The sequence below is a fragment of the Gossypium raimondii genome, chromosome 13 (genome assembly GCF_025698545.1).
Source record: "Gossypium raimondii isolate GPD5lz chromosome 13, ASM2569854v1, whole genome shotgun sequence".
NCBI classification, from domain to species: domain Eukaryota; kingdom Viridiplantae; phylum Streptophyta; class Magnoliopsida; order Malvales; family Malvaceae; genus Gossypium; species Gossypium raimondii.
The window spans coordinates 41,003,523-41,075,611 of NC_068577.1; the positions used below are offsets into that span (position 1 = coordinate 41,003,523).

Below are 72,089 nucleotides of genomic sequence, written 5' to 3' on the forward strand. Positions count from 1 at the left end.
CCGGAGGAGAAAAACAAGCAAAGAAACAATATCATCGATTTATTTTCTTTTTTTTTCGGCCTATAAAAGGCCACTTTTAATATGTAAAAAGGGGGGAGGAGAGATAGACAAGAGAGAAATCAAAAGAAAAACAGAAAATACAAAGATTTTTTCTTAAGGTGAATCGGGTTCTTGCAGTTTTATTTTATTTTTTTCTTTTGCGTTTTTGTTTTTTTTAAGAAGTAACAAAGAAAAGAAGAAGGGAAGCTTACCTCTCTGGCCGGAAGTGTCGATCGGCGCCACCTCCGTCGCGATCGGAGCTGTGGCGCACGGTGGAACGGCGGCGCGGCGGCTTGGGTATAAAACCCTAGTAGAGAACAAAAAGGTGGGAGGGGTGCAGCATTTTTTTGTTTTAGAATAGGTTATGAAATTTTTAAAAGGAAAAATTGGGTTTTATTGAAACCTCAAAACGGCGCCGTTTCGTCCAAGCCCTGACCCGCGCAGTGACCCGACCCGAAGGGGAGGATCCGCGCGTTTGGCTTCAATGGGGAATTTGCGCAATTGGCCCCTCCCTCTTGCAACGCGTTTCAGTTAAATCTTATTTTTCTCTTTTTTAAATTGGGTCGCAGATTTTATTTTAGCTGCAATTCGATACCCCGCTGCGTGGCGTTTTGGGAGGGAAGGAATAATTTCCTTTTTAGTCCCCCATTGTTTCTCGCGCGTTCGAATTGATCCCTTTTTTAATATTATTCTAAATTCGCCCCATTTTTTCGTTTTTAATTCAATTTAACCCATTTTTTAGTTTTTATCACAATTACGCCATACTATTATTTTGTTTTGTTTATTTATTACTATAATATTGCATATTATTATTATTATTATTATTATTATTATTATTATTATTATTATTATTATTATTATTATGCCTACATACATGCGCATGCTCTCTGTATAATGTATATGCATGTTTCAATATATTTTCTAAGCTTTCCACGCATATATTACATATATACATACTCTTTTGTTTTTATTTTACTTTCCACTTTTTATATTTTATACTATATATATATATATACGCTTTTTAGCATGGGCACATTTTAAATATATTTATGTTCCCATTTTAAAATCATTATAAATTTTTATTATTTCACATATTCTATTATCTTTTGTATATTATACGTATATATATTTTCAAGTTTCACCAATACATGTATGCTTTTTTTATTTCTGTAAATATATACATATGCATGCTTTTATACTTTTATTTTATTTTTAATACATGTATTTCTATTTGTTTTTATTTGATGTATTTCATTCCTTCTTTTTGTTTGCAAATTTACTTGTATATTATACTTGTATATATATTGGCAATTGTTTATTCATATATGCTTGAAATTAGAATATTGGTTTCATGTTATACATTAACCCTTTTTAGCATATCTTTTCAAAAATGTATATTTTGGTTTTGTCAAAGTATTAAAATCATCATATTTTATAAATTTTCAAAATATTTGGTACTCATGATTCTCGAGAAAGATCGTATCCTAACTTACTGGATTGCGATTATTTTTCGATGAATTTAGAAAACCAAGTATTCATTTTGCATTAAATTCGCAAATTTTAAATAAAAACTTATTCTTGGGAGTTCAAGAATGTTGGGTCCTAACTTACTGGTCCTGATATTTTGACTCCTCGAGATAAGAATTTTCAAAAGCAGAAGGCAATATTCGGGTATTTTGAAGATTTAAAAACATTGTGCCCTAACTCACTGGTGTGGTGTTTTATTTCTTTGAAATAAGAATGTCTTATTATTTTGATGCATTCATGAGATAAAAAGTTTCCTTTTAAAATCTTTTCAAACTTTCGACACCTAGCCATTAGAGAATCAATTTGGTACCGATTTTGGGCGTTACGAGGGTGCTAATCCTTCCTCGTGCGTAACTGACTCCCGAACTCATTTTCTTAAATTTCGTAGACCAAAATCATTTTAAGGTGAGCTGATCACACCTTAATAAAGGATCGGTGGCGACTCCAATTTTTGTTTTTTAAGTCGACAACTAAAATTTTTGTTTTCAAAAAAGCGGTTTCGACAGCTTGGCGACTCCGCTGGGGACCTAAGAGAGTCGAGCCATGGATTGATTATGTTTTGTCTTTTTTGTCGAAAATCAAAAGTTTTTAAACTCTTGATTTCCTTTTGTGTTCATTGATTTTTATCATGATATGTATGCATGATTGGACCAAGTCGATTACCTTGTATTTGCATTTTGCATTACATGGTCCGTTTTACCCCTTTAAGTGGAAGCGAGAAACTAGTCCTTCGTGAGGTTTTCACCTCTGTGCAGGGTAGTGGACCGCTTCCGGGATACATCCGTACCTATGTTTTCGTGAGATTTTCATCTCTGTGCAGCCATAGGGAAATGTATCCCCCTGAACTGAACTCTATTCATATGAGCCTATAATGGGTGAGGATCGAGGAATCTGCTGGTTCGGGTATCCTTACTCTAGAAACTAACCCTCATATAGTAAACCTTAGGAACTTGCCCTAGGTAGAGCTATACCAAACTCTAGAGGAGTCCTGAATAGGTGCTTTTATTATTTCCTGTGTACATTAAATTATGATTTTATGCATGATACTAACTTGTGTGTTTTGTTTTGGCTGCATGACATTTTTGACTGCATGGCATTTCATCATAGAAAAGAGGTGTTTGATTCACGTTTGGTTGTTAATAGAGAACTTGCCACGGAAAACGGGTTTCTTGATAAGGTGGAAGATAATACGGTTATTCGAGTATAGTCTAAGAAAACGTGACACGAAAAGCCTAACAAGAGGAGTATACGAATTTGCTGCATGACCTGAGGATTCAAATTGTCAAAGGTCCCAATCTTTTAAAGAAGCTAATGAACGTGAGTGAGTAAGGAGTTACGATCTAGATCAAACAAACAAGGAGGTCAAATTCGCGAAATGCATCTTAATATCCGAATGGTCGATGTCTTTGCTTAGAGTATGAGGGCGAGGCCGTATATATATATCCGCTTTCTGTAAAGAGATTTGTTTTCTAGAGAAGTTTTCTAGTAAAGAATTGAACCAGAATCAACGTCTCTTTTTTGCATTCATTCCATGCATTTGCATTTCATTACATCATATGCATTAGACTTCTTTAAATTACCATAATTAATTAAAATCACTGCTCAGTTAACCTGGAAACCAACCAACCAACCAAACACCGATACGGCACTCGAGCAAAGACAAAAGATATGGATCAAATATTGGAAAAGCTCGAGCAGTATCAGAATGAGGTACAAGACCGACTTCAGCTACATGTGCAGGAGCAGTTGGATAAGATACAATAGGATATGTCAGAGAAGATGCAGGAATCCCAAAATACTATGATGGCAAAGCTAACCAAACTGTTGACTGGAGGAGGTGATAAGGAAAAGGGTCTCATGGCTGATGTCGAAGAGGGTAATGAGGATGAACCACTCTATCCTCCAGGCTTTACTCCTCCACATGTGCGAACTCATGTTGAATATCACAAATCGGGTCAATTTTCAAAATTATAATTTTTTACTATGCAAGAAATCCATTTTAAAACTAATTTTTTTCCAGCAATTGGTATTAGAGCCAGGTTGCGTTATATTTATAATGTAAATTGATACAAAAATTCCCTTTCTTCTTCATGTATGATGATATTTGATAAGATATGACATTCTTGTAATTTTTTGATAGAAAAGACCTGAGGGTCAACCTCAATTTATTTTATCACTTAAAATAATATCATGGATTTCCAAAGGATAATCAACATTAAAATCCTTGGTATAATTATTAATAGTGGCCCAATTACACAGATAGTCTGCTGCTTTATTGCAACAGTGTGGGGCCCAAACAAAACTAAAACTAAAACTAAAACTCGGATCCAGTAATTTGAGAATTTCTCGAATTCGGTGGCCTATAGTTGAAAAGTCAGCTTTCGGCCTGTTTAGTGGATTCACCAAGCTGACACAATCAGCTTCAAACTCCGGCTTTAGCCAATTTTTTGTCCGAGCAAATCTTATACTCTCTTCCAGCGCATGCAGCTCAGCCCATTCGGCTTGTACATTCTTCTCCAAAACACTTGCCTGCCCGCCAAGAGCAAAGCCGTCATGATCTCTTGCTACAAGTCCAAAGCTCATCTTCCTTCCATTCGTAGTGGCGTCGAAATTTATTTTAATCACCCTCCTTCCAGGCTTCTTCCAGACTTCTCCATAACCAGCTTTGGGAGCATTAGTTTCTCCAGAAGGTTGAATATGCGAAAATCCTGGCTTAATGCAGCAGCTTTTTCCCATGTCACTTTGGCCTCATCCTCCACATCACGAAAAACTCTATTATTCTGGTTATTCCAGATATTTCAAAGCACCATGATGAAATCAGAAAACGGCTTCTTGTCCAGCATACGAGTCACATCTTCAATCCAGTCGACACACCGACAGTAGCTACCCTCGAGCAGATTATTATTGAGACTCCCATAAGCCAACACCGCTCGTGCCCTTGAACAGTTTTTCATCGTATGGAGAATGGTCTCTTTTTCAGTTCCGCATCTCAGGCAAGTGTTGTTGACCTCCCTCCGAATGCTAGAAATCTTCTCGTACGTAGGAAGAATGTCATGCCCCAGGCACTAGCAAAAAATTCTGATTTTTGGAAGAGTTTGCAATTTCCACGTAAACCTCCAGAAAATCCGATGAGGGCCAAACCCCACATGCTTCAGGGTCAGCCAAGAGTAGGCGGACTTGGTGGAATAAGAGCCAAGGGGATTGTAGAACCAGATAAGATATTCATTAGGGCCATTATAAAGAATGGGGATTTTTCATATTTGGTCCCCCACGTGCTCTCCATAGATCTCTTTTATCCTTCTCTAGCTCCAGCCATCCTTCTTATTATTCAATAGATCGCTCACTTTATTCTCTTTGACCTCCCTATTGTTGAAACCAACCGAAACACCCGAAAGCCCTTCAAAACCACAATTGTCGTCCCAAATATCGATCTTGGTTCCTCTACCCACATTCTAACCGAAACCCTCCTACAGAATACTAGCAACTTTAGCAATGCTTTGCCATGTGAACGAGGGATTGTCAATTTTCTTAGGGTGGAGAACATCACCTTTCGGGAAATATTTAGTGCTCAGAACTTTAAAGCATAACATGTCTTTACAACTAATTAGTTACCACACTTGCCTGCCTACCAAAACCACATTAAAATGCCTTAAATCCCTGAAGCCAATGCCTCCCACACCTTTAGGGAAACACATACAGTCCCAAGATAACATATGTAATCTTCTATTATTATCTTTCCCCCCACCACACACGACAAATCATGAACTGAAGCTTCTCTAGGACGCCATTAGGGACAAAGAAAACTGAGAAAGCATATGTAGGAATTGACTGAAGGATCGACTTTATGAAAATTTTCTTCCCACCGTTTGACAAAAGTCTCTTTGACCAGTTGTTGATCCTATTAGCAGCACGATCTAATATGCTTTTGAAGGTAGCTGACTTCTTCTTACCAATCAGGATGGGCAGATTAAGATATCTGTCAAAGTTGGTCACCATATTCATCTTAAACAGGCTACTTAAAATTGCGCATTATAATACTGGAGTGTTTGGACTGAACTAAACCATTGACTTTTCCAAGTTGACGCTTTGGCCAGACATCCTCTCAAAAGTTTCCAAAATCTTTGTAAACGCCTCCACTTCACTTTGTTTGTTCCTGACAAACAAAAGAGCATCGTCATAAAAAAAAGAGGTGATTAATTCTTAGGCCATCCTTACTAGCTCGGATGCCTTTAATTTTGTTAATCTCTTGAGCATAAATCAGCATATGGGACAAGCATCCATACAGAAAAGAAACAAATAAGGGGATAATGGGTCCCGCTGTCGGAGACCCCTTCCCGAGATAATAATGTCGGACAGAATTGTATTACATTTAACTCTATACCGAACAGTGCAAACACAATCCATAATTTTATGAACCCATTCATTAGAAAAATCTATTTTTATTAGCACTTTTCCAAGAAAACTCCACTCCTCTCAGTCATAAGCTTTGCTCATATCGAGCTTGACCACACAACCCTTTTTCGAACCATTTTTGGAACTACGAAGATAGTGCATGAGCTCATGGGCTACTAAGACATTGTCGTGGATCATCTGGTTAGGAACGAGCCGGTTAGCAAGAGTCTTTGAAACAATCTTGTAGATCACCCTGCAAAGACTAATTGGACAGAAGTTAGCCATTTCACACGGATTCTTAATCTTAGGGATCAAAACAATCAATGTTTCATTAATGCACTCGGCACTCTTATTACCCTGAAGTATATCATGACACAAACTTAGAACATTTTCACCCACTGTAGGCCAGTGTTCCTTGAAAAAGCTCCTCGAAAGCCCATCAATCCCCAGAGCCTTACGAGGATCCATCTGTTTGAAAGCCATCAAGATTTTCTCGTCAGTAAACTCTTCGTTCAGCCTCATGTTCATGTTCTCATTAATGCATTTTGGAACAATCTGTAACTCACTTTCATCATCCGAATTTATAGAGGTCTTGAAAAGATCATTAAAATAATTCCATGCAATGTGGCAGATCTCCTTTTTGTCTTCATGCCAGTTACCATGCATATCTTTAAGTCTCTCTATACTGTTCTTTTTTCTACGACCCGGCACCCACACGTGAAAGTAGCAGGTGTTCCTATCCCCTTCTTTCAACCACTGGGACCGCGCCCTAAGCGCCTAATATTTTTCCTCCACATCATATAAATGGCCTAGCTTACACCGAGCATTCTTAAGGAGACTCGTTGATCTCTCACTTGTAGGACCATCCATAAGTCTGCTAATCTCCTTTTTTAGCCCTTTTATATTATTCTTCATCCTTCTATAACACTGGTATTGCCACGGGCCCAGCTTATCCCAGATCAGCTCCATCTTCTCCAACAGATTACCCTCCTCATTAGACCAAATACTAGTAATGATATCTCTAGCCTCCTGCCCTTTCACCCAATAAATATCATATCTAAACCAAGCCCTAGGATCATTACTCTTTTCCTTAGGCTTGCTCCCGTTCATGTCTATTAAGATGGCCTCATAGTCAGACTTTGATTGGCGCACAATATGTGAAGTAAGGAACAAAATCTTTTCCATTTTAACATCAGAGATAATATATCTGTCTAACCTCTCTTTAACAAGCCTATTACCCTCTCTGTTGTTAGTCTACGTGCACCAACCATTGCAAGTTTTAACATCAGTCAGATTTAACTCCTCCAGAATATTGCAAAACTCATCTATCGAGATCTTAAGTTTTCTACGACCTCCTTCCTTCTCAGAGTTATTCAAGATGGTGTTAAAGTCGACCCCAATATCCATCATTCATTTATCGTACTCTTCACCATTCTCAACATATCCCATGATTTTTGTCTTAAATTTGGATTGATTTGGCCATAAAAACCAATAAACCTAAACATATCACCATCATCCATGCTAACCAAGGAGTCAATGTGATATTTGGAATAGTTTTACACCATAACTCTCACGCCTTCCCTCCACATCAGAGCCAAGCCTCCACTTTTCCTTTGCGAGCTAACAGCTAAACATCCCAGCATTCCGCAAATAGAACGAATACGAGAAAACCCATTAGAATGAATTTTGGTTTCACAAAGAAAAACAATATCTGGAACGTTTGCAACAAAGAGTTACTTCAATTTACGAATTGTCGCTGGGTTTCCAACCCCATGACAGTTCCAGCTAAGGATCTTCATTGCTCTTGGTGGGGCTGGTCACTAGCCACCGCCTTAAAAGGTGAAGCATTTTCTAATAGCTTTCTCTTAACAAGTCTAGCTGGGCTCTCATCCATGTTTTCACCATTTAGTCCCCTATGTCTCTTCTGTTTACTTTTAAGCCTTCCCATTCCATCCCTCATCGTCTTGTGATTCCCTCATTCCATAGGGGAGGTAGACATTGAGTCCTCTTTACAAACCATTTCCTTCCTTTTATGTCCAAGCTGCCCACTTTCATCCCTCGAGTTAGTTTGACTCTCCTCCTTATCAATATTCGTTTGAGCCTTTGACTTAACTAATTCCACCTCATTTCTTCTCATGCCCCTATCTTGATTTGGGGTCACGATAAGTGCCCTCATCTAGCTTCCATATTGGAGGTTTAAATCATCCAGCCCTACACCTTCCTTGTTGTTTTTACAAGTTTTAATAGTGTGTCCTATCAACCCACATACATAAAAAAAATCTGGTAGCCTCTCGTACTTTATCACCCCTATCATTTTCACCCTGTCTTTGTCGACTAATTTCACAACCCTCCTCATAGGTTTTAAAACATTGATCTTGACTTTAAACCTCATGAACTCTATCCACCCTCCATATCGATCCTTCCAATCGATTGCCACCAACTTACCTATAGTATTCCCAACATCCAGAGCCGTTTGACTGTCCATAAGTCCAATAGGGATATTGTAGATTCTTAACCAAAAGGGCGACAACCAGAATTCGAAAGAGTCTATGTCATTTCCCTTCTCAAAAGGCATCATTGAGAATAAGCATATATCAAAAAACCAATGCATAAGATTTAAGATACGGCTGTGATCTTCCAGACAACCGAACTTAACAATAACAACCCCTTTTTTTAGTGCGACAAAGTCCACCTCTTTCGTATACCAAAGCGACTTAAAAACCCTGTACATCGCCTCCCTGTTCAGAGACTCTGTCGCTATAATCTTGCCAACAGCCTATGACTCAAAGCCTTGGATACTGTTCCTATCATTTGTGCTAATAACATGGACGGACTCTTCTTCTAAAAATTTCAGCCACTCCAATAGCTCATTTATTTCATCCGCCGTTATTTTCGAATCATTTCCTGGCCTTTCCTTTATAGGCCAAACAAAAAAACACTATCAAGACAAACAAGAAATCGAGATATGAACGTACCAAAAACTATATCCACAAACCCAAAAATAAAAGAAAAACAAAAGATGAGAACACAAACACTTAATCACAGGAAAAAAATAGAAGCAAGCACCCTGGCGATAAACTCAAAAGCAAAACAAAAATAGAACAAAAAAAATCAAAGAAAAACAAGATTATCAACCTAAGAACAGAATAGAGAAAAAATAAAATAACAAGGAAAAAGGAAAATAGACTCCCAACAGGAATCACAAAGAGAATTACGCCAAAAACAGAAGGGATGAAGCAACCCAAACTCCAGACTCCCACATGGTCAAGAAACGTGCACCAAAACCATGCATGCAAGAAGACATACAAAAATATGAGAGAAATAGAAAAAAACCCTATTTCATGCAAAAACCACGACAGTGAGACGTAAAGAAGTCAAACAATAAACAAAAAAAGGTCAGCCACCGTGGGACCCACAAATTCAGCGAAAAACCCTGATTAAACCATGCACAGAAAACTTAGCCCTTAAGACTAATTTCGCACAAACCAAACGAAAAGGTGAAGATCGAACAAAAATCACCGCAAGAACCGAAGGAATAGCCCTACACGAAGAACGTCTTGTTCGGCAGAAATTAGCGTTAGAACCAATCACGTCAATCTAGAAACACCTTATAGCCACCGAAAGAACCAAAAGATTATGAAAAACAAGCCACACAATCAAAACAACACACTCAGAACCCTCCTTACTACTATAATATTCAAAAGAATAAGGCAGACACACAAACAAAAACAAGAAAGAATTTCGCACAAATCTTGCTAGGATGAGATTGGATACTGTAACAATGAGATTGGATTCTATAGTTTTATTATTTTTCTAGGATGGAATCATAGAAACTTTGGCTAGTTAGAGTCATTTAAATTTTATGTTTTTATATTTATGAGATAAGCATGATGATATTTATATGACTACGAATGTAAATTTAGGCATATGACATAAGCATGCCATATAGATTAGGGAATAATACCACATGTACTTGTCATGCATATATTGATCATTCATGACTAAAATCGAATTAAAAATTTTTTACATTTTTTAAAATTTTGAGTGGGAGAAGGTCCCTAAACAAGACCTACAACCTACAACCTCCAACAATAGTCTCTTGTAATGGAATGAAATGGACTTGCCCCAAGATAGACGTTGTTATGTAGATCTCACTGAGGAGATTTCCTAAAAGTAAGCAGAATTTTCTTATGGTCATATGATAATTGAATCGACCTTTGTGGTAGGTATTATCATGCGATATATCAAGAAATTTTGTCTTCAAATAGAACAACTAGTCACAGCATGCTACTTGGTGAGATTGTTCCAAGATGACTCATTTGTGTTGCATGATGAAATAAGTGTTGAGTTCATGGTTATACACTCAAGACCATCTAGTTGAGTAACCCCCAAGAGTTATGCTTAAGTTACAATGACGGTCAAACATTACATGATTATCAGTACGTGTAAATGCCTAAAGAATTAGGTTCATATACTAATTGGATGGAAACTCATGTTCTTACTAGTTGATCATGGTCACCCCAAGGTGGCTTGATTCAATGGGTGTAGGAATTATCATTGTAATGACTTACAAATGTTTTCAAAGTTTAATGTAAGATGCATGCATCATCTTGACGCATATCGTAATGTTGCAAAACATTTTTAAACATTTGCTTAATACAAAAATATTAATATATGAATGTTTTATTTTCAGTTTGAAAATGGCACCAACTTTGTTTTATTTTTACTTTGAAAATGGCACCAACTCTTTTATTGAACATACTCAATGAAAACAAATTGAAGGGAAATAACTATATGGAGTGGAAAAGGAACCTCATAATTATCCTGAGCTGTGAGAAACTTAAAACAATTATTGATAATAAGTGTCCATTGACCACTTAACTTGGGGCTAGAAAATACTAGGAGGAGTCTGATGAGATAGTTTGTTGCTATATGCTAGCAAGTGTGAGTAACACGTTATATAAGCAAGTGGAGAGTTGTAAGGCTACCAAAGCGATTTTGAATAAGCTAGAAGACATGTTTGAAGGCAATGCTACCTTGGCTCGACAATCTGCTATAACTAGCTTGATGAATGCCTAAAAAAACCTTGTATTCCCGTCAAAGATGATATAATTACTCTTATGGGATACTTTACCGAGCCACTGTCTATGAGGCCAATTTGGAATAAAACACTCAAATTGATATGGTGCTCAAGAGCTTGTCAAATGATTTTGATGGCTTTTCGGTCGCATATAACCTTGGCAACAAAAAAACTTGATGCTTACACAACTCATGAAGGAGTTACAATCCTAATGAGTTGATGTTGAATGACGGTTAGCCTTTCCGAAGAGCATAAGCAAACATAGTTGTCGTTGCTTCCTCAAATGGGGAGGTAGACACGTTAAGAAAGGCAAGACTAAGGTCTCGGGGCCACCACAGTTGGAAAGAAAGAGAACTAGAAAGCCTAAAGACTTATCTAAGTTTAAATGCTTATTCTGCAGTAAGAAAGGAAACTTCAAGGCAAATTGTAGAGAGCGGAAGGAATACCTAGTCACCAAAGAAAAATGTATAGAACTCTTTTTGATGAAAGTTTGTTTAGTGGAGGATTCGATAGACCACTGGGTCATTGAGTTAAGAGCCACTAATCATTTTTTTTCTCTACAGGGGTTTGAAAATACGAAAGATCTTAAAGATAATAGCTTATTATTGTGGACCGAGAACAAGACAAGTATGACAACTGAAACAGTGGGAGAGGTACATCTTTATTTTGATAATTTTAGGAAAATTATTTTAAGGGACGTTTTCTATGTACCAAATTTGAAAAGAAACTTAATTTATGTTGTATGTTTATATCAAGACGGCTTGACCGTGACTTTTAATAATGTAATTGCAATATTTAGAAATGACAATCTTATTTGTAATGGATGGATGTCAAATAGTCTCTATGTTATCAAACCAAAGATGTATACACTACTTGACACTGAAATATCGTATAAAAGAGGTAAAATTTTTCACTCTAATGAGTCGTACCTTTGACATTTAAGACTTGGTTATATTAACCAAAAAAAATCACCAGACTTGTGAAAGACGACATCTGAAGTTTGCTTAAAGAAGTTGATCTTCCATAGTGTGAATCTTTCTTGAAAGGTAAGAGACTAAGTGATCTTTTAATGCAAAAGGAACGAGGGCCAAAAAACCCCTAGAACTTGTGCATACTAATGTATGTGGCCCCATGCGTGTTAATGCAAGAGGTGGTTACGAGTATTATATAACATTTATTGATGACTATTTCATATATGGGTATGTATACCTAATGCACCACAAGAGTGAAACATTTGATAAATTTAAAGAGTTTATTGCGAAAGTAGAGAAACAACTAGGTTTACCCATAAAGCCACTTCGGTTAGATCAAGGTGTGCATGTTTGTAGGATCTCTGAAGGGAACAATGGATGGTTTGTTTTATAACCCGTAAGAGCAAACTGTTATAGTGTCAACTCATTCTACTTTCCTTGAAGAAAGTTACATGAATGACTTCAAACCTCGGAGTAAAAATGTACTCAATGAACTTTTGGGAAATATACAAAACCTTAATGAAATGGTTCCAAAACCAACTCCTAATAGTAGACCTGCAAAGGATCAGAAACATAAGGTGTTTCGTCGCAGTGGAAGGGTTTTTCGAAGGCTTAAGTTCTTCCAATTTGGCGAAAATATTTTTAACACTGAGTCTACCGAATAGGAAGATGATGACCCATTTACGTATGAAGAAGCGATGCAGAGTGATGATTCCAAACTCTAAGAAATAGCTATGAAAGTTAAGATAGCTTCTATAGATTCCAACTCAGTGTGGGAACTTGTAGACTTACCTACTGGGATAAAACCTAAAGGGTGTAAGTAGATCTACAAGAGGAAAAGAAATACAAATGGAAAAGTGAAAACTTATAAGTCTAGACTTGTAGCAAAAAGTTATGCTTAGAAAGAAGATATCGATTAAATAAAGCATAAACAAAAGGAAAATAAACATATCATCTTCCTTAGCTCATCTTTCCACCGAATTTAGAAACCAAAGAAACACCATTTTTGAGCTTAAAGTTCGGCCAACACTAGATTCATGCATATAAGTGATTTTTCTATCTATTTATTGTAAATTTTATGATTTTGAGATCGTTGTAACTTAATCTAGCTAACTCGGTGATTATTTCGTAAAACTATTAAAGATTGTATGACTTACCATTAATGAATCTTAAGTGTTCATGAGGTTAAATGATGAAATTGTAAAATTGGTTGTTAAATCTGACTATTTTGTAAAGAAATTTTGGTTAGTTTTGGGTTTAAGAACTAATATGAAAATATGTAAAGTTTAGCATGAAAATCTTATAAAATTTTAGTATGTGAGGGCTAATTATGGATTAGGTTACATTCGATTTTATATATTGGGATTTAAATGTGAAGATTTTAATATTTTTTTATTTTAGGGATTAAATTGAACGAAATGTAGAAGTTTAGGAAAAATTTGTAAAATAAAATTTACAGGTCATATGCATAAAAATGAGTATAATAATGTAATTGAATTTGATAAATTGAATTTAACTATTATATAGATCAAGGATTGAATCAGACGGAGAAACCCGGAAAAAATTGCATAATAGTCCCTACGAATCAATTTTTAGCGAATATAATAGGTAAGTTCATAGTATAGATATATGTATATATTTGTGATTTGTGATATTATGAAAATTTTTAATTTAATTGTGGTTAAATCGTTAATGTTAGATATAAATTATTTAATTACTTACAATTAAGTACAAGGTAAATACCTATTTGAAAATTTTCGAGCATATCTGAAACATGAGTTATATGATTTTGGAAAGAATATAACTGATTTACAGCATATGTACGAATATTTTAGAATTGCCTCTAATTTACAAATGTTATGAAATCTGTTTAATGCCGATTTGAATGTAGTAAATGATTAGGATACAATTGACATGCCAATAGGGTTAGAATGCATGTTTGTACAGGATTGCACTTCGGTGCCTCTATTTACACTTCAGTGTCTCTAATTGCACTTCAGTGCCTTTGTTTAGCATTTCGATACTCTCTGGTGTGGTGTAGTTACCCAAGTATCTATGTTATTTTACTAAAGTTCATCGGGCTATTAAAACTTATGGATGCTCCTTATAGGATTTGTTAAGATATGTGATTAACTATCAAAAGAATTATGCTATTGAATGTATATACAAGAATGTTTTCGATATTGATTCAATGGAATGAATATACGAATGATTTTGATTAAACTATTGAAGAATATGAATTATATGATGATTTATTTCTGTGCAAGTCTCACATGTTCTTGCAAATTGAATAACAAGTCGTTATAAACTAAGTTTTTTAATTTCAATCGTTTGTATGCGGTAAGCTGGTTTAGATTTTAATTATGTACTTACTAAGTTATATAAACTTACTCTGTTTATTCTCTATTTTTGTAATTAACGTTTAGTAAAACTAGACAAACATATCAACTTCAAGGCTCACACTATTAATCCTTTGTCTCGGTAGATTTTGACTCGTTTAATTCAGTTTTGTGGCATGTATATAGGGTATTTTGGGTTGTTGGATTTGAAGTCGTAGGATGGAAATTGTAATATGTTTTAATGGTTAATTTGTAACAGGATAAATATAATGTTTACTATGATATGTTGATATGGCAAATTGATAAAAGTATCTTGAAAATGGTATGTTGATCTTAGATTTTGAAATGGTTGGAAATGGTTGAACTTGTATGAAATGTTTGGTTTATATGTTAGTTGATGTTTGTAGTTAATGCAAATTGTGATATAAAGATGTACATGGATGGTAAGTTTGGATAGGTACCAAAATGATGGTATGTGTGTGATTAGTGTAAGTTTACTTTGATTAAGATAGGAAAGTTTTAGCTTGATAAAAAGGCATGGCTTAGATTACACTTATGATACAATGCACATTGGTGAATATATATTCTATGTGGATGGTTTGATTGTACATTTGAATGTTGTTTGTGATGGTGCCTTATAACATATTGGTTAGAACTTGGCAAATGGCATGTTTCAATATGAATTTAGTATGTTTTGAATAGGTGGAATGAATGATTTTGGTATGCTTAGGATTTAAATAAATTATTGATATATATCTTCTATTTCAAGGTCTCTTATGGCATACATGGTCTACCACACGCCTGTATATCTCACATGGGCATGTGACACAGCCATGTGTTCTGTTTAATTTTTGTGATTTTAGGTACACACAGCATCAACCTATTACACGACCTGGTGACATGGTCGTGTGACCTATTATACATGGCATCAGTCAATTACACTGTTTGGGGACATGACTTTGTGCTATTGCACCACACGGCCTCAGCCTTGTCACACGGCTGTATGGCCTTTATTTTCTATTTTTACCCTACTTTTATTTATGTTATGTTTCGAAATAGTCCCTGTTTCTTTTTGAATTGATTTTCGAGATTCGTAGGCTTGATTTAAGTTTTGTTTTTGTATGAATAACATGTTTATTGAATGAAAGTCTATTGATGATTGTTTTGAAATAAATTTTGTATAGAAATAGCCTTTGTGTGTTCTGATAATTGTTGTAGCATCCTGTAACCCTAATTCGATGATAGAGACGAGTAAGTGGTGTTACAACACATGATTACTGTAATACCTAATTTTTGACCCGGGCCCAACTAAGCCTAAAGCCCAAAACCATTTACATAGCCCAAATCAAATACTAAAAATAAAACAATGACCCAATACATCAGGCCCACCTAGACCTAACCCTAATGGCCCAAACCCATAACAGCCAAAGAAACCCTAAGTAGATTGAAGCAACTGCCCACGCCGCAGCAACCGTTCCACTGCCCACGTCGTGTTCTCACGTTTAGCAGTCCTGCAATGCTCGTTTCCACGTTCTCCTTCACCTAGAATAAACCACAAACAGTGGGTGTGACTGAGAGGATAGAAAAATGGTAAAAAAGGTTAGGCTATAACAAAGGCCAATCGATTTCTGTAAGAGGGAGGAGACAAATGTTGTAAAAGAGATACTAAAATACAAGAACAAAGAACAAAAAAAACAGTTTGGAAGGTGATTACTTTATTTTTTTTCTTTTTTTTTACTGTTTTTTATATTTATTTGCTTCCTTGTTTCTTAAAAAATAATCGGAAATAAAAGGAAAAGAGGACTTACCTGGTGCCGTTGAGGTCCTCTCTGTCGCGGTGAAAGACCGGAGAAGCGTCGGAGGCTCATTTGCTGGCGGTGGATAGGGAGTGGGTTTTGAAAACCCTAGCAGAGAGTCCCCTCCCCTCTGTTTTTTTTAAAGAAAATGAAATAGAAATGTTTTTTAAAAAAGGAAAATTTTAATTTTAACTTTAAGGAGAACGGTGCCATTTAATGGCCATGGATCTGCGTGTTTTAGCCTTTGATGGGCTATTTCCGTGTTGGATCCTTGGTTTTTTGAAGTATGTTTAATTATTTTTTATATATTTGCAATTTTAACTACACGTTTTATTTCTTTTTCAATTCGGTCCATGTTGCTATGCAGTGTTTGGGATGTTTGGGTAAATTTCTATTTGGGTCCTCACTGTTGATTGCGTGTTCTAAATGGTCCATTCATACTTTATTTATTTCAAATTTGCCCCGAATTTCTGTTTTAAGTTTAATTTAGTCTTTTTTGTTATTAGTGCTATTAAATAATTTAATTTCAATTGAATTGTTATTTATTATTATTACGTATATTTATGCGCATATGTATCTTATTATATATATTATATATATAATATATTTTTTATTAACATATATACATATTTTTATTTTATTGTTATTATATTTATGCATATACACGCATATGTTTTATTATATATATATATATATATATATATATATATTCTAAATGTTCTCTAAATGAATACACATACATATTCTATTATTATTTTATTTTCTTAGTTTTTACATACATATACATACATAGGTACATACATTATTAATTTATAATATTTATACATTTTCCATATTTTTATAATCCTATATATATATTTCTTTTATAATATGCATATTTATACATTATTCAAAATTATTATAAATATATTTTTCGCATGTTTTTATGTATATATTTTCATAATTTACTAACATACTATACTTTTATTTTACTTTATATGTAGTTTATTATTGTTTTATTTTCATGACTTTTGTATTCATATATATATATATATATGCACCAACATTTTATAATACTTATGCATTTTTTATTTCATATTCATACACATACTTGCAAAATTCACTTATATATCATACTTGTATATACATATTTTGTAAATATGTATGCATATAATTTAAATTAAAATATTTGTTTCATATTACATCAACATTTTTTAACATATCTTTTAGAAAATATATATTTTGATTTCGTCAAAACTTTAAAATCATTTTCTTTTGATTCAAAGGCTTTTAAAATAAAAGTGATATTCGATATTCAGGATTTTCGAGGAAGTCGAGCCCTAACGTATTGGGTTCCGATTTTCTTTATTAATCCTAAATAATCGAGAATTTTTTTTTCAAAACGCATAAATAAAAAATTATTTTCGGGAATTCAACATGTTATGTCCTAACGCATTGGGTATGACATATTGTTTTCTCGAGATGAAGATTTTCCCTAAAGCAAAAGTGATATTCAAAGTTCGGGGATTTTGAGAAATTGTACCCTAACGTATTGGGTCTCAATTTCTTCGTCTGACTTGAATAATTGATTATCCTTTTCAGATTTCAACATTTGAGTTTAACAAAATCTTTTTAATTTTCGACACTAAGATATTAAGTAATCAAATTGGTACCGATTTTTGGGCGTTACGAGGATGCTAACCCTTCCTCGTACGTAACTGACTTCCGAACTCGTTTTCTCAAATTTCGTAGACCAGAATAATTTTTAAGGTGGGCCGATCACACCTCAATAAAAGATCGGTGGCGACTCCAATTTTTGTTTTTTTAAAGTCGACAATCACTTTTTGTTTTCAAAAAAATGGTTTCGACAATTACTTGTCGTATTTGATGTTGATACTTTTTTAAACAAAATTTTGGGCTTTGAATGATGTTGATTTTATGAATATGAAGCCCAACTTTGAAGACCAATCCATTTGAAGCAACTATCTTGAAAATTGGATTGGATCGGATCAAAAAATTAGATCCCTCGGATAATGGACATTAGATTGGGATAACATTGAAGACATATCTTCAAACAGTTGACTTATATATTGGTTTTATTAGTGTATTGTATTTTTTAATTTTAACTATTTGTTAATAGGTGATTAGATTGTAATTAATCTCTTAGTATGTTAGTATGTCTCAGACTGCTATATATTTGATAGACTTTTATAAGTTTTTATATTGAGTAATGGGAGCACTTAATTGTTCATTGAGGAATGTATTTTGAGAGTGCATTTGAGAGAGTAAACAAGTTGTGTTTACAACCTTAGTTCTTATGGGAAGAAGTTAGACGTGAGTGATATAGGTCTTTAAATACAAATGTGAGGTTGTTATATCAGGAGTGTGATAGAACTTGAATCACTTGTTGTATGGGAGATTAAAGATAGTGAATTTACTCATTGAACTAAGCTCCGCAGACATAAGGAAATCAAACCATGTAAACAATCCTTATGTCATTTATTTACTTTGTTTTCTGTTTATTCATTGCAAAGGAAATTAAAATGGTCATTTCTGTCAAGCACTTCAACAACACTTTGTTAACTAAGCAATTAGCTACTATTCGATTCAACAGTAACAATAGTGACATCCAGTTCAATCTCAATATTCTTATTGTTAGCCTCTCTCACAAGCATCAGCTTGTCTCGAAGTGCCCGTATTTTTGCTTGAACACTTGTGACAAAAGGGATATGTCTCAAAAAACCTATCACCCATTTTCTAGCCTGGTATTTAATAAGGGTACCTACCCCTACCACACCATGTATTAAGGGAAGAGCCATCTGTATTAAGCTTGAACCACTTCACAGGTGGAACTTTCAATGAAACTAAAATAATAGTAGGAATTATTAAAATATTCAGTAGTTTAGAAAGGGCGTAAAATTCCCCGCTTTCGATTGCTTTGTCCAGGTGTAAATTTGTCCTTTCAAAACACCTTAGCATTCTTGGTAAGCCATATTTGTCACATGAAGGGAAAAAAATAAAACTCTCCAAAGGGATCTAGTGCTCACTGAACTTGACGTTGGATCTAATGCAATCCAACCAATCCTTATACATTTGAGTAGGGTTGGCCCCATTCGGGTTAAGAGACTTCCACCTTTGTTGGCTAACAGGACAACCCCTCAAGAGGCATTCAATTGTTTTCTTGTGGTTATTGCAAAGTGGGCATAATTTTGGTGTCCAAAACCTCTACTATTCAACAGGTTTTGAGTCAAAATAATATGATGAATGCCAAAGTAAAAGGTTGAGTTTAAGTGGCACATTAGGTTTAGTTTGGATGGGCGGTGCATTTACCTCAGGTGAGGTTAAAAATAGTGGTGGCGGTAAGATTAGTTACTACACCGATAAGATTGGATACTGTAACAATGATAATAGAAACAACAGTGGGGTGTGTGTTTGGATTCAAATGCAGCTGTAGCGGTGAGGTGAGAATAGAAAATGACTATTAAGGATATTAGATTAGAAATGATCTATAATATAAGTTTTTAAAATAATTTTACTTTTACGAAATTATTAAAAATATGTGAATTTATAAATTCATTTAATAAAATATTAAAATATAAATACATTATTTTAAATATTTTAATTAATTAATGTATAATTATATAATTTTATTATATTAAACGAATGAAAATATTGAAAACCTTAAAAAATTAAAAAGAAAAATGTAAATAACTAGAAATAAATAAATATTTATTAAAAATTTATAATAAGTGAATAAAGTGAAAATATTTTAAAACCTGAATGAAGCGTAAAATAATTAGAAGTTTTCCTTAAAAAATGTAAATTAAAGCTTTTAAATAATAAACTGTAAAATGTGAAAGCATTTAAGACAAAAAAAAATGAAAATAAGTATACCGGAAGAAATTGCTCCAGTTCAAAAATGTACATCCAGTGTGACTAAAAACCCCAAACTGACCTGTCCAAACAGTACCTTTTTCAGTTAAAAAGAATATACCTTTTTCAGTACCTATTGCTCTTGATATATTTATCCAGGACCCTTGCCCACAATTCTATTATGCCACTACATACTTTTGTGCAATTTAAAGCATAGTTTTTAGGCATTAGTAAAATAGTTTCACGTCATAAAATTTTAAAAATAACAAAGTATTATTATACATTCATTTATATGTAATATCTTCTCCAACTTAATTTAACTTTCATTAAATTACTTAAAATAACTAACTTTTTTTCTTTTACAAATTTTAATCTTTTTGTTTTTTTTCATAAGTTAATATTTTTTATTTTTGTGCAACCATTTTTTTTTAAATTAGTAATTTTTTGCACTTTTTTCCATGACATTAACACATAATTTTGGTGATTATTTTACCTTGAACTCAAACCCAAACCTTGAGATTTGAGATTTAGGGTTTATAGGTTCAAATTTTAGGTTTAAGGTTTTAAGGTATGTTGTTTGGGGTTCAGAGTTTGTGTCTAAAGGTTTAAGTGTTTGTGGTTATGAGTTTAGGGTTTAAGGTTCGGGTTCATGGTTTTTAAGTGTTCATGGTTTTGGGTTTGAGTTTATGGTTTAGGGTTCAATGTTTAGGGTTTGAGATTCTAGATTTATGGTTTTGGGTTTATGGTTATGGTTTTGAGTTTATGGTTTTGGCTTCTAGGTTTTTGGTTTAAGATTTTATATTTGTGGTTTAGGGTTATGGTTTTGATTTTAAGATTTAGGGTTATGTGTCTAATTTTAGGGTTTAGTGTTCAAAGTTTGAGATTTTATGTTTAGAGTTTAGGGTTTAACACTTAGGGTTTAGGATTTATTGTTATGGATTCGAGGTTAGGTTTTGGAGTTTAAGGTTTAAGGTTTTAGTGTTTATGGTTCTATGTTTATGGTTTATGGTTTAGGGTTTGTGTTTTGGGTTTAAGTGTTTAGGGTTACGTGTTTGAGATTATGATTTAGGGTTTGTGTTTAGGATTTAAGGTTACGTGTTTGAGGGTTTAGCATTTATGGTTATTAAATTTAGGGGTTGTGTTTAGTGTTTAAGGGTTTAGTGTTATGTGTTTGAGTTTAGGGTTATGTGTTTGAGTTTAAGGTTTAGTGTAATGTGTTTGGGTTTAGGGTTTAGATTTCTAGGTTTTGAGTTTATGGTTCGAGATTCTTGTTTTAATATTTAGGGTCATAGTTTTGAGTTTAGGGGTTGGGGTCCAAAGTTTAAGCTTGAGGTAAAATAATTATCAAAATTATGTGTGAATGACATATAAAAATTGCACAAAATTACTATTTTTTAAAAAATTTGGTTTCACAAAAGAAAAAAATTAACTTATTGAAAAAACTGAAATGATTAAAATTTTAAAAGAAGAAAAGTCGTTTGTTTATAATTTAAAAATTAATTATTTTAAGTAATTTAATTAAAGTTAAATTAAGTTAGAGAAGATATTAAATATAGATGAATGTATAATAATACTTTATTATCTTTAAAATTTTTGACGTGTCACTATTTTATTGGTGCTTAAAATCATACTTTTATGATCATCCTAATATAATTTATTCCCTATTTTTATATTATATTAAAGGATGGTCTAAAGACCTACCTTTTGAGGCACACAATCATTATGCTTTTTGTTTTTGCATTTTATAAAATGATTAATTTTAGTTTTGGTCTCCTAATATGTTTAAATTTGACATTTAATCCTTAGGTTTTAATTTCTAACATAATTTGTTGTTTGTATTTTATAATATATTTATTAGTTCAAATAGTAAATAGTGTTAGCTTTTCAATTAAAATGTTATATGGTTAAATATAAGTTGAAAAATAATTTATAAATCTAAAAATTGAGGGATTAAATTTTTGAAAATAAAAAATAGGAAAACTAAATTTCAAATGTACAAAATGTATAGAGACTTAGAGTAATGTTGATTAAATTATATCAAATTGGCTGGGTATTGGTCCAAGAGAGACATCAAACCAGTTGACCCGTGAATAAATATGAATTGATTGAACTAGGCTAAAAATCGACTAAATCGATTTTTTTATAATTTTATAATAATTTATTTAATCGAACCGTATAATCAATGGCTTGATTGGTTTGACTATCGATCCGGTTATAAAAACCTTGTTGGAGTATATTTTAATTTTTAATTTTTTACTTTATAATTTGATACATACAAATAATCAACCAAGCACGAAGCATAGGGGAGGATATAGTAAAAAGGTTAAGACTAGACTGTGTGTATTTGAGAAATTGATGGGCTTAACAGGGCCTTTCGTGGCAGGTTTGGATTTGAAATAAATATAGTCCATTATGATAAAGCTGGATTTGTAGTTTCATTTACTCACAAAGGACAAGGAGGTAATTGGATACAGCTCAAGCAAATTAGGGTTTCTCAAATTCTCCTCTATTATAAATAGCATCCCTCTCCAGTCATCCATATAACTGAGGCAGTCGCCTCCTCCTGCTTATTTTTCTTTAAAATGTCTTTTAATCCATTCTTGTTTTAGTATCTTATTTTTATGATGAATTTGAAATATGTTAGTGATTGATGTTCTCGAATCGATTGCCTGTGATGTTAATAAATTTGTCCGTACCATCTGAGAATACTTTCTCTGATGCATTCATTCTAATTCTATTTTCTGAGGCAACTTTCCCTCTGATATTATTTTCTATCTATTTTCTGTGATTATTGTTTTTATGATCTTTTTGTTCTGTGATTGCGAAAATTGTATCAAGAAATAGTGAGTAGCGCCATCTCCTTGATTTAATCGTGTTTTCTTTTTAAAAAAATTAAATGACAATTAGATGAATAAAAGTGTAACGAAGGCAATAAATTAGAGTCACTGTTGCGCTTTAATTAAAGTAGCGACTTCAGCGCTGTACGTTGCCGATACTGATTTGGGGCTGAGATTCTGGCATTTTACTGTTCTTTATCCTCGAGTTTTATGCATTCAGATGCCCCTAAATTTTTATTTTCAATTTTTAAAATAAACAAAGAATGAAGATGGAAGTGATGATTATTTCCCCAGATGATCGAAGCTGAACAAACTATGCGAATTTTTTTCTCCAATTAGTTGGAGATCCAAGCCAGAACTCTGATCCGTCTTCATTTATTCTCCAAAATAATTTTTATAGCATTCGGTCTCTTTTGGTTTGATGTTTCGACAAATTTATTATTTCGTAACTGGTTAATTTCTCTCTAGATAATCGGTGCTGAACATGCTGTTTGATATAATTCTCATTTTTTAATGACAACTCAAACCTCGATTGAATCTCTTCTATATTTTATTCGATTTCCATTATGTTATAATCAAGGTTATAAGGTTTTTCCATTTAAAGTTTTTGTAACGAATTATGCTATTGACTTGGGATGTACAGTAGAATTAAGTAGGAACAGATGGGGATAAATTTTACATGATGAAATTGAAATCAAATTTGAATGAGCATTATACTTGTGATTTTCTGGATTTAGTTTATAATTGTGAGCGAAATTAGTTTACAAGTAAGATGGTAATTTACAATTTTTGTTTCACTTAGTAAGTTATATTTTTCTCGTTTTGAATCTCTTATTTCGACCCTACGATCTTTGAAATAGATTGATTCATTTGAAATTTTATCATTTGATATCTTTGGGTCATGCGATTCCAAAATGTTATGGTGGGCTCTTAGTTTGATTACATCTTAGACATACCCTTGATTTTGATTTTAAATGTTTGTTGCATTGGGAGCCCAACTCGGAAGTAGATTTTTTCTTCATAAAAAAGTTCATTTCATACATTGGCTTTTACAAGGGAGACAAATAAGAAACAGTCTCTAGTAGAACTATATAGAGAAAAGCTGGTAAGCTGATTTTGGTTGGTTGCTTCCTTTTAGTGTGTTTGTTTTTGGGCATTTTCCTTTCAGAGTTGAAGCACCGTACAATGGTTTTCTTAGGGTGGATTTGTATGGGCGATGAGTTTACTGCGGTTAGTGTAAAAACAGTGGTGGTGGTGAGATTAGATGCTATAGCGATATTGTAATGTGAGACAAAAAGTAAATTAAACGTACCGTACTGCACCCAATCGTCTATTTAAACTCAGCCTTAGTGGAAAATATATTGTAGATGATTACTCCGGAATGTTCTCAAAGAAATCTTATAATCATCAACTAATTGTTGAAGAAGTCGTGCTGATGGTATCTACTTTGACAACGATATTTTCAATGTTTAAGTTAAATGTTGGTCGGAAGCTATCCTTTAAGGTTCATAATTTTGCAATTGTCTTGTCATTATGTCTGATGAGCTTGAACTAGTATCAATCTGGTGGGTTTCTTTTTGACCCACATGGTTCTATGAAACCCGATAAAGTTTTGCCTAACCCTGGCAATCAAATTGGTGAACTGATTGGTGGTGGAAAATTCTAGACAGGGCTTGTTGGGAAGTAATCATAAAATTGGGTGGCATCAAAATTTGGAATGAAAAAACAAAACAGGGTCTCTGTTAAGCTGAGTCAGCCGTGAGTCAGGAATTTTGGTAGATACGGATATCGACTTTTGGAAGCAGATAAGGATTAGACTGGAAACTGACCTCGATGAAGACTCCAACGACACAATCCAACGGGCAACAATAATGAGGGCGCACATCAATCGTCCTCACAAAAGAATGAGGAAGAAATGTGGTCTACTTCTGAATTAGATGATAAGACATCTCATAATCACAAAACAGTGGTAAAGATTGGATATCCATAGCTGTTTTCTCTAATTTCAGAAGACTGACTCTGGACTACGAATGGATCATGTTAGAGGACAATTTATTATTGAGGCAGATATTTTTAGTTCGGTTGGTGTGTGGGTCAGGTTTTTTGAGATGCCTATTGAGTACTATTGTCGTCATTTTCATTACAAATCGGGCGAAGCATTGGGGGGGCTATCCTTGGAGCGGATTGTTACACAATGTCGGAAGCAAGAGTAAGATTGCGGAATGTGATTTTTTTCTGAACAAATGCAAATACCCTACCCATTATCACTATTGGAATTGTTAAAGATAAATTGGGATTGATAAACTTTGCATTGGATGTGGCAAAATAGGATAAAAGAAATGATGCATGCTGAAAAAAAGTTATTATCCAAAGTGAAGAGCCAAACGTAGTGAGGTAGGAGATAGGAGTTGTAAGATCACAGAAAGTAATTCATTCATGCAAATGATAACAAGTAACACATCATTTGAGATAGGTGTGCAAGCAAGCTCTAGTGTTGACCTTGCCAAAATTAGGAAAGATAAAATCTGCCTATTTTACCACTTCTAAAGTTACCCAAATAGAGTTTGGGAAAAAAGAACTACAACTCACAAGGCTATAGAATTAAGATCGAAAAATCTGATCTAGGTGAGGATTCTAAAAATATGCCTTGGGATATGAGATCTGTCAAATTATTAATTTGAAAGGTGGAAGTATTTGGGTCAACTAATGTTTTGAGTGGTACAACCGTCCTTGGAAGAAATGTATAATAACAGGGAAAAAATAGAACTTAAAAGATGCGTGAACTACCTATATTTGTAAGACTTTGTTCAAATTTGAAATCATTAATAAATCTCAATACAAGCGTCAATTACAACTCAATCCAAATATTTTTAATGAGCTATTTCAACTTTGTAACATTTCCTACTGAAGGTTATGAAACAACTCTTGAATGTTAATTAATAAGCTCTCAACCGCACCAACACAAAGTTACTAGTTGAATTGGAATGTGTTGTCTCAACTTGTACAAATAACAGAGGATGATACTCCCTTGTATAAACTTTGATTCTGCTTTTAGCATCTTGATAGAATAATCTTCCTTAAAACAAGACCAGATTCTTGAAATTTCTTCTCGTACTCCGCGATTTTAATCTCCCATTCTTCTTAATCACTATCCTTTAACAAAGGAAAGCATAAAACCAAAAAATCTTGAACCATACATTATTGAGATCATGCAAGTCCTATTGTTGTTGTCACTAAGATAAGGAACAAAAGGTCAAACAACTAAGCACAAGTCAAAATTTTCAAATCATACACGACACTAGTAATGTTTCTTGGGATACTTGTTTCTTTTTCCTGTTTCAACAATTAGTGTAGCTGTAATAGTTAGTTTTTTTCAGTGAAGTGAAGTCGAAAATGGCGATTTCAGAATCCAATTACCGATACTTGAGTTTGTAAATATTATTATTTAATATTTATGAAGTTAGTATAAAGTTTGATTAAAGTTTGGTCTTTTAATTTTGTCAATTGGATAGTTAATTAAGGTACAAAGACTAAATTGTAAACGTGGTCAAAATTAATCACTATAAATTTTTAATTAATTGAAGGACCAATTGAGCAATTTGTTCCTTCCTAATTTATCAAACGGTGGTGGATGACATTTAACATCCACTAAGTTTGTTAATTAGGCTTAACTTTAATTATACTAATGTTAATTAATTTAATTATAATTAATTAAAGGTTAAGTATATAAGTTAAATTATGTTATCATCTTCTTTTTGTTCTTTTTTCTTCATCGTTTGAGATAAAAGAAACCTAATGGCTTCTCGTGTATTCAAGCTTTCAATTTTCAAATTGTAAGTTCAATTTAGTCATTTTCTTGTAATTTTTATGTTTTGAGATCTCGGGAGTTTGATTTAGCTAACTCAGTATATTAATTTGTAAAAGCTATTAAAGTTTCTAAAAGTTGTTATTGATGAATGCTTGAAGAAATTGGTGTTAATTTCTTAGATTTTAAGCTTAGATATGAAAAATATTAGTTTGTTAAGTTTAATTGTTAGTTTTTGAATATAGGGACTAAAGTGTAAAATTTCACAATTGGTATGAAATTTCTAAAATTATGGATAGTAGAGAACCTTAGAAGGATATAATTGAGATCGATTTCAAAATTAATGCTCAAATTTGAAAGTTATGGTAATTTGACTTACGGACTAAATTGCATAAAATGAAAAACTTTAAGGAATGTTCAAAAGTGAAATTGAATCGTCATATGCACATAATAGGATGTTATAAGGTATTTGAAAATGATAAATTGAAATGAATTATCATATAGATTAGGATTTGAATCAATCGGAAGATAATTGAGGAAAAGATAAAATTGCAAATTAGTCCTTAACGTCTTGTTTGTTTCTATTTTTCCAGGTAAGCTCATATGGAACTTACTATATTATTTATGTTATATTTGAATTATATTATAATGTCTATTAGTTTAGGTTAATTGTAATTTCATAATGTTGGCATCTAAAGGACTAAATTGTAAAGTATGAAAAATATAGTTATTACGTAAATATACGATGTATTGAATGGATGTGAAATTGTTATATTATTTAATGATATGTATATGTTGATGTTATAAGATTTGAAATGATATAGAAACTGTAATAGTGTCGTGTGAACTTAGTAAATGATTAGGATACGAATGACATGCCATTAGGGTTCAAAAGGAAATAGGGTTTTTAATGAAGGATTTATTTAACGATGGTTTTAGATCCAGCATGTGTGCAGATTCTTTGAAGCTTGTGTGGGCAGCATCAAATATGGTAACTTGTGTAAGCAACCTTGGTTTTGAAGCTTGTGTGAGTAGCCAAAATATGTCAGCTTGTGTGAGCAAATTAGTCCCGTGTATCCGGATTCAACTTACTATAGTTGTTTAGGCGAAAAGAGAAATGAAAATATTCTAATGGTATTATAATGGTTGAAATGAATGTATGTGATTGGAGTTACACATGTTTGAAATTTGAATATGATTTAAATTGCATATGTTATAAGATGGAATGTGATATCTATATGATTGTGATATAAGTTCATGTTATACAGATGAACTTACCTATTTGATTTATTAGTTGATTTGCTTATAAATGTATGAGATGCCAAAGGGATTTCATGCTTAATTCCAATGTATTTTAATTGCTTAATTGTTGGTATGTTAAGGTATTTGTTGATTTGCATATAAATGTATAAGATGCCAAAGGGATTTCTTGCTTAATTCCAATGTATTTTAATTGCCTAATTGTTGGTATGTTAAGGTAAGTTAAGTAAATTTCATATGGACTTACTAAGTATTCGTTATGCTTACTCGTTGCTTTTCCTTCTCCCTGTAAATTATTGATTTGCGGAACCTATCGATTGGATCAACTCGAAGACCACACTATAATACTATAAAGTCGATTGTCTTTTGATCATTTTAGTTTGGTTATGTGGCATGTGCATGGGTGTTACTAATTGTGTTAACTTTGAATTTGATAGTTGATTAAACTTGGTAAATGTTTTAATTATGGAATGTTAATGATAAAATATGTAATTGTATGCTTGGTAACTTGCATGATGTTGTGTATACCATTTTATACAACATAATGGAGCGTGATATGACACAACTAAATGTTGGTTTGGATGTATTTAAAGCATGATTGTAAATGTGAAGTTTGAATATATTGAATTGATATGAAATAGTGCCAAATTGAGGCATATTGGCTCGATTGGTTTTGAAAATGGTTAAATGGATGTTATGGAATGCTTTTTGGTTGGTTTTGTGTGGGTACAAAGGTACAATTATGCACCAAATGGGCTAATGGTGTAGTTGGCTTGAAATACGTACTAAAAGGCCTAAAAGGCCTCAATAACTGTTTGTACATATTCAATTTTTGATTCTATCACTCTGGTATCTAAGTTGTAAGCTAGATACACTTCACAACCTTTTCTGATCAATTGACATCCTGATATCGCTGATATGATATTGGTCGCACAATCAATTCTCTCAGTCTCAACATTAATCGTTTCATCATTCTGGCATCTCAGTACAATCCATTTATGTCTACAATTAACCATAGCATCATGTAGGGTCAACCAATTCCATGACAAGTAAAACATCAAACTCGTCAAATGGCAATAACATTAGATCGGTAGGAAATTTATAGCCTTCTTAGTGGATAGTTTTTACATATCTTGTTAACTATGACACTCTAACCCAAATAATTCATTACTCTGACGTCATACTCAGTCGAGTCTACTGGTATGTTCTTTTCAGTTACTAAAGTAGTGCATATATAATAATGTGTTGACCCAGTGTTAATCAATGCATGTACAGTAACATCCAAAAGAGGAATGTACTAGCGATGACATCAAGAGCAAAAGCTTCCTCACGAGCTCGAATAACGTAAGCCCTGGAAGGTGCCCGATCTTCTAGTCTAACAGTCATATCTTTGGTCCCAACTCGACTAGATCTAGCATTAGCACTATTTCTCGATCGTCTACCTATCTGAGGAGTGGTTACAGACTTCATACTTTGTTCTTTATTTCGATCTGCCGAATTCGGCCAATCTCGTTTCTAATGATCTCTGGAACCTCACGAGATACACTCTCAGCTTTTTATTGTGTACTCTCCTCTATGGTTTCTTCCACAGTGCTCACATATCGGTCTATCTATGTTTCAAACACTACTGACAATGGCTACTGGTGTAGTCTGAGATCTTAAGTTGCTCAATCTCAATCTATCTCTTCATAAAAACCCTGATGGAGAAGTGAAATGACTGTGTAAATCCCAACATTTCTTCGGTGGAAGGGTCAAAAATGATCTAGTCATACTCTATTTACCAATATCTCAAAGCTTCTGTTTGACCTGTTTTTTTTTGTTGTTGTTGTTGCATATATCCTCCATCTTTTGTACTCTTTACGATAAAATCACGAACTATTTCAATTCCAAAACTCCACTAACATTTAGGCATTTTCATTCAACTCCCATTCTAAGCGAGTGTACAACTTGGCCTCTATTGGTACAATCTCTTGAGCATATTTACTGAGTCAGAAAAATTCTCACTCGTACCCAGCAACTGACATGCTTCACTGCTTCAATTCTAAAAACTCTCTCTCTATTTTCTAAATACAGTTGATTGATATATTTCTTTCTAAATTCAAATTGGAAAAGTCCCAATTCACTCAACCTTTCAGTACAACCACTGCTAGAGTAGTCCACTACTGATAAGCTTCATCTTTTAGTAGTGATACCACGCATCTTAAACCATCTTCGAGAAAGCATACAATTTCATCGAGAACTCGCTAAGTATTTTCTAACCAGTATTCAGCTTTGGCCGTATCATCATTTTTACCCCGAAATTCTTCAACCCCTTACTTTCAAATCTTATCAATTGGAGGCCGGTGAACAGTTATTGTATTTTGATTCAGAGGACAATAGGGTGCCATAGGAGGCACAATTGGGGGTGGAGGTTATACCTGAGGTTGTAGAGCTAAAGGGTTAGCTCCCAAGAAATGGGTGAACTAATGGTTCATCGTCTGAAAAAAGACATCTCTCGCCTCATGTCTAAGAATTTGTGGAATTGGAACACTATGATTGGCTCATTGATCAAAAGTTGGAGCATTACTATCTACCTCATCAGATACTGCATAGTTTGTTTCAGTCGATATGGTTTTCCATAAGAAAAACAGAGTCAAATCATATAAGAAGACATCACACTATCACAAATTATTGTGGCATGTATTTCTAGACTCGTAAGCGTTACGTTTCAATCCTAAAATTGACTAAATTGTAGCTCTAGTACCACTAAATGTAACACCCCTTACCCGACCTAATCGTCAGGCCTGAGTTATAAGATGCTACAGTCGCTGCTGAAGTAACTACCATCAAAGACACCATAAATAAATAACTCAAACATTTCATCATGTCTTAAACACATTTACATTATGTTATACAAATAAATTCGAGCCTAAATTGAGCTTACAAAATCTCTTTTATAGACCCAAGCACAAAATAGGACCAAATTGTAAAATTTTAAAAGTTCAAGGCCGACATCATGATGTCACCTTCCCCATGTCGTGATGTCGCCAAACAGTTTATCACATTACGACGTTAAGCCACTTGACGTCACAACGTCACATACTGTCGGCCAACGTTGTGACGAGAAAAATGTGGTTGTCGAGACGAGGACTCTATTTTTTGAAATAAATTGTTCAAAAATAGAGTCTCATCTAATGCTATAAAAAGAAATGACGTAAATTGAAACGAAATTGAATGATCTATGAAATAACATCATTTGAGATAAAAATTTGAAAAGATTGATTCTTGATGTTGATGATTAATGGATGATAGAGTTTGAATCTGGCTGAAATGTATTGATGAAACATGATGAAATGAACAATGAAAATTATTGAATTTACTAACATGTTTCCTGAAGAATTTCCAGAGTTACTACCTAAGAGGGAAGTTGCGTTTGTAATTGAAGTGACACTCGGAACATCTTCGATTTCAATTGCTTTGTATAGAATGACTTCAACTGAGTTAAGAGAGTTAAAAGCACAGTTACAAGAGTTATTATATTGGGGATTTATTCGATCGAGCATTTCACCTTGGGGTGCTTCAATTCTATTTGTGAAAAACAAAGATAAAATTACGAGATTGTGCTTTGATTACAAACAACTAAATAAAGTCGCGATAAAGAATAAATATTCATTGCCTCGTGTTGATGACCTGTTCAATCAGTTGAAGGGAGCTATCGTATTTTCTAATATTGATCTCTGATCAGGTTACTATCAGCTCTGAGTCAAGGAACCAGATGTACCAAAAACTGCTTTCAAGACTCGATACGAACATTACGAATTTTTAGTAATCCCATTTGGACTTACCAATGCCCTAATTGCATTTTTGGATTTGATGAATAAAATATTTTAGTCATATTTGGACAAATTTGTTGTTGTGTTTATCGATGATAATCTGATATACTCAAAGAATGAAACTGGACATGTTTAGCATCTAAGAACAGTATTGCAAAAATTGTGACAAAAAATAGTTAATGCAAAATTTAGTAAATGCGAGTTCTAGCTACGAGAAGTTGTATTTCTAGGTCATGTGATTTCTACAAAAGGCATCCAGGTTGATTCGAACAAAATTTCAGCAATTGTAAATTGGAAACCTCTAAAAATGTTGCAATGGTACGTATTTTTTTGGGAATTGGTCGGGTATTATAGACGGTTTGTTAAAAGTTTCTCGATGATTGCTTCATCATTAACGAAACTGTTACTGAAAAATGTCAGTTTTTTTTATTGGAATAATGTCAATAGAGTTTCAATTAGTTGAAATCTATGTTAACAAAAACTTTAGTGTTGACTCAGCTTGGACCCGAGAAAGAATTCGTTGTTGACGGCGATGCTTCGCTTAATGGATTAGGTTGTGTATGTTGGATTTGGTGCCCTAAGTGTAGTATTTTCGTCAATGTACACTTATAATTTTTTCGAACAAATTTGTTAATAAAATCATTTATGAATTACATTAATACTTTGTATAATATCCTCATATAGTTTTTGCGTGCAAAGTAAAATGGAAGTAAATGTTACTTAATGGTTGTCTAATGTTTAACTAATACTAAGCGGTATTATATGGTCGGATTGTAATATAGAAAGACAACTTATATTAGTAGATGAACCTAAACATGTCCTTAGTCTAATTGAAAATGAACAAAGTGATTGAAAGATTAATATGTCTTCTATCAAGTCCAATTAGGGAGATGCTTTGTCTTGGGCATCAGAGCGGATACTCCCAGAAGATAGAGACATAGATGTGAATGACTAGACTGACAATGCATCTTATAGGACCCAAGAAAAATAGATCCTGAATTCGTTTATGGATTTATTCACTTGTGACATTTATAGTGTGACATACTTAAATCCTGAGTGGATGACAGGCTATGTATGCATGACTCGTACACTTTGATGTAAGTAAAAGCTTGAGTTTGAATAAGTAAGGAACCGGAAGCTGGTGCGTTAGGTGTACGACTTCTGCAGTATGTAGCGTCATTCACAACAGTGAAATCTATAGCTCGAGACATGGGTATCCCTCTACATGCTTGGACAATGACAATTCTCTAGGTGACTCTTCATCTCAATCTTCATTTTCTAATGTAAATTTTTTTACCTTGTATAATCTTCTATTTAGATTAATCAAACCTTGCCTTGCTTGAATTTATTGAGAAATGGTTTTATTGTGTTAATTTTTTTTCTTGAATTCAATTTTACTAGGATAAAAAAAATGTTGGATTAATCTCTTTGTTATTTCTTTTTATTTTTTATTTACAATTTTATCGTGCTTATTTTTGTTTAAATTAATTTATGATCATTATATTTTTATTGTTGTTGATTTTGTTGTTACAAATATGATTAGATCATTGCACAAATCTTCTTTTGACATAGTTGATAATATAGACAATTTTTTCTTTTCTTTTATTTTGTATTTGTAAGTTATACTAAGATTGAGTTTATTGAAATAAAAACTCAATGTTGTCCTAAATATCTTAATAAAAATTGAAGTTGTTTCTTGTCTAGAATTCCTTTTTCTTATATAAAATTGGAAACTTAGATAAAAAATATTTTGTGATGAAAATGCAAACATATATGTTAGCAAAATGTTGGTAGATAGAAAAGTACAATATTATTAAAAAAAATAAAAAAAATGTCACCAAACAAAATCTAGGGTATCGATAATTCTTATAGATGGTATCGATACCACCCAGAAAATCGATACCAAATTAGCATTCTGTTTCTCGCTTAAAATTAAAACTCAAGAATTTATATGTACATTTCAAAAAGTATCAATGTTTTTACCTTGAGTATCTATACTTGTGATATGGTATTGATACCAAATTGTGTTACTGACTTCTTGCACATTCAAAATATCATGGAGGTATCGATATTAAAACCCGGATATCGATACATCTGCTCCAGACATAAAAAACACAACATATTTAAGCGTTTAGTCCATTCTAATTTATCTCTACTCAACATGTATCTATTACCTCATCAAAAAACCATCAAAACAACTATAATGATAGTTCAAAACACCATGGCAATTGTAACACCCCTAACCTATATCCGTCGCTAGAATAGGGTAATAGAGCATTACCACAAAAACAAAACATTAAAATATACATTTCATACATTAATATATACATAACATAAACCATTCATTTACATACATATTGTCCCTAAATTCAGTCCTCAAGGCCCTAGAAATACACTACAAACAATTTGGGACTAAATTGGAAACATTTAGAAAGTTCAGGAAAAAGTTAGAAAAATTTGACTGTAGGGGTCACACAGCCGTGTGCCTTACATGGCTGAGACAACACATGCCCATGTCTCAGGCTGCGTAACAATCAAATTAGGGACACATGACCGTGTCCCAACCCATGTAACTCTCTGAGTAGGGTCACATGTCTCGAAATATCCCCACACGCCCGTATGCCAGGCCGTGTGTTAGGCTGTGTAACTACCAGACTTGCATGAAATAAACCAACAGGGGACCCACGACCATGTTGCCAGGTCGTAGGTTACACACGGCTGAGTCACACACCCGTGTCTCAAGTTGTGTGGATATGAATTTGCCCAAAATCAAGCCATTCCCAACACCAACTCATGCATCCACCTAATGACCTTTAGTGCACATTATCAAAGCATAAAAACCTTACCAAAACATACATATAATGACCAATTCAATGGCCCAAAGCAATCAACCAATATGCCAATCAAGGCACCTCAAATGCAAACATGTAAACTTACCTAAACATGCATTTATTTGATCACATTTCCATCATCAAACATAATTCAACTTCTAACAAATCATGTCACAAATATGACCATTAGCGCTTGATCACAAACATACCATTTGAGCCATACCATTCATGCATCACAAGTACCCAAAAATGACATAATTTGGCAAGCATAAAAAGGAATCAAATCCAAACAACTTATACATGCCGAAATCATCAACTAACATTCAATTAAATACCAATACAAATCCACCTATACATGCCATTATAACATTGACCAAAACATTCAAAATCTATCAATATTTATGCTGGATAGTGTGATAGATCTTTGACGAGCTTTGAAACCGATCGAGCTTCCGATTATTTATAAAACATAAGAAAGAAAACTATGTAAGCAAATAATGCTTAGTAAATTAGTAAAACATGAAACATAACTTACTATTTCATTAATATAACATTTAGTATAAGCATAATGTAATCCAACCACAAGCTTGGCACAAGCTAAGCATCATCATCAATACACAAGTTAGTGCATTTAAACATAATTCACTTGAATTAAACATAAGGTAAACCATTTCCACATGAACATACATCATTGGATCCATTCATCTTTTCATGAGCATATACACTATTCCATTTCGAAACTTACCATATCCTTTCCTTTTTATTCCCGTTGAACCATTTAGAATATCATCGGATACTCAGGAAAGCTCACAAGAAGTGTGCTTAAACATATAACCGTAACCTTTCCTTTACATCGTTACTCAAGTGAGCTGGGAAATGGGCCTACTCACACGAGCTGTGGGCCTACTCCATAACAAATGCAAGACCTCAGCCATCAATAGGACATTCAAGACCAGCACCCGAAACATGAAATCCCTAATGACATGTTATTTGTATCCTACGAATTCCTAAGGCTCAACCGAGACTCATTAACTGTCATAGCATGATTTTGGATATACATTGTTCACTACCATTTTAAATACACATTAACCTATAATTAAATAACATAAACATAATAATCAGTACATACAAACTTACCTCGACGACTAGCGTGTAAAAATAAGATAAACTAATTCGATACTTTAGCTTTTCCCTGATCTAGATCTGTACCTAGCCTATCTTGATCTAAGTAGACAAATTTAATTCATTTAACATCTCTAGCATTCAATTTATTCCACATTTCATATTTTTACAAAATTACAATTTTACCCCTAACATTTTAACTTTTCACAATTTAGTCTTTAAGCTCATAAATTGAAATTTAAAAATTTTAATCATTTTCTCATGCTAGCCGAATGCTCTAGGGACCTAAATCAATCCATACAAACCATCATTTCATAAATTTACCAACTTTTATTATTTTTAGCTATCCTTTGTACTAATTTGTAAAACTGTTAAAGTTTCTAAAAGTTTCCATTGATGAACTCTTGAAGAAATTGGTGTGAATTTGTTAGATTTTAATCTTAGATATAAACAAGGACTAGTTTGTAAAGTTTAATTGTTAGTTTTTGAATATAGGAACTAAAGTGTAGCTATTTTAAAATTGCTATGACATTTATGCAATTATGGACAGTAGAGAACCTCAGAAGGATGTAATTGAGATTGGTTTTGAAATCGAGGCTCAAATTTGAAAGTTATGATAATTCAAGTTTTAGGGACTAAATTGAATAAAATAAAAAAATTTTAGGAAACATTTGAAAAGTGAAATTGAACTATCATATGCATATAATAGGATGTTATATGGTATTTGAAAATGATAATTTGAAATGAATTATCATACGAGATCGAAATTTGAATCAATCGGAGGATAATTGAGGAAAAAACAAAATTGGGGATTAGTTCTCGATGTCTTATTTATTGTTGTTTTGTCGGTAATTTTATATAGAACTTATTATTTTATTTATGTTATATTTGAATTATATTATAATGTGTATTAGTTTAGGTTAATTGTAATTTCATAATGTTGGCATCTAAAGGACTAAATCATAAAGTATGGAAAATATGGTTAGTACGTATAGATACGATGTATTGAATGAATGTGAGATTTTTATATTATTGAATGATATGTATATGATGATGTTACAATGTTTGAAATGATATGGAAACGATAATAGTGCCCGTGTGAACTTAGTAAACGATTAGGATAGAAATGGCATGCCAGTAGGATTCAAAAAAGAAATAGGGTGTTTGATAAGAGATTTATTTAACAACGGCTTGAGATCTAACATGTGTTGCGGATTCTCTGAAGCTTGTGTGAACAAACCTGGTCTAAAGCTTGTGTGAGTAGCTTGAATATGTCAGTTTGTGTGAGCAAATCAGTCCCGTGTATCCAGAATTAATTCACTATAGTTCTCCAGGCGAAAACAAAAATGAAAATGTACTAAGGGAATTATAATGGTTGAAATGAACGTATGTGATTGGAGTTACACATGTTTGAAATTTCAATATGATTTAAATTGCATATGTTATAAGATGGAATGTGATATCTATATGATTGTGATATAATTCCATGTTATACAGATGAACTAACCTATTTGATGTATTTGTTGATTTGCATATGAATGTATAAGATGCCAAATGGATTCCATGCTTAATTCCAAAGTTTTTTGATTGCCTAATTGTTGTTATGTTAAGGTAAGTTAAGTAAATTTCATATTGTCTTACTAAGCATTCTTTATGCTTACCCATTACTTTTCCTTCTCCCTGTAAATTGTTAATTTGCAGAACCTATTGATCGGAACAACTCAAAGACCAAACTATCCTACCATAGAGTCAGTACTCTTTTGATCATTTTAGTTTGGTTATGTGGCATGTGCATAGGTGTTACTAAGTGTGTTAACTTTGAATTTGATAGTTGATTGAACTTGGTAAATGTTTTAATTATGGAATGCTAATGTTCAAATATGTAGTTTTATTCCTAGTAACTTGCATGGTGTTGTGTATAGCTTTCTATATAGCATAATTGAGCTTGATATGGCATAGTTAAATGTTGGTTTGAATGTCTTAAAAGCATTATTGCAAAGGTGAAGTTTGAATAGATTGAATTGGTATGAAATTGTGCCAAATTGAGCCATATTGGATTTATTGGTTTTGAAAATGGTTAAATGAATGTTATTGAATGTATTTTGGTTGGTTTTGTGTAGGTAAAAAGGTACAATTATGCACCAAATGGGTTATTGGTGTAGTGGGCTTGAAATAGGTACCAATAGGCCGAATTTGCACAAAAAATAGATTCTTTGTCCCAATGATCACATTTTCCTCGTCACAACCTCGGTTGACACTATGTGATGTCACGATGTCGAGTGGCCTGACGTCGTGACGTAACCAACTATTTGGCAACATCACAACATGGAGAAAGTGATGCACAATATCGACCTTGAATTTTCAAAACTTTACAGTTTGTTCTTATTTTGTGCTCGGGTATATTCAACAACTTTCATAAACTTAATTAGGCTCGAATTTAATTGTATAACATACTATGAATGTGTTTAAAACATGATGGAATGTTCGAGTGATTTATGTTTGGTGCATTTGACGGTAGTTTCTTCGACAGCGACTGTAGCATCATGTAACTCGGACCCTGCGATCGGGTCGGACAATGGGTGTTAGAGGAGCACTTATGTAACAACATTATAGTTCTAACAATATCTTGCTTTGAATAAATCATGAAAAATAATAATTTTATAGAAGAAAATAATTAAAAACGAGATAATCCTAGAACAACTCGTAAACATAGTCTAGTATTTCTAACAGATTACTTTAACAATCACATACATCATTCAAGCACAACAATGTTCCAACCATAGATTATCAATAACCAATGTTGATCATAGTGTGGGATTGCAGAGGGGCATGACTCTAACACCATTCACCCAACCTGAGAGTCAATCAGATGTAAGAGTTACTAATGCAACTCAAAAAAACATTTGAAACAATCACTGAAGCTAAAAATATTACAAGCGTTGCAATTACAATTAAAGGTTGTTATGAGTGTTAAATGAACACGAATGCAATCAAATAGGCGCACATATATTAATTTGAGGTCAAATACAGTTAAGCACAAAGCCAAGTTATGAATCTTGGGTAAAACTAGAAAAATGTAAAGCAATGTCTCGAGTCAGTAAAGTCATATCTCAAGACATACCTCCCATGTTTCACGATTTATAGCTTAAAATTTTAAAGTCTCAAACTAGTAAAACCATGTATCGCGATCTTGACCCCTGTGTGTCATGCTTTAAACTAATTTTTCACTAATTTAAATTTGATGTTTTATGTATCGAGACAAGGTTTCCATCTCTCCATGTCTTGAGACTTAGCACCCTATGTGTCAAGACAATCAAACCATGTCTTGAGACATAAAGCAAGAAATACAAGTTTTTGTTCTTGAGGTCATGTCTCGAGTCACTCACCCAGAATTGTAGAAATTAAGGAACCCAAGTCATGTAATAGGATCTCTAAAGCACCTTAACACACACAACATGCAACCAAACCAATTCAATCATATTTTGAATTTTAACCAATGTGAAAGTATTCAAAGATTTCCAAATTATCTATACCACGAAAAACATACCAAAACCATAGAAAATGTACTCAAGACATGGGAATTCACTAAGAGATCTAGGACATGTCTAAAAACTAGTTCAAAAGAAAGGAATTACAAATGATCAATAGATGTAGCTGAGACTCGAGAGCTTGGATGCCGTGAATACTTGAACCACTACTTGTAATATAACACCCCTCACCTGATATGATCTTTAGGTCTGAGCTATAGAATATTAAATTCGTTGTTGTTATACTACAGTCAGTTAACCAACATTTAATCATTAACATGTAATTATGTATCAATTACCTTCAACTTATGTTATACGATCATTCCTGGGTTTTAGATTTGCTTACGAAAGGTCTTTTGTTAACCTGAGCATGAAATAGAACCAAATTGTAAATTTCTAAAAATTCAGGGTGGATGTTGCAACTTTAAAATTTTCATATTGTGATGTTGCCAACACAATAAGTCACGTCGCCACCTCAAGCATATCAACGTCGCGACATCACTTACTTTCAACTGACGTTGCGATGTAGAAGTTCGTCGTCGAGACGTGGCCCCTATTCTTTGGTCAAAATCTCATTTGGAACCTATTTCAAGCTTCTAAAATAATATTTTAATACATACATGATGACTTTCACCATTAAATCAACCACAAACCATGCCGAAACTTAGCAAATCAAGTACATGAATATAAAAGAAAAATCAATCTTTAATATGGTATTAATCACATGAATATCAACTAAGCTTATTCAAAACATACACTCAATTAGTTACACCAAACTACTTCTTTTAAGTTCCAATTCATTAATACCTATACCCTTTTGAACTAAGAACATATATGTCCATAAATTTAACTAAACCATACATAACTAACTTGTACATCATGCTTACCATTCAATTATACAATTCCAATTCATTTAGGAACTTCAAAATCATTTATAACCTTTAACCTATCATTTTTTGTAAGTTCAAAATCATTTATATATTAGCATTAAACAATTTCAATCTTCCATCCCGAAAATCGGGTTAGAAGAAATTGGGTTAGCAAAACCTAGAATGGTCACGTTTTGATATCTGAGTTAAGATTGTGAAATTATGTCTAGTAAATTGATTTGTTTTAGTGGATAAGTGTTCTAGATGTGTGCTTGAGGTCTTGTGTTCAAATCCCTTCCATTAATTTTTTAGTAATTTTGTTGAAACCCCTATCTTTAATCATCTGGCATAAACAATTTTGAATCTTGTTATGCATAAATGTGGATTTTTTTTGCTTTAAATTCTTAACAATCTAATATGGATAAGGATAGAACTTAGTAGGGTTAGTGGGTGGTTTTATTGTTTTTTGAAAATTATCCCAAAAATAGCTCTAAAATTCTCTCCTCACTACCGTCACTATCCCATTCCTTTTGTCTCTCTCATTTTTCTCTGCTGAAACTTTATTTTCTAGTTTTGGGGGTTTTTCTCCTTCTTTACATTTTTCTTTCTCTACCTTCTTGCTTTTTGTTCTTTCATTTATTTTATTGTATTTTAATTTTGTTCTCCCACTTTTTGGTTTATTCTTCCATCATTTGTATGGTTCTTGTAGAGTATCATTGGAATTGAGCATAAGTAAATTTGATGTAAGTATCGTTAATTTCTGAGGCAAGGATTTTAGTTATGGGTATTTAGTTTGCATTTTGATGCATTACGAATTTCGTTAATTTTTAGTTTTGGTTTTTCTGATAGGAGAAGAACGTGAGGTGTTAAACGTTCCTCCAGCGAATTTGGTATTTAGGCCACTATTTTTGTCAAGGGTAAGCGACTAATGTCTTCATGTAGAGTATGGTACGTTTTTTGAAGAATTGTTGATAGTGGATGATGTCAATTTAATGGTTTGTTTTGGCTGAGTATCAATGCTAAATGGTGAGTTTTCATTGACGTTTTAGGTAGCAGAAACCTCGTGGGGGTGTTGTTGTCAAAATTGTCTTCAAGTATGTGATTTTAACTCGAAAACGCATTTAGAACTAAAAAAAAGCTCGAAAATAGAGGATGTTTTCAAAACTATTTTGTGTTACATGACCATATGACTGGCTGTGTTTCAGGCCATGTGCACCACACAAGTGTGTGGTCGGCTGTGTGCTATGCCGTGTGGAGCACACAGGCGTGTGGGATGACACGAGAAAGTTTGGTAGGTCGTGTAGGCCACACGAGCTTGTGTGATCACATGGGCAGATTAGGTAGGCCGTGTGGGCCACACGATGCTACTTTATTGGGTTGTGTAAGCCACACGGCCGTGTGGGCCCATTTTTCAGAAATTTTCCACTCAAGATGTTTTTGACTTAAAAATGTGGAATTAGACCTTTTGTTGGGTCTGTTTGGCTTAAATATGAATCAAAATGCGATTTCTGTCAGTATGTGATATGGTTAAGGTAGGTGAAACATTTTTGTACAGTCGGTGTTTTGATAAATTTGAAAGAAGAATTTTGTGTAAAAACATCTATGAAATTTGTATGTAGAATAATCGTAAGTGAAGTAATTTGGTATGATATGATATGTATAAGTTATGTGTTGTTTTATGCTCTGTGAAATATATGTTTAGGATTGCATGACATACAACCTATATGAAATGTATTTATGTTAACACGATTTTGCATATGCATTGGGGTGGCTTTTGATATGGTTTTGATATGATGGAGGAAGTGTTCTCTGGCAGCTTTACTGCAATTTTGGTGGTTAAACCGCAATATCTGTTTGGCAGCTCAACAACACCATTATGAGTGGCATACCACCACGACCCGGTGTGATTGGATGGATGGACTCTTGAAGTCCTAATTGGTGTGATTGGTTGGATAGAGTTGGTGTGTAGCGGATGGGGGTAGGATCTGTGTTTGTATTTGTATCCGAATATGAATACCCATCTATATCTTATTATGAACACACATCTGATTTATATAAGAGAATGTGTTTGAGATTATGATTCTAAAATTGTGAAATTCTGCTCATATATGATTATGAAAATATAACATTTGGATGTGTTATATAGTTCTGAAAAGATGACATTCTGATATGGTATATGTTTCTGGAAATGTGACATTTTGATATGATAATTGTATAAGTGTATTTTATAAGTAAAATTCTTTGATGACATTTATATTTGTGCATGTTATAAGTAAACATTTTGTTTGTGGGTCGAGTCACACACTAGGCTTCTAGCTCACGCGTTTGTTTAATATATTTCAGGTGACATTCAGACTTAGGACTGGATGACATGCGGGAGCTCGGATTGGTTTTCACATAAAATGGCCTATTTTGAATTTCTGGACTCGGTTTTTGAATTTGGTTTTATTCTTGTTTCTTTTTGGGCTTTGTTTGGTTTTTGCTTTATTCATCAGAATTTAATATTTTTGTACGTAAAACTGTAAATCACTCTAGTTAACAAATTAGATTTCGGTTTTTAAAACTAAAACTCTGAAATTTTTCCACTGCAAAAGAAGTAATCACTTAAGTGTTTTCTGTAATTAAATATATGGTTTTTAACAAACGTTTGTCTTAGTACTGGAAATGAACTGGCAACATTAGTACTTTTAAAACTCGCGATTTTGAGTTCGAATTCTGGGTTTTAAATAAGTGTTTTTGGATTTTGGTTTTTCCAAACATCTATGAGTTGTCAAATTTTATGCTGTCGAAATATGCACTGAGTTTGATTGGAACAAAAGCTTTTGAAAATGTTGATGTAATTCCTCAGTATACGGTTATAACTTCTAGGCCGGGTTTTGGGTGTTACATTTAGTGGTATCAGAGTCAGGTTACAAAACTTAGGTTGTGTATTTTTGGGTCCAAAATGTTTTTAAAATATATGTCTTTGCAATATTAAAAAAATTGTACTAAGTTTGATATTTTGATTTTTGAAAAGTGAAAATGAGATTCTGACGCCGATCCAAGTAAGAAACTTGAACTTTAGTTATAGTTTAGATACTTTGCCTTTGATACTTTGATACAAATTGTTTGTCTTTAGGGACTGTAGAAAATAAACATTCTCTAAACTTTGATAACTACTTCTGATAAAACTTTAGATTTTTTATTTTTAATAACCTAAGCTAAAATTTAGACTTTTGAACTTAAGATAAGTAAAATGAGTTTATGCGGTATCTGTGATCATGGCACGAGAGGATGTGGCAGACTTTGTTAAATGGCTCACATCAGGTCCTCTTCTCCAGGAAGCGTAACCATTTTGGAAATTAGCGATACTATTGAAACGCCCATTTCTGAGGGTAGTAATCAGGAAGCGGGAAACAATGTTGTGTCCCAGGATATGTTAAGAGATCTGCAAAGGACCACTGAGGTTCAATCTGTACCTGTTAGAAGAAAAGATTAATCTCTTAGAGAGCGTGTTTTTAAAATAGATCCGTTGAGCATCGTATTAGGGACTATTCATATGTTCTCTAAATCAGATACACGCTTCGACTCAAAGGGGGAAATTAGAGACTGGTTTGTGTAACTAGGCATCGTAAGGATATAGACACATCTGGCAGTGATACAGTTATATCTGGAATTGTACCTAGCATTGATTAAGTGTTTGGTAGTACTCAAAAGTTTCATTGTCATTGTAGTTCTAAGACTTTGGGATTGTGTAATCATCAATGGTACTTCTATAAAAAGTTTTTGGAGACAATCCGAGATAGTAAATAGGAAGTGCATTAGAAATATTGTTTGGATTAGGTTTTCATTGAAATTGGAGTTGTGTAACGATAGTATGGAAACCAATATGAATAAGAAATTTCAAACTTTGTGGTTAAGTGTATGGTGCGACAGCAGGAATTTCGAGGATGGAATTCTTTTAATGAGGAAAGAGTTGTCATATCTTTAATATCGGGTTAGAATAAACTGGGTTAGCGAAACCAAGAATAGTCACGTTTTGATTTTTGAGTTAAGATTGTGAAATTATGTCAAATAAATTGATTTGTTTTAGTGGATAAGTGTTCTTAATGTGTGCCTAAGGTCCTGTGTTCAAATTTTTTCCCTTGAATTTTTAGTAATTGTGTTGTAATCCCTATCTTTAATCACCTGGCATACATATTATTCTCACTCAATTAATGTCAAGAATGAGCATGTTGATTTAGTGGTAAAGTGTCAGCTAACCCTTAGGTCTTTTTTTCAAATCCTGTTATGCACAAATATGGAATTATTTTTGCTTTAAATTCTTAAAAATCTTATGTGTATAAGGATAGGACTTAGTGGGGTTAGTGGTTTGTAGGTGGTTTTATTTTTTATTTTTTTAAAAATTATCCCAAAAATAGCTCTAAAATCCCCTCCTTACAACTGTCACTATCTCATTCCCTTTCTCTCTCTCATTTTTCTTTGTCAAAACTTTGTTTTCTAGTTTTGGGGGTTTCTTCTTTTTCACGTTTTTCTTTCTCTGCCTTCTTGTTTTTTGTTCTTTCTTTATTTTATTGTATTTTATTTCCATTCTCCCACTTTATATTTTATTCTTCCATCATTCATACAATCCTTATAGAGTATCATTTGAATAGAGTATCATTTGAATTGAGCGTAAGTAAATCCGATGTAAGTATCGCTAATTTTTGTGGCAAGGTTTTTAGTTATTGGTATTTAGTTTTCATTTTGATGTGTTACAAATTTTGTTGATTTTTAGTTTTGGGTTTTCTGATAGGAGAAGAACGTGAGGAGTTCAACGTTCTTCTAGCGAATTTAGTGTTTTAGGCCGTTGTTTATGTCAAGGGTAAGCGACTAATGTTTTCGTGTAAAGTATGATACTTTTTGTTAAGGATTATTGATATCGGATGATGCCGATTTAATGGTTTGATTTGAGTGAGTATCAATGCTAAATGGTGAGTTTTCATTGACGTTTTAGGTAACGAAAACCTCATGGAGGTGTCATTGTCAGAACTGCGTTTAGGTGTCTAATTTTAACACAGAAACGCGTTTAGAACTCGAAACAAAACTCAAAAACAGAGGTTGTTTTTGAAACTGTTCTGTGTCACACAACTCTATTGCTTGGTGTGTGTTAGGCCGTGTGGGACACATGGGCGTGTGTGATCACACGGGCATATTAGGTAGGCCATGTGGGCCACACGGGGTTGATTTATTGGGTCGTGTGGGCCACACGGCCGTATGGGCCCATTTTTTGTAAGGTTTTCACTTAGGCTTTTTTCACCTATAAATACGTAATTGGGCCTTTCGTGGGGTCCGTTTGGCTGAAATAAGTCTCGAAATGTGATTTCTGTCAGTATGTGATATGGTTAAGGTAATTGAAACATTTTGGTATGATCGGTGTTTTGATAACTTTGAAAGCACAATTACATGTAAAAAACATCTATGACATCTGTATGTAGAATAACCGTAAGTGAAGTAATTTGGTAAGATATGAGCTGTATAAGTTATGTGTTGTGGTATGCTCTGTAAAACATATGTTTAGGTATGCGGGGCATACAACCTATATGAAATGTATGTATGTTAACACGATTTTGCATATGTACTCAGTGGATTTTGATATGACGTAGGAAGTGTTCTCTAGATGTTTTACTGTAATTTTGGTGGTTAAAGCACAATATCTTTCTGGCAGCTCAATTTCAGCATTATGAGTGGCATACCACCACAACCCGGTGTGATTGGATGGATGGACTCTTGAAGTTCTAATTGGTGTGATTAGTTGGAAGGAGTTGGTGTGTAGCGGATGGGGGTAGGATCTGTGTCTGCATTTGTATCCGGATATGAATACGCATCTGTATCTGATTATGAACACATATCTGATTCTATATAAGAGAATGTGTTTGAGATTATGATTATGAAATTGTGAAATTCTGTATTTGATTATGAACACATTTGGATATGTTATATGGTTCTAAAAATATGACATTCTGATCTGGTATATGTTTCTGGAAATGTGACATTTTGATATGATAATTGTATAAGTGTATTTTATAAGTAAAATTCTTTGATGACATTTAAATTTGTGCATGTTATATGTAAAAATTTTGTTTGTAGGCCGAGTCAAACACTAGGCTTCTAGCTCACCCGTTTGTTTAACATGTTTAAGGTGAAATTCAGATTTAGGATCGGACGGTGTGCGGGAGCTCGAATTGGTTATTTTATGATGCATGTAAGTTTGATTTAGCTTATTTTTTATGATTAGTCTGTTTTTGAGTTAGTTAAAATGATATTATCTAGTATTGGGACTAATTTATGAAATTGATGAAGTTTAGAAAAAAATGTCCATTGATGTTCTCAATGTTACTTGATATTTATGTTTTCGATTGAAGTAAATGATAGGTTTTTAGGTATTTGGTAAAGTGAGTTTGAGTGTGTAACGCCCCGAAATTTCTAATTTCGTTATTGTGAAAATATGACACAAATATCTATGAGCTTTAGTGGTTATGTGTTCTGGGAGTGTTTGGGAGGTCCCAAGTTCAAGCCTTCACTTGGAAAAATTTTGGTATTTTGAATGAATTAGGCCTTACTCTTGTTCAGTAGGCTTTTATTTGATTGTTGGGTAAATTATATTAGAATGGGTCTGTTAGTCTGGTGGTTAAATGGTGTGTTATTATGGTGGAGGTCTTGTGTTCGAATCCTTATGCAGGCAAGGGTATTATTTTTTTGGCTTAGATTTCGGGATAGAGTTGTGAAATAGGGGGATTCTGAGTAGTGGGAATTAGGGGAGAAGATTAAGGGATTTTGGGGGTTATCGGGATTTTATTTTATTTTTTTCCCATAACAGAATTTTGACTCTCTTTTCCAAAAAAAATTCTCCCGTCTATTCTTCTCCCTCTCCTCTTGTCGAAATTCTCTGAGTTTTTCCATCTCTCTCTTCTTTTTCTTCTTCTTGATTTTTCCCTAATCCATTTATTTTCTTTCGTTTTCGCACGCGGTTAGTGCCGACTTAGTTTCGGTAAGTGTTTCTCTTCGTTTCTATCATGAATCTCTTAACGACTGAAGTGGTAATGTTTTTTCTCTGCAATTTGGGTGTAGGGGGAGGCTCGGACTGGTGAATTCGGTGTTCTCGTCTTAACAATAGTTAAACGGAGGGTTATCGTTGGTGGTAAGTTGGGTTTCTGTTCATTCTTGGTTGTCAATTCTCTTGTAAATCCATTAAATTGATGTTGAGTATCTTGATTATAGGCTTTGGAGCGCTCGGAGATTGTTTTAGCATCAAACAAAACCATATGTGTACCCGAAACGCAAAAAAAAGGGATTCGGCGAAAAGCCAAAATTGTTTGCTGTTTGGACAGCAGTAGTAGGCTAACTTTAAAAAATTGCCATAAATTATGGAAATCGAATCAGAGGATGAATAAAGTATGAAATTAAATCTTATTGAGTCTAGTTTCTCATAGAAGAAACAATGTAAGTAATGGAATTGTAAATCATGAGGTATAATAAACTTTGTGAGACAAGGTCAGAATGAATTTGGGTTCCCGTGTTCTGACTTTGGAAAATGATAAAAAATTGGAGCAAAATAATTAGGGGTTAAAATTTACATGTTTAAATTATTAATGAGCCTATTTTCAATAGAAACAAATGGAAACATCATCCAAATTTTGTACTAAGAGATAATTAATTTTTAGCAAAGAAAAGGTAAGTTTGAAGATTTTACTGTACTAAGGGAAGAAGCTATCAGACAGCAGAACATGGGTAAGTTTGTAGATTTTACTGTACTTATTGGCTGAACCAAAAATTCTAAATATTTTATGGTAGAAAGGTATTTGAGTCTAGTTTCAAAGACATCAAGCGGATCTTAATTCGGAATTTTGTAGCTCAAGATATAAATAATTTAGTAACAATGATTCAAGTAGACAGCTTTGACGGAACATATAAGTAAATAGTGAAAATATATATGAATAATTAACTAGCACGGGTTACATTAAAAATGGATCACGTGGCCAAGGCCAATTTGGGCCGAGTGGGCCACATGGGTGTGTGAGCCCATTTTTCTGAAAAGTTCTATAAGGTTGCACGGGTCACCCAAGTCGATTATGGACCTACTGTAGGGTCGGAATACTTTACTTAGACCCCTATATGTGTGATCTATCTGATTTCTATTCTGAGCATGACTTATGATATCTGAATGTATGTACTATTAATTGCATAATGGCATGACATATTTTGTATGTTGCATTGCATCGGGGTGGGTTGATGATATTTGGAGGAAGTGTCTGAAAGGCTATTAAGCCTGTTATCTGGCAGCTCAGTTGCAACCTTCTGATTATGTGACGCATTTCGGTACAACATGGTGTGTAGGGATGGGTTGGTTGATTTAATCCCCACATAGTGTGTAGGGTTGGACAGAGATGGCGTGCAGAGGCTGGTGGGTAGGATTCTGATTTACTGTATCTACATTTTGTATCTGATGTGGGCCAAGACCCTAATGTATTTCTGAGATTGTATCTAAATGGGCTAAGGCCCAAACTGATTACGTGAAGGGCACAGGCCCAGATTGTAACCAACTGAATTTTGTTGATTATTTGTATGCGTGTTTTTTGTGGGGATTACACACTAAGTTTGTGAAAACTCACCCTTTTTTCTGTTTAATCTGTACAGGTAATCCCCAGACTTGATGGGTTGGTGCAACGAAGGACTCGATGGTGGCCACACGTAAATTTTAGACTATTTTCCATTAATGCCTAGAATTTATTACTTATTTGGGGTTTTTGATGTATCTTCTGGACTATGGACTGGTTGGCTTTAAATTTGGAACTTTATACTGTTGTTTTATGGATTTTTTTAAAAATTGCAACTCCACAAAACATGGTTTTTTTCTAAAAACTAAGGTTTTTTGTAAATAGAAACGACTTTCCCTAAATTAATTGGTTACAAAAGCTTCTGCTAAGAGACAAGTTTTAAAGCAAATCAACTAGTTTTTTTCCGAATTAAATAAAAGCTAACTTACTGTAACAGTTTTTAAACTCGACAATTTTGTTTTCAAATTCATTTCCATGTAACATCGCCAGATTCGACCATAACGTCTAGGCTGGGTTTGGGGTGTTACAGAGTGATTTTAAGATTAAGGATTAAATAAATAGGATGTTGAAATTATTAGGTTTTCTTGAGAAAATTAGCATGAGTGAGGGCTGGTTTGGAGTAGTTAAAATTTGGTTCTTTGGGAAAAGGGGTTAATGTTAGAAATAACCATGTTTAGATCTTAGGGATCAAATTGAGTAACATGTAAAAGTTTGAGGCTAATGTGTAAATATTGTAAATAAGAAATAAGATGTATTAAATTAAATATTATGTGAAATTGAGGTTGATAAAATAAAATAAATTATTTTATAGATCATGAACAAGTTGATAACTGGGAAAAGAGAAAATTACGGATTAGCCTATGAACTTTTGTTGTTTCTGCAGTTTAGCCTTGGTAAGTTCGTAGTCCTTAAATTCAAAATTTATTTATTTAATTAGTTTGATTATCCATTAATTTTATAATCAATCATATGTATTTGAATGATTAGTATTTTAAATGTAATGTTATGGAAATATATATATGAAAATGGTTATTGAGAGGATTTGATAAGCTATAAAAATAACATATTTTAATCTCATTCTTAATGTGTTTTTGGATGATTATTTATGCAAATTAGTGAATTTGATGCTCATAATCCTTTAAATTCATGTTTCTATACTTAGAATAGCATTTGGGAGATAAAGGAGCCAAAAACGAGCCAAAATCAGACAAAAAGAGTTGATTTCAAGATCCACGTGGGCTGGGCATTTCCACATGGGTTAGACACACGCCCGTGTGAGCCATATGGGCTGGCTACACGCCTATGTGTCAGCCCATGTCGATTTCGTACCCTACTTTCCAAATACACGAGAAAACCCAATTTTTAGGGTTTTTGAGCATTCTAAAGTCTATAAATATCCATTAGAAGAATACATAATGGGGCAATTAGAGAAGATCGAAGAAAACACTCGAAGAACACCATCGGAATCAACTCGAAAGTGGATCTCCATTAAGATGGAAGATCTCCTTTTAATTTCTCTCAAAGTTTTATTAAGTTTTTTTTTTATGTTTTGTGGTTATTCTAACTTTGAGATGTTTCTATTAAGGATTATGAACTAAATTCCCTAGATACAATGGGAAGATGAAATCTATGATGAATCATTTTATTTAATTTTTGTTTTTATGCGATAAATACTTGATTCTTGTTTTCAATTATGTATGCTTATTTCTTGTTTTAATATTTCCGGGATATTAATTCATGTTTAATGTGCTTATTTCAGTGGAGGAAAAGTCCCTGTTTAAGAGTAGATCTAACATAATTGAGTGGAGTTGCATGCAATTGTAGAAATAGGACGACATAAATCTACCTGATTAGAGTCAAATCTAATAAGGGAATCCATAGATCGAGTTAATGTGACGATAGGGGTTTTAATTAGAAAGAGATTTCAATTAATCAACATAAAGTTAGTTGTTCTTACTCTCGAAAGAGATAATAATATAATTTAGGGATTTCTATGGATCAAGGCACAAGTGAATAAATCGTTTAGTTCAGATTCATAATAAAAGGTGAGGTCTAGGTGGATTCCTTCTGGGGTATTGTCTATCTCATTGGTTAATATTCGATTATTTCCTTGATTCATTCTCTGTTGCGTTCATTGTTAAATTAGGTTAGTAAGTTTAGATTAAAACACATCTCTCCACATTGTTGGCTAAATAATAGAAAAACGGTAATTACTAGTACTTTTAGTCCTCTTGGATATGATATTCCCTTCTCACCATAGCTATACTATTGTTCGATAGGTGCGCTTGCCTTTGTCGTATTTATAGTTAGTATAGTGACCATTAGGATTATAGAAATTCAATATAAAAGATTAATGTAAAGGATTTAAATTATGAATTGAAAAATTGTGAAACAATATAATTATGTATGTATTTGTCTGTTTATCCGACTAGCGCTGGGTGCAACTCATTGTTGGTACATTGAACTAGTACTAGGCACACATTGATATGTCGATTTACTTGACTAGCTTTGGGCGCAACTTATTGTTGGTACATCCAACTAGTGCTGGGCACACATTTGATATCGTCGGTTTACCCGACTAGCACTGGGTGCAACTCATTGTTGGTATATCCAGCTAGTGTTGGGCACACATTTGATATCATCGATTTACCGGACTAGCACTTTGCTCAACTCATTATCAGTTTTTCCAACTAGTGCTGGGCACACATATGGTATCGTCAGTTTATTCGACTTACACCGGGCACAAAACATTGTTGGTGTATCCGACTAGTGCAGGGCACACCTATCATCAGTTTATCCGACTAACGCTGGGCGCAAAACTTTGTTACGATTTATCTGTTGAGCATTGGGTTCCAATAACAAGTTGATCCATGTTGATAATGTATAAACGATCCATTCAAAAAGGTTAAAAATGATGTATTCGAAAGGATATCAACGAAAAGGTCGGTATCTCATCCTTCAATCGTTCGCTATTCAGGTAACATGTTTCAGGTAAGATTTGTATTACAGGTACGAATATGAGATAAATGTTTGACTAGTATAGTTTGGTGATGAATATAAATGCATTGTTGTAATTATATGTTTCATGAGTCTTTAAATATGTTAATTAGTTATGTATGTGATGGGTTTGGAGAGTAAAATGGATATAGGAGTATTTTCTAGGTATTCGATGTTATTTCATTAGGTACATTGGGTAATCAAGGATTAATGGAATGAATATGAATATATGTATGGAAGGTTACATGGTTATGATTTGTAAATTGAAAATTAATGTTGTGAAGAATTGATATAGGATTTGATGATGGTGAATTAAGTGTTGAATGGAATTTAGAAGGTAAAACTTATTACACATGTTCAAGATTGGTTGTATTTTTATGTCTTATTGATTCATTTGCTAACCTTTGAAAAACGTGTGTATAGAAATGAAAGATGTGCAGTTGGCATATAAATGAATTCATGTTTGAATGATTTAAATTTTGTATGTTCGGTAAGACTAAGTTCATGTTATACGAGCTTACTAAGCTTAATGCTTATGTTAGTTATTTCATTTCTTTGGAGGTCATCTGAAAGCTCGACCGGTTGGGAACATCGTCAAAGCACGATCACACTATCCATCTATCCGTTTTGGTGGTTTTTGAATGTTGTAACCTATGGTTATAAATGGCATGTATAGGGTTGTATGTTAAATTAGTATGCTTTGGGTTGTGCGAAGCTTTGGTATGTTTTAATATATTTTGTTATTGGTTGTGCATGGTCTTTTGAAATTAGGAAAGAAATGGTTGATTTATATGTGTTTGGTTCTTGGAAGTGATTAAATGATATATAAGCTTTGGCATGTAATAGGTGCTTATATAGTTTGATCACATGGTGAATATTGCCTCTTCTTGTGTCTAGTTGTATATATATATAGTTTGATTTGGCTTGTATATGTTTAAAATTTTATGGAGATGGTCATTTTAATTTTGAGTATCTAAAGTGGTAAGTTTTGATGGTATAGTTTGAAAAGAAATGGTCTTTTGGTATTCATGATATATGTGATTGAGATATGACATTGTAATCTAGTTCATGAATGGTTTTGGAGTGTGAATTGGAGAGTCTATTGATGACATATTGGTTAGTCATAGGTTGGATGAGAATTTGACATTTTTTTTATGCTTTGAATGTACTTTTAACCATGTGAAATAGGTTAGATATTGTGTGCATTGGTATGCAAGTAATTGAGTTTAAAATGACTTATTTTAGGGGCACTTTTTGCTGCACATAGCCTAGGACACAAGCTGTCACACAGCCGTATGCCACACACGGCTACCTCACATAGCCGTGTGTCATATTAATTTAGGTACAAGTTTCACACGGTCTGGCACACGGCCTGCAACATGGCCGTGTGACCCAAGTCAGTGAGTTCCACGATTTGACACACGTGCTAGGACATGGCCGTGTGTCCCATAGTTCAAATGCCCACACAGCCTAGATTATGTCACATGGACTGGCCACATGGCTGTGTGACCCCTATTTTGTAAATTTTCAAGTTTGGCCTGAAGTTTTTGTTTTAATTCGAATAAGTCCTTGATTGTTCCCAAACTATTTTTAGGGCCATTTAAGTCCAATTTAAGACTCGTAAAAGTATTTATATCATATTTAAATTATGTTATCGAATATAATATGTGAATTGCATGTTGGTCCATGTTGCGATGTTTAAGGTTCTATTTTGCACTATAATGCTCTGTAACCCTAATCCGACAACGGAGATGGGTTAAGGGTGTTACAAATTTCAAGTAACTTGTTTTGCCCAATGGAACCTTAGTAAATAGACTCAGATACACGGGTAAATTACACCACACTAGTTGCTCATCCAAGCTGAATATATGCATATCAGGTTACCCTTCCGGGTTAAACCTTTATAACGCCACATTAGGTTACTCATCTGAGCTGAACCTATGTCACATAATACTTTAGAATCAACAAAAAATACTAGACCTCGATAACATCTTTAATAAATCTTGTATAAGCGCGCACAAAACCCTATTGTCATGTCAATCGTATCCTAACATTTACTAAGTTCACACGGGCATCGATTTCACATAATTCAATGTCAACCTTGTAATAATTTACATTTACATTAACATAACACACCCTGTAAAGGGGTCACATATAATATTTTCGTATCATGTAAACATTCGTATTTACACATTTGTACTCTATATTATTACGCCATAATCAACTTTACACAATATTCCAATTCAGTTATACTAGTTCTAAGATATTACAATTATATACAAATATTCATATATTAAATTAAACACAAGCACTCACACATATATTACCAAGTGAAATAGTAAATTCCATATGAACTTACCTGATCAAAACACCCAACAAGTTGATTCTTTATAGACTAATAAACAATTTTAGCATTTCTTCGATTAACTTTGCTTTGATCAGATTCTTGGTTTATTAAATGGTCGAATACTTCAAAGTTTGGAAGCTTTCTTTTGCTTCAACCATGGTGAACGGTTTGGTGGAGAAGAAATATGACAAAGTTTTCTTTCTCTTTATTTCCACCAAATTTGATATTTATACTTTAATAACTTAATTAATCACACTTAATTAATACTAATTACTCTTAATGATCTTAATCATCATCATCATCATCATCATCGTCATCTACTATATCTTGTTCTAAAATGGTTTATTTACCATTTTGGAACTTAGGCTATTTGTTATTTTAATCTCCAAATCTTTTTTTAATTAAAATTCAATAGCGATTGGACTTTACAATTTAGTCATCGAGTCCTAATTAACAATTTATTCACCGAAATTCCTTTACCAAACTTTGAAGTAACCTTATATTAAACACTTAAATATTTAATATTTATGAACTCAGTTTATGAAAATAGGGTTTTGAAACTGCCTTTTTTCCGGTACCACTGAAAATTAGGCTTTTACATGTACGCACTCTTAATACCTGCACACAATACTAGCAAACCATACATTGAGCATTATAAAGCTTAGTGGTATGCTATAAGATCAACTTAACAAATCCTTTGGTATGCCAACCATACCCAAACTGTTTCCAACATTGTTTAATAGGACATTTAATACTAGAACATGCTTTAAGATTATTTAGCATTATCATTCAACATCATAGATTTCATAGCAACAATTTTATAATCATTGCATTACTTCCAATCTAAGGCAAGTCATGCATTCTTGTAATTTCATTTCAAATACTTAATAAGCATAAACACAACATAATCTAAATCATCCAGCAACAAACATGTAATCAACAATATATCATCAACCAATTCTAAGCTAAATTACTTGATTGAAACTATACTATGAAATTGTGTTAAGCTAGCATAAATCAAAACGTCACACTTCGGTGATCTTCTTCTTCCCCTTGACCATGGAGGATCCGACCACTTCTTTTGCTACAATAATCAATCAAAACAATGAAACAAGGTTAGAAAAATATAATCAAACATTAAAATAACCTAGAGCTATCAATGAGATGCAATTCAATATAAGGATACACTTACATGTTTTTAACCGAAGCTCAAAAAAACTTGTAACACCCCATAACTGGCCTTGTTTCCAAGCCTAAATATCAAGGTGCCACACCACCGTCTCATGTCAAATACAAAAAATAAAAGCTCATTCTCAACAAAACATCTTCCATTTTAACATTCGTACAAGTTTAGAGTCTATCTTAAGCTTTAGTTATCACTGTTACATGCTAAAATAAATCAAATAGCCTTAAAATAATAATTCAACATGCATATGGTCTGTTTTAGTAAAATTTCAAAACATCATCATAGGTATCGATACTAAAGACATGGTATCGATATTTTGCTCAAGAGGTATCGATACCACTTGGAAAATCTATACCAAAATTGCTTACTGTTTTTCACTTAAAAACCCAAATTTCAAAAATTATCGGTACCCCTGCCAAAGTATCGATATTTCTTCCCCGAGTATCGATACTCGAGATAAGGTATCGATACCGAATCTCTATTCTATTTTTCTGCACTTTTGAAAATACAGATGTATCAATTTTAAAACCCGATTATCGATACCTTTGCTCCAAACCTCAAAAATGCAGCATACATAAGTAATTAATCCATTCCATTTTAGTTCCTAAATATCATACATCAATTACTTTAACAAATAATCATTCAGCGACCTAATTAATAGTTCAATATCAAAGAATCGTGTTTGAGCAAGTAATGTTGAACTCAAGCATAACAATAACATGTAATACTTATAAATCAAACCAAAAACTAGCAAAATGTCTACAAGTTAACATGGTTGTAACAAGTCTACCACATTGACTTATTCCCAAAACGTAAATAAATGTAGAACACATACGAAATCACAAATAGACTTGCTTGGATCACCCTTAGAACCACACCGCTCACACTGGCACACAACTAATCTATAATGGTTTAAAAGGAGTGGGTGAGCTAAACAAACTGATTGAATGCCTAGAAAAACTACCATGCAAACAGTTCATCAAGCATTAACGAAACAACGATATATCACAACCTTAACAATTCCAACTTTAGTGTCATAATAAACTTACTCGTGCGTTATTTTGTAGTTCTTTTACATGGTAAACATATTCACTTTTAAGCATGTACCATATTTCACATATAGTCACCTAACATACAAGCATATATCACCATACTCATATAATCTCATGACATTTAAGAATATGTCATAATACTCGTAAAATCACGTAACATTCAAGCATATACCATAATACTCTAAAACATCTTTATAGATAAATTGTACAATGGTCACATGTTATATAAACACATATCATGATACATGCATATTCATAAGTTAAGATAATTTGGCACTTGAGCTATGAAACATAAAAGTGAGCTCTATCATCACTCATTAGATACACGGATCTCCAACACACCAAATATAGACTCATAGAGTCAAACATGTCCCAAAAGTGAAGCATAAAGCTAACGCTCTCCTTATTTCCCCTCACATGTCTCATTGAATGGAGCTTAGCTCACATTCCCTTATCTCTACAACATGTCCCAAGGCCTCAACGCCCAAAATCATTGTACATATAGGTGAGTACTCATAATCCTATGGCAATTCAGCTATATCCAATGATTTCAGTAACCATAAGGCCAAAATATCTGAAATCAAACACATATCACTTATCGATTATCCGTGCACAACCACTGCATATTTGCATCTTTAGCAAAACAATGTCACTAACATTTAACATATACATAACATGTACACATTTGCACTTTCACAACGGTTATCATAACCACGTATCACATGTTATAACATCTCATCTCAATTCACATATTCACAAACACAGAAGAACTTTATTCACAAGATAACATAGATATGAGAAAGTTTACACTCAAAATTTAGAGTAGGAGTTTAGGCTGCTACTAAATTCCCAAATAATGCATTAAATCATGTCCACAAGCAATTATTTCAAACACTCACCAATTACACTTTTGCCAAAAAACAGAAAACCCAAACTAGTTTTTCATTGCCTTTATCTCTAGTCGTAGAAGGTTCTATCGAATTTGAAACTTCAACAAAACAATTCACACACCAATGCATTCAATAATCAGCTAAGAACTCACCACAAACAATCAAAAACATAAACCTAAGCTATGTTCTCATGTAACTGAAACATTTAACATGGCAAACATTAAATCCAAATATCTCGGTCTATACTTAATCTTTTCACCTAAAACCAATTCCGTTCATCTTATAATTCACCTATGACTAATTCTTAACCTTTAAACTATAGAAAACTACTCAATTCATGATATCGACTTTCGACATGTTTTATGGCTATTTTCTGAAATTTTATTAAAACTCCAGAAATCTTTAAGGAAACTTCAAAGTAAGTTTAGAAACCTCTTAATCATGTCAAAACTAATTGAAAAAACTTTGAAACCATGTTTTTAGTCAAAATCCCGAATTTCACCATTAACGGCCCAATTTTTTACTTTTATTTAAAATGTCATAACGTTGCCTACATAAGAGTACGGGGGCATAGTAAGCAAAGCTAGACACGGATGGCCTCAATTAATGTAAAGTCACCAGTAACCAATTAGGGCTAGGTTGGTTAGCCACCTATAGTCTAAAAGTCTAGAATTAATACTACAGAAAAATCCTAAAAATCTAGACTCGATCTTATCACCAAATTTCAAGTTCGGGAGTTTGGTTACGTGTGGGAAAGGTTATAGCGCCCCCATAAGGCCTATCCAATGATAGTTCTATGGGGTCTTAGGAGCTAGGTTTTTTTATTTAAGCATATTAATGTCTTAATCTAGGCTAAAATCTTATCGAAATCTTAAATAAAAACTTTAAAGAAAATGTCTCCGGTTTATTTGTAACTCGATTAAGATGTGTTCACCAAACTTCTCTAATTTGAAACTTAAATTAGAGATTTTTACTTTTACAGGAACCCTAAAGGATACCTAAATAATTCTAGTAAAATACCTTCAATTCCTAAAATTAATTCTATTTTAGAATTCTAAAAAAACCTAGAAATTACCAATGAATTAAGAGAAATATTAAAATTTACCTACAACTTATTTGATCTTTTATTATTATTATTTAAAAGTTTTAATTAATAACGTAGAACCTATCATGATCTTACGAAAGTATCTTATGTCGGGTTTATGATTTATCTTACTTTAAAATTCTTGATCTAATATTTAAATTCGTCAAAATCCTAAAATAATATATCTTAAATAACATTTATTAGCTTTCTTAAAAGTTTCTAAAATAAAATACTTAGAAAGACATACTCATGATTTACAATTCACCTACAAAAATCTTTAGTTTTAATCTTGAACAAAGTCCTAAAAATATTTACATATACGATATTCAAAATTAGTTTAAAACCCTAAAAATATATCCTACATATTATTTATAATTTTCTAGGGTAAATGGTAGATAAGATATTAAAGACTAACCTAAATTCAAATGCAAAAACCTTATGGTTTCATTAAAATGTAATACCTACTTAACTAACTTCATGTCAACATTTATAGGATGGAAAAATGACCTAAAGTTCCCTATTTTAAAACGAATAATAATAAAATAGGAAATTTAATTAAATTAACTAAAGTTAATAAAAAGTTAAAACTCTTTTGCACAAGTGTGAATAAATATTGTCAAAACCATTTTTATTTTGAAAAACGGGGTCGACTTGGATTTTGAAAAAAAAATTAAAATGGGAGTCGCCACCGATCCTTTTTATTTAGGTGTGATCAGATCACCTTAAAAAGTGGTTATTTTTAATAAGGGATTTGACTTTATTAAAACAACGATTTTGGTCCACGAAATTCAGAAAAACGGGTTCGGGAGTCGGTTACGTACGAGGAAGGATTAGCACCATTGTAACGCCCAAAAATTGGTACCTAGTTAATTAATTAATGTCTTAATGTCGAAAATTGAAAACTTTGAAGAGATTTAAAATACGATCTTTTGTATTTTAAAAAAAAAACTTATATAAAACAAGTTACTCGATAAGACCCTCTCATTTCAAAAAGAGAAAATGTTACACCTAATGAGTTAGGGCATGATATTTCACTTCCTCAAAAACGAGCTTGTCCAAAAAAACTCGTGCAATAAAATTTAAAAGGATATTCAATTGTTTAAGTCAGATGAAGAAATCACAGCCCAATACGTTAGGCCACAATTTCTCAAAATTCTAAACATTGAATATTACCTTTATTATTTTTAGAAAAAAATCCTCATCTCGAGAAAACAACGAGTCATATCCAATGCGTTAGGACACAACGTATTGAATTCTCGATAATGAGCTCTTTATTTATGTTTTGATTAAAAAGAATTCTCGATTATTCAGATTCAACGAAAGAGTTGGAACTCAATACATTAGGGCTCAATCCTCTCGAAGATTCTAAATACCGAGTATTGCCTTTATTTTTCAAAATTTTCTCTTTATACGAATTTGGGTAAAAATTATATAATGGAGTAACAATTGTGATAATGTAAATATAAATAGCATGATCAAGAACAACGATAATAATAATAATAATGAAAAGATAAATAAAAAAACAAATCAATCATGTATACACAATATCAAGTAAATAAACAAATAAAACCGAAGCATTTAAAGAATATAGTAATGATAATAATGGTCATGTGAATAAATAAATAAACATCAAGTAAAGAAATAATAATAACAAAGAAAATAGATAAAAATTATAAAATATAAATATATATATATATATGTACATATAAGAAAAATATATATGTATGTGAATTATAAAAATAAAAATAAAAATATATAAATATACATATTTTAATATGTAAAAATATATATAAGTATGTATATAAAATTATGAAACATAGAAAATATATAAAAGTATGTATATATATATTTATAAAAATTAAAAATGTGTACGTATATGTATATATTATAAAACGTATGTATGTATACATGCATATATATAACAAAATTTGAAATTTAAAGGCATAAAAAGTAAATAATAATGATAAAAGATTAATGATGCCAATAATAGTATTAATAATATTAAAATAATTAATTTAATAATAAAAACTAAAATAACAAATAGAGGATTAAATAGCATCAATAATCAAAGACCAATGAATTTAAAACAAAGAGTATAAAATTAAAAAAAAACAAGGCAAAATAAAATGTAAACAAATTTGAAAATGAATAATAAGGGAAAAAGAGATATGAAATCAACAATATACAAATCAATAAATAAATTATACACAAATCAACAAAATAAGAACAAGCCATAGAAAATAAGAACGCAAGAGAGAGAGAGATTTGAGTGAATACTCTTAAGAATTATTATTACTCCCCACTCCCTCCTTTTACAATGAAGGGAGAGGCCTCTATTTACAGTTGAGTCTCCCCAAATCCAACGGTATAGATCAATTACATCAACGGCTAAGATTAAAGGGTATCTACAAATTAAATCTCTAAGATTACAAAATCATATCTTCTAAGATTGCATATCATATCTAAAGATTGCATATATCATATCTAAGATTGCATATATCATATCTAAGATTGCATATCCTTGACGATTATGTTTCCATAAGCTTGTAGAACCTTTTCAAGTAATGGGTCATTCTGATCGGGCGAAATGGTATAATTTTGTACTGGACTTAGACTTTATTTTATTACTTTGGGTTTATTAATTTTTTGTGAGCCCGGGCTAAATTGGCCTATTACAAATATGAAAGATTAAAATAAAGTGCATAATTGACATTAAATATATAAGGTATAAATGCAAATTAAAAGGAAGATATAATTGTAAATAATTTATTAAAGATGGAAACAAAATGACATGGCTTGATTTTGGGACTAAAAGATAAAAAAAAAAAGTGGAAGATAGAGGACTGATGTAGCAATGAATTTTCTTTTAATTTTGAAATTTTTTATTTAAATAAAATGTTTGAATAAACAAAAGGGTTACAGGTCTAAATAGGCCAGAGAGTGAGGGCGACACTGCAAAAAATGGGGTATTTTTTGTAAATTTAAAAAGTAAGGGGTGGAAATAAATTATCCATTTTGGCACCATTAAATAGGAGAAATCTATTCATTCTTTTATTTTAACCTCATTTACAAAAACACTCTTCCTCCTATTCATCCTTTTATGTTGGCCATGACACCATCACCGGAGAGTCCAACGGCTCTCCAACTTCTAGTTGTGGAGTAGTCGCATACGGTGGCTGAATTTTATTTTATTTTATTGCAAAATTAAAGCTTTCTTTTAAAAAATCACTACTTTTATTAAAGATAAAAGATTTTATTACGAAATAATTTTAAAAAATCAAAAATTTGTTTTAAAAATTTAAACTTTCCTTTAAAATGACTCAAAAAATGGGTTTTTTTTTTTTTTTTAAATCTAAACTTTCTTTTTTTAAAAATCACTAATTTTCTTAAAGATCAAAGCTTTTATTTCAAAATAGTTGAAAAAATCAAAACTTTATTTTAAAAATTTAAACTTTCCTTTAAAATGACTAAAAAATAGATTTTTATTTTAAACATCTAAACTTTCTCCTTTTTTTCTTTTGAAAAATCACTACTTTTCTTAAAGATCAAAACTTTTATTTTGAAGTAGTAGAAAAAAATCAAAATTTGTTTTAAAATTTTCCTTTAAAATGACTAAAAATAGGTTTTTATTTTTAAAAATCTAAATTTTCTCTTTTTAAAAAAAATCAAAACTTTTCCCAAAATCAAGCTTTTTTTTTTTTAAAGAAACCTTTATTTTAGAAAGGGGAAGGGAAAATTCGAGATTTTTGGGGCTCCCCTTCATCAGAGCCCAAACCCCATCCCTCAATATATGTATATGGCAAAAAAAAAGAAAAAAAAAGAAATAGAATGCTTATTGTTGTTACTTTTACCTTTAAAAAAAATAAAATATGAAAAGCCTCCTTTTTTTTTTCATTTCATTTCATGTATATATACTATTTTTCAATCTTGTTTATTTGTAAATAAAAGATAATAATAACATTTAATAATAATAATAGTAGGAGTAATGATAATAATAATTTGGGCTCTTGACAAGCCCAAAAAGGAAAGAAAAAGAAAAGAAAAACAAAGGCCTCCAATTGACCAAAATCGGGTGGGCTTCGAACGGGCCCAAGAGTGTAACACCCTAAACTCGGCCTAGACGTTATGGATGAATTTGATAATGTTACGATGAAGGATTTTGAAAATAGTGTTATTTTAATAAAACTTTGTATAGTTGTTCGAGAAATCAGCCAAGTTTTATAGCCCATATTCGTTTATAACTATTACTGAAAGCGTTATTTAATTAATTCATTTGCCAAAACATAATTTACAGTGGTAGTATTAGAAACCGTTATATTTTGGAAATCCAGTTCGTGTATTCGGAAAAAAAAAACTTTTTTTTAAAAACCTTGACTTTAGTCAAACATCGCAATAAAAGTTAAAACGCATCCAAAACCAAAATAAAAATCATCAGTCGAGAGAGTCCAATAATTACAAAACTCCTAGAAATAGTCCTTAATTTAAATAAAATCCAATATTTAAAACAGTTTACAAACTCGTGGTCACCGTGAGACTCTGTCGCACCAATCCACCTAAGTCTATGGATTACCTGAACAGAACAGACAAACAGATGTGAGTTTTCGTAAACTCAATGTGTAACCCAATAGAAATAGACATGCATTGCATAAAGAAATCTCATATGCAGTAAAATACAGTTTCGGACTGAAGTCCATTTCAGATACAAATAACAGAATCAGATAAGCAGAACAGATATACAGAATCCTACCCCCATCCTCTACACACCAACTCCGACCATCCCATCACACCATGTGGGGTTAAAAACACCCACCCATCTCTGTACACCATACAGTGCCGAACCGACACATCACAGATAATATGCAGTCGAGCTGCCAAGATATAGGCGAGAGGTCGCCATAAAGGTCACTTTCTCCACATATACGATTCCCACCCTAAACATATATACAGAATACAGATAGAGAAATATCTTGCTTAACATGCTCGTATATAGATAACATATATATTTAACAGAATAGTCAAACATGCATAACAGTCTCCTACTCAGAGCAGATTATCAGAATATCAGATCACGTAATTTAGGGTTTAGTTAGCCCTTGCTGACCCTACGGTAGGCCCACAGTCGATTGGAACAACCTGTGCGACCCTAGGGAAAATTTTAGAATTATCGGCCCACATGTCCGCGTGGCCTGCCTGTGTGACCCACACGGCTTAGCCCAAAACCCATATGCCTAATATGGCCTAGCCTGTGTGGTCCACACAGCTACACTCACACCATCACACAGTCGTGTCTTGTGCACGGCCACACCTTCGTCAGACACACGGTCGTCTCTCGCACACGGCCTACCACACGGCCAAGCACACGCCCGTGTGGCATCGACAAAATGTTTTTTCGGCTTTCACCAAAACTCAATTTTCTATATTTTGGGAACACACCTGGTACGATTTTGGTGCGAAACCACTCCCGAGACCTTGAAAACTTAAGAAATAGCATCCAAATGCCCAATTAGTAGTCAATTTATGAATCAACACATAACTCGAAATAACGCACATAACTTACCGATGACACGAACGGACACTAGCGTGATTTAGGCTGTCGCAGTAAACCTTCACCGCTCACCACCTTCTCCCACACCACAAATTTGTAGGAATCAAACCTTTAACTACTCACCATTTCGCCAAAATGAAAGTTACAGAAATACAAAATCTCACTTACCAAATGAACGAAGAAAGATAGAAATCATAAAACGTAAAGATTTGACAGTAGTTTAACAAGATAGGAGGAGATAGCAAAAAAGAGAAAAGAACGAAATATAGAGAAAAGGAAGAATAGAATTAACTTCAGATTTTTCTTTTGAAAGAGAGAAAATTTTGAAAAAAAGAAATAAAATAAAACAAAATAACCAATTAGATTACAATCCCAACTCCCCACTAACAACTCAATCTCCACTACCTCAGAATTTTAGCTCAACCGAAACTCTTTCAGACAACTGAGAAAAAATTAACATCCACGCTCACGTAGGGATTCAAACACAGGAACTCTAACACTCCAATTCCTTACCATTCAAACTAGCGAACTCATTCTAATATGGATTAACAGACAATATTATATAAGTCCACTCAACAAGGATAAGGCTTGGATCTAAAATAACAAAATTTTGGCAAAAGGGAGACTTGAACCTAAGACCTCATACACACACCTAGAATACTTAACCATTGAAGTAGATACTCATTTATGTAAATTTTTACAAAACAAACTGAAAATATTTAGGGCGTTACAAAGAGAGAGCAAAAATTTAAAGGGAACAAATGGGCCTTCAATTGGGCTCGGACAAAAATGGGTGTCTACATAAAGCATATGATTTAATGGCTAAAAATCTAGTTTTCAAGACTAAATAACGTTTAAAACTAATTAGAAGTTCAATCGTTACCTTAGATGACAAAAAACCAAGCATTTGATCAAAAAAGCAAAAAAACCACAAGCTTGACAATAGAGGAAACTTTGGTGTTTTAGGTGCTTTTTCTTAGTTTTTATAGAGGTTTATAACTTAAGAGATGATAGAAATCAAAAGGAATTAGGATTTAGACCTCAAAATTGATTGAAATAGCAAGAGAGAATAAAAGATAGCAAAGCACAAATTTTGGGGTTGGTTTTACGTGAAATAACTTGGAGAACGGAGGTTATTTAGCTTGGATTTTAAAATTTGTTTAAACTGCTTCATAAAAATTCTCAAATTTGAATATTTTACAAATCAATCCTATTTTCAAAATTAAAGGTATTCAAAACTCATTTTCAGAAATTGATTTAATTTTCTAAAAACCATAGTTGAAAACATTATTGATATTCCATGTCACAAAATTTCGAACACTCTAAGGCTAAAATTCTTAAAATACCCCTAAAACTCCTAGGCTCTATTTTGGGGTGTTACAGAACTCTAATCTAATCTATTCAAACTTGAAATCTAACCTTAAAATCAGGTTTAGGAACTCCTAAAAACTTAAAAACCTTCAACAACTCAAGCTCTTACACACACATTCTCTCTCTCTAAAGCTTATCAAGCCCTTAACAATGTTATCTAAGAGAACTAGCTCTAAATTGTCATCTAACTTGAAATCTAACAACACATTTTTAAACTTAAAACTTAAGACTAGCTTAAAAACAATAAGAAAATCTCGAATCAAAGTTTTCTCTCTTTAGCTTGAAAAATGCTAAAAGAAAAGGAGAAACACAAGAAAATTTAAAAAAAAAATAGTTTTCAAGAATTAGAAATCATAACTATTTTGCAAGAAAACTCATTACCTTGTTGGAAAACAAAGATTGAATCAAAGAAATCAAAATATCACTTCACTCTCTTCTCTTCCAAATCTAACGTGAACTCAAAGAGAAAAGAAAAGAAAATATTCAAAAATCTTAAATGAAAATCCTTGTTTTAATAGAAGATTTTTATTGAAAATCAAGCTCACATTTCATTTAAATCGATAGATATTAAATCCTTGAGAGAATTTTAGTGAAATTTTGGAGAAATGATCGTGAAAATAGGAGAGAATTTGACCATTCCCTCCAACTATATTTCAAATTGGAATATTTGTTATGAGGGGATTGGGATAATTACTAATTTAGGACCTCTCATCACATAAATGTTTTTTCTAGTTTTCACACATTGACCCTACTAGTTTTTCTAACCTTACAATTTAGTCCATAATCCTTAAATCTAACTTATCAGTTCTAACCAATTATTACCTCTAATTAATGAAAATATATCAATTAATAAACCACCAATTCACTATCAAGCCCATTCTAGAAAGCGTCTCATTCTAACTTCACATAACAATTCAGTTTAAGAAATTTATCCCTAAACTAAACTTCCAAAAAATTGGGTCGTTACAATGATACCATACTTTTATGAAGATTGTATGTGACATGCTTGGTTTATAACCAAAAAATTATGGTGATCATTGGAATGAGAGCTTGGTTTAGTGTTTAACTTAAACTAGTTTAATTGATTCGATTTATTAATCTACTAACTAGTATAGGTTGTCATGTTTGACTAAATGGGTTGGCTTTAACATATTTTTTAGGGTTGGGTTTCTTTAAAGGTGTTTGGATCTTTCTAACTTGAGGGTTAGTAAGCATATGTAATAAATAACTTAGGTTAGTTTCATTTATAAACTTGGATTTGTAATAAATAACTATAAATGGGTCTCATCGGGTTCTTTGGAAATGGTTAATTGGTTTACCAAAGTTTATCGTTGGAGCAGTTTGACAATGGAAAAGCTAAGATGTAGTTATTGGCAATTGATCAAATTTAATCATCTTTGGTTTGTTTCTAAACCTTCTAGTGTTGTTGCTTTCAATTTACCTTTCTCCTCTAATGAGCTTTTGCATATTGTAGTATTTGTAAAACTGTTTTCTTAGAAACTTTTATTGTTATACTCTATTGTTCCATTTTTTTATTGTAACATCGCGTGGAACTACGTTTTTGAATAGTCAAAGTTAATTGTTGCGTTGGAACTTTTAACTTGTATATGATTAATATCTTTAGTTAATATTTTATTTAGGTAGAAAATGTGAGACATTTTTATGTATAAGGGAACTAGATATAAGGAGTTTAAGTCTTATCCAATTGGTAGCGATTTTGAAAAGAATAAAAAAAAATCAAAATTGACTTGGACATTATATTGTTATTGTTAGATCTAGTGCCCTAAGTGTTGTACTTTCGTTTATATACACTTGTCTTTTTTTTAAACATATTGGTTTAAAAAAAGTATTCATGAATTACATTAATACCCTTTGTATATTGTCCTCGCATGGTTTTTGCATGTAAAGCAAAACAGAAGCAAATATTAGCTCACTGGTTGTCCAATGTTTAACTAATACAAAGCGGTATTACGTGAACGGATCGTAACACGAAAATACAACTTATATTAGTAAATGAACCTAAACATGTCATTAGTCTAACACGAAATGAGCAAATCAATTGAAAGACTAATATGACGTATATCAAGTCCAATTGGGGAGATGTTTTGTCTTGGGCATCAGAGTGGATGAATCCTAGAAGGTAGAGACATATATGTGACTGATTGGACTAACAGTACATAAGACAGGACTCAAGAAGAATATATCCTAAATCCGTTCATGGATTTATTCACTTGTGATATTTATAGTGTGGCATACCTTAATCTTTAGTGGATGATGGGCTATGTATGTGTAACTCATATAATTTTATATAAGTAAAAACCTAAGTTCAAATAGATAAGGAACCGAAAGCTGGTGCGTTGAGTATATGACTTCTATAGTATGTAGCATCATTCAAAATAGTGGAATTCATAGCCCAATACATGGGTAAATGATATCATCTCATTGGCATTACATGATAGATGAAAAGTAAACATTTTCATAGATCGTTTGTCTTTGTGATGAATGAAGATAACATAATATCATATTGGGAGAACGGTTTATCCTAAAGAGATTAAGGATATCCTCTAAGGGTAACACACTTATGAAAAGGTCATTGGACGAGTACTGATCGAGTAGCTTTCGTAATGGTATCTACTTAGGGAGAGCTCAGTCATGATACTATAGTAGAATGACTTCGTGACTAAATGAGTTTGTAATTAAGAGGTGAAAAGTTGAAACTTAATTATAAATCATTTGAGCCTTAATCACATATGTCCAGTTGGTCCCTCCGCTTGCTCATTGAAACCAAAAATGAATTGCATGTTGAATCAAATGAATAGAAATGGATAAAAATGACAAAGTTAGAGAAATGGCTTACATTCGGAAACGAATGTGGTTTCTCACTAAGTATGGAAATGACCTGAGAATTAATTTAAGTTATTTGAATTATTATTTAATTAAATAATTGAAGTTCAAAAATGTAATTAAATTAATTGTTCATTGTGAATCTGTTGAATGTAGAAATTATATATTTTTTTCTCAAAGATTCTTTTACGATAAAGTTGTCATGATTTGAACAGAGTCAAAATTGGGTTGGGAAAATTATTTAATTAGAAAATTAAATTATTTAAATTAATTTAATAAATAATGTCTATCTTGAGAAATAGAAAAAAAAACATGTACTAAGTTGAATTAAATAAAAAACTTATGGGCTAAAATTACAAGAAGCACATATAATTAAACTCAATAAAAAAGAGGCCCGAATCCCCATTATAATACATATGAGGGGAAACACACCATATTAGTCACCCCTCTCTCCTAGTTCAACTAGGGGATTGGTCTTTTTTATTAAATAGCCATTAAATGTATTTTACTAATTCAATTAGGGTTTCACCTCCTCTCCTTATAATTAGATGGCACTGGTAGAGTTAAAAAAGACCATACGATAAGTTACATACTATTGTTATTTTACCCGAAAATAGTGAGAATTTATTTCTAAATATGAATTCTATTTTCCGGAAATAACAATTCTACTGGTTTCTATAAGAGAGAATTATTTTCCCATTCAAAGTAAGAAAATTGTTTATGGTTTTGTGTTTGATTCATAATTTTTCGAGCCCACACTCAAAGCCAAGAATTTTTAGGATCTGTCTCGCTCAAAGTACAGGTGTTATTTTAAGAAAATGTTTATTGCTATAAAGATAAAAACTCAACCCGATTTTTAAATATATTTTTCCCTGTACAAAGAAACTATTTTCGAACTAAATTTTTTCCCAATAGCTATCTTAAAGGATAATGAGCTAATTAGATTTAAATTTACTTCAAATGGGAGACTTTATCGAATATAATATTTGTTAAGTAACTAATTAAATTTATTTCTAGTGGGATTGAACTTCTTAAAGATGAGCCTATCCTACATACTTGAACATGGATGAAGTTAAAACAATACATCCTTTATTTTTATTTTTATTTTTATTTTTCTATACATTATTTTGTTTTTATTTTATTTTATATAGTTGGTTTGCATTCAAAGGTGAAGTCCAGAAATATAGTTTTAAATATCTAGATATTAAAAGAAAAGTTGTTATAAAATATGGTTGTTGATGAGTTGAACTTTTGAAAATTTGGAGTTTGACTCAAGTTAAAATTTAAATTTAAAAATATCTTAAAATAAATATTAGAATTAAATGAAAATATTTTTATTTAATTTTTATTTTATAAAGGAATCATGTGTATTAAATAAAATAAAATATTGAAAATTCACATTTTAGGTGGAATTTAAAAAGAAAATTGAACTACTAAATCTCCTTTTAAAGTTACTCATAAATTTTAAAATTCTTGATATATTTATCCAAATAAATAAATTCATTTTTAAATTTTAAAATTTTGATATAAATAAAATTTATCTTATAAATCTCTCACCCAAACACTATTGAATTAGCTAGGTTGAGCATTGAAATAGATTTTTTTCTATTTGCACTTAGCCTTTAAACTTTATAAACTTGAAAAGTTAGAATAAATTTTTAATTGGATAAACTCTTGTGTTACTATTAATATTTTTTATCATAAAATGATCGCTAATTATTTTTTTCTTTTTAGTCTCCAATTATTAAATGGTTAATGGATTGATGACATGGAAGCTTATAAAATTGGTACAATAAAAAATTTAGCCTTGAATTTTTACACATTACTTAATTTTATCTTGTTTTACATAAAAATATAATTTAATACACAATATGTCAAATAGAAATAAAAACAAAAATATTTCTTTTTAAAAATATGTTTATTATTAAACTATACAATCACAATATACATTGCCTTCCTTATATTTCAAATGACTAAGAACTAGATATATATCAATGACAATTAATTCATTTTTTGATAGCTTGAGCTGACTATTGTAAAAAATCCAATTTAAAAATGATTTTCTTGCACAATAAAAAATAAAAATTTTGAAAATCGACCCGGCTTGTAATATTTATAAAAATAAACCCTAGACCGAAATCGTACTTGTGTTTCGGATAGACGGATCCTTGCCATTCCGAACTTTCAACCAAACGATCTTCTTTACTATTCTCGTACCATGAACTGCTTCGAGTGTGGGCTCGAACCAATTGAATCAGAACACAGAACTAGAATTTCTATTCTTTTATGTGGAAAAAAAATTTCTCTTCTCAAATAGAAACCGGCAGAATTGTTATTCTGAAAAATATATTTAATTCTAAGAGAATAAAAAGTCTCTCTATTTTCGGGCAGAATAACCATTACTTAAAGTTACGTTTATAGCTCTACCAGTTCCATCTATTTATAGGAAGAGAAAGTAGAACTCTTGTTGAATTAGAGAAGTTTATTTCAGCTAGAAAAACGAAATCCTAGTTCTATTAGGATGTAGGAGGCGACAACCTTAGTTAAATATACTAGGGCTTGTCATCCCCCCTTATTACATAAGAGGCTTTTGGGCCCCTTCTATATCAAGTCCATTCACAAGTATTTCTCGGGCTTTTAACGCAATACATTATAATTTGATACAACTCAATACTTACTTTTCTATTTCTCAAAATAAAATTCAATATATATATATTAAATAATTTTTCATCCCAATTTTACCAAGGGTAAATTTTACCCATGATGATTTTACCCTTGGTAAAATTTTCGAGGAAATATATTTAATATTTCACCATTCAACTTGTTCATTGTGATTGAATGGTTTATTTTCATTTTCAACTTTAAAATTACTCAAAATATAAACTCATTCTTTTGACCATTTCGAGTACTCCATGTTCATTTACAAAAGAATAATTTCTCATTTACATTTTCATTTCCATTTTGAGAAAACCACATTCATTTCCAAATGATTCTATTTTAGAGAAAACCATAATCATTTTTTAATTTTTTTCGTTCCTCTATTTCTATTCATTTTGTTCATTTCGATTCAAACACGCAATTCATTTCAAGTTTCAATGAGCTAGCAGAAGGATTGATTGGACACATGCAATTGAGGCTCAAATGATTTATAATTAAGTTTCAACTTTTTGAATATTAATTATAAACTATTTTAGTCACGAAGTCATTCCACTAAAGTATCGTGACTGAGCTCTCTCCAACGACATACCATTACGAAAGTATTTGAGATAAAATTCATTCTTCCAACATGGTCCTATTTTATCTTATAGTAAGCATTATATCTTTCTTCATGCAAAGTCAATCACTATCAAATAGTTCTCAAGTCATCTATCACAAAGACTAACGAACCATGGCCACGTTTACTTTCCATCAACCATGTAATGCTAATAAGAGGATATCATTTACGCATGTCTCGGGCTATGAATTCCACTATTATGATTGACGCTATATAAACACACCAGCTTTCGGTTCCTTATCTATTCAAACTCGGGCTTTTACTTACATCAAAGTGTACGAGTCACGCATACATCATGCGTCATCCACTCAGGATTTAGGTATGCAACACTATGAGCGTCATAAGTGAAGAAATTCATAAACGAATTTATGATATATTATTCTTAGGTCTTGTCAGATGTATTGTCAGTCCAATTAGTCACATCTATATTTCTATCTTCTGGGAGTCACCTATTATGATACCCAAGATAAAACATCTCCCTAGTTAGACTTGATAGATAATATATTAGTCTTTCAGTTGGCTTGCTCATTTCCAATTAGACTAAGGACATGTCTAGTTCGTCTACTAATATAAGTTGCTTTTCTATATTACGATCCAACCACGTAATACCACTTAGTATTAGTTAAATATTAGACAACCAGTGAGTAACATTTGCTTCCTTTTTTCTTTGCGTGCAAAAACCATGTAAGGACAATATACAAAGTATTAATGTAAATCATGAATAATTTTATTAACCAATCTGTTTGAAAGATTACAAGTGTATCCTCCAAAACCCAACCAAAACATTATAGCCAAATCGTGAAAGTCACATTGGACACCTAAGCGACAAACTACTCTATCGACGGTTGGAAACCTTCAATACAC

At 32.5% G+C, this 72,089-nt stretch overlaps 1 protein-coding gene, 1 long non-coding RNA gene and 2 other non-coding genes across 4 annotated transcripts; 2 read left to right on the forward strand and 2 right to left on the reverse strand.

Moving 5' to 3' along the window:
• Positions 1–5,295: 5,295 nt before the first annotated feature.
• On the reverse strand, positions 5,296–5,970 carry LOC128036192 (uncharacterized). The gene is made up of 3 exons (XM_052627102.1): positions 5,948–5,970; positions 5,636–5,719; positions 5,296–5,542 (listed from the first exon to the last, which is right to left on the reverse strand). The coding sequence occupies exons 1-3, from the start codon at positions 5,968–5,970 to the stop codon at positions 5,296–5,298; spliced, it is 354 nt and encodes a 117-aa protein (XP_052483062.1).
• A 9,537-nt stretch (positions 5,971–15,507) lies between these two features.
• On the reverse strand, positions 15,508–16,371 carry LOC105784620 (uncharacterized). The gene is made up of 2 exons (XR_001130599.2): positions 16,157–16,371; positions 15,508–15,890 (listed from the first exon to the last, which is right to left on the reverse strand). It is a non-coding gene; the product is annotated as an uncharacterized LOC105784620 (long non-coding RNA).
• A 6,291-nt stretch (positions 16,372–22,662) lies between these two features.
• Positions 22,663–22,746, forward strand: LOC128036476 (small nucleolar RNA snoR117). Its single transcript, XR_008193271.1, has one exon. It is a non-coding gene; the product is annotated as a small nucleolar RNA snoR117 (small nucleolar RNA).
• A 356-nt stretch (positions 22,747–23,102) lies between these two features.
• On the forward strand, positions 23,103–23,202 carry LOC128036441 (small nucleolar RNA Z103). Its single transcript, XR_008193236.1, has one exon. It is a non-coding gene; the product is annotated as a small nucleolar RNA Z103 (small nucleolar RNA).
• Positions 23,203–72,089: the final 48,887 nt, after the last annotated feature.

Bases quoted from the DNA above. Each gene is read 5' to 3' on its own strand.
- LOC128036192 (XM_052627102.1), bottom strand. From the start codon at position 5,970: ATGGATTGTGTTTGCACTGTTCG. The intron at 5,720-5,947 runs GTATAGAGTTAA...TTTGTTTGTCAG, and splicing joins GATTGTGTTTGCACTGTTCG to GAACAAACAAAGTGAAGTGG. The intron at 5,543-5,635 runs GTCAATGGTTTA...CAACTTTGACAG, and splicing joins CAAAGCGTCAACTTGGAAAA to ATATCTTAATCTGCCCATCC.